Source organism: Chroicocephalus ridibundus, chromosome 14 (genome assembly GCF_963924245.1).
Source record: "Chroicocephalus ridibundus chromosome 14, bChrRid1.1, whole genome shotgun sequence".
In the NCBI taxonomy this organism is placed as follows: domain Eukaryota; kingdom Metazoa; phylum Chordata; class Aves; order Charadriiformes; family Laridae; genus Chroicocephalus; species Chroicocephalus ridibundus.
The window spans coordinates 13,268,367-13,330,324 of record NC_086297.1 but is presented as its reverse complement, the minus strand read 5'-3'; the positions used below and the strand labels follow the sequence as shown (position 1 = coordinate 13,330,324).

At 57.5% G+C, this 61,958-nt stretch overlaps 3 protein-coding genes and 1 pseudogene across 3 annotated transcripts; all 4 read left to right on the top strand.

The window, feature by feature from the left end:
• Positions 1–11,542: 11,542 nt before the first annotated feature.
• LOC134523549 (RING finger protein 222-like) lies at positions 11,543–12,487 on the top strand (annotated as a pseudogene).
• Positions 12,488–15,575: 3,088 nt separating this feature from the next.
• On the top strand, positions 15,576–22,104 carry LOC134523196 (tektin-3-like; the record flags this gene model as incomplete). Its single annotated transcript, XM_063351811.1, has 7 exons — positions 15,576–16,154; positions 16,699–16,782; positions 17,435–17,505; positions 17,787–17,930; positions 18,799–19,021; positions 20,241–20,395; positions 21,903–22,104. Coding segments are annotated over exons 1-7 (1,458 nt in total), but the record flags the coding sequence as incomplete, so codon positions are not given.
• An 18,325-nt stretch (positions 22,105–40,429) lies between these two features.
• On the top strand, positions 40,430–41,197 carry LOC134523516 (RING finger protein 222-like). Its single transcript, XM_063352483.1, has one exon. The coding sequence runs from the start codon at positions 40,430–40,432 to the stop codon at positions 41,093–41,095; it is 666 nt and encodes a 221-aa protein (XP_063208553.1). The 3' UTR covers positions 41,096–41,197.
• Positions 41,198–44,464: 3,267 nt separating this feature from the next.
• Positions 44,465–51,085, top strand: LOC134523477 (tektin-3-like; the record flags this gene model as incomplete). The annotated part of the gene is made up of 7 exons (XM_063352432.1): positions 44,465–45,043; positions 45,602–45,685; positions 46,336–46,406; positions 46,677–46,820; positions 47,695–47,917; positions 49,138–49,292; positions 50,884–51,085. Coding segments are annotated over exons 1-7 (1,458 nt in total), but the record flags the coding sequence as incomplete, so codon positions are not given.
• Positions 51,086–61,958: the final 10,873 nt, after the last annotated feature.

The window sequence follows — 61,958 nt, the reverse complement described above, 5'->3', positions numbered from 1 at the left end:
CGAGGTGGTGGGTGAAGGGAGCGCTACCTCACCTGTGCCTTCAGCTGCTCGTCCGCCTGCATCGCCAGGAGCTTCAGCCTGGCCTCAGTCCTCTGCTGATCCTCTCCCAGCTCCTTTACTTCCCGCTCTATCTCCTGCAGGCCCAGGTCCTTCATCTCCATCAGCTCCTGCTTCATTTTTTGCAGCATGGACCTGGCCAGGGAGATGGGGGCACAGGGAGGTTTATCCTCCATTGGGCTGCTCAGGGGTGTTCGTCACCCCCCAGACCAGGGTGCTCCAAGCCCCCCTGGGCTCCCCTGCAGCCCCCTGGGGTAGGAAACCCCCTCCCGTCCCCTTACCCCATCTGGGTGCTTCCATGCAATTTCCAGTTGGCTCCATCCACCCTGGGCTTTCCACGCGTATCCTCCAGCTGCCTGGTCTGGGAACGGGGGTGTTGGCGGAGTCAGGGCACGGCCCCCCGTGTCGTCCCAGCACCGGGGTCCTTTGTATGCCCCGGGTTCAGGTGCTCCCTTGTCCCCCGGAGGGGCTGCTGTGAGACGTCCCTGCCACAGGCAGCACAGGAGGTCTGTCTGTCGGGGCAGCCGAGGAGCTGCCGTGGCGCTGCCTGTGCCAGGTCCTGCCTCCCGGCGGGATGCGCAGGGAAGAGAAGGGCTGAGCAAAGCTCCGCAGAGCCCCGGGGCGTGCAGTGGCTGGAGGCACTGGGGGCTGCGGTCCCACTGGGTCCCGCTCCCGCAGCCGGGATGCCCCAGCACTCAGCGCCGACAGAGCTCAGGCTCCTCGGCCTCCTCCTCCTCCTTCTCCCCCCTCTCCCAATATGCTGCCCACCAGGCCATCCATCCCCCAGCACCTCCCAGCCCACCATGCTGCTCACCTCCTCCGGGGCCGGGCAGAGGCTCTGCCTTTCCTTCAGCCTTTGCTGGGGAAGGAAGGGATCAAGGGGTCAGGCCGGACACGGGGCTGGGGGGAACGGACCCACAGGGACATCAGTGCCCAGCACCGCCAAGCCGTGGACCATGGCCCGACACAGGAGGACTGGTCTCCGCGAGGGAGCTGGGGATGCAGCTGCCCCCTGTCCCGGTGCAGGATCCAGGCGGGATTGTGGCCGTAGCCCATCACGCTCCAGCACTGTCTGGTCCCAGGGGCCCGGCAGGCGGCCAGCAGCATCCTGGAGTTTCCTCTGGAGCGGGGCGAGGGGAGGGGCACCAGTCTGGATGTGGGAGCGGGATTTAAAAGGAGCATTTGGGCACAGGACAAAGGGAGAGCGGGCAGGCAGCCTGGGGTCTGTGGCTGGCTTGCCCAGGGCAGAGCCTTATCCCCCTCCTTCCCAGCTCCCACGCTTCTTTTTTTCTGCCTGTTAGTTCAGAAGTGCCCCAGCATCCCTTTGGCTGATGCCCGCAGTTCCCTCTACCCGCAGCCCGACTTGCAGGCAGCGGCGTCCGTTTGTGCCCTCGCCGGGGCAGTGGTGGGGGGCAGAGGGTGGGGGGCTGCAGGAGGGTGGGCTGAGCTCCCCTGCTCCCCCCTTGGGACACCCTTCCCACTTTGGGGTGGCGACAGGGAGAGGGGCAGGGAGGGGGCAAGGGCCCAGCTCCCTCCCGGGGCACCAGCGGCAGCTCACCAAGCCAAGCGCCTCCTGCATCCTGCGGATGTCCTCTGCCATGCGGGACTGCGCCACCTTCATGGTGTGGATCTCCTCGAGCAGCTCCTGGGAGAGAGCCATGGCCCACGAGAGGGGGGTGGTGGGGTGAGCCCCAGGGGAGGGTCCCTGGGGACCAGGACCTTGACCCCTGCTGTGCTCTTAACTTGAACCCGGGCTTATTTCTGCCCACGGGGGATAGTTGGGGGGCAAAGCACGGCCGCCAGCGTCTCAGCGCCGTGCAGGACGAGGCCCCTGTCTGTTCCCCACCAGTGCTGGCTTTAGCCCTTGGGCGAGCCGAGGGGATTTGGGGTGGGAGATGAGACCCATGAGGGGCTGGTGGAGCCTCCCAGCTGCCCCAGGAGCGGATGCGGTAGCGGCCGTGGGTCAGGAGCGGGGAAGGGAGGGATGGAGAGGGCGATGGGGCCAGAGCTCCAGGGCTGCTGAGCCTCCAGCTAGTGGGGCATTTCAGCCCCAGCTCTTCCTCCCCAAAACTCCAGTTCTTTCCATCTGTGAAGGCCCACGTGCTGCCATGGGCTCAGGCTTAAAGCAGACCCTCGGTGTAAGGGGATGCAACGGCGGCGTGGACCCTGGAGGAGGGGGTGTCTCGTGGGGGAGCACCCAGGAGACTGGCAGAAGCCCCTACCTTGAAGATGCTGCTCCCGTTCTCTTTGATTTTCCTCTCTATCTTCCGGGCGTAGGTGGTCTCGCAGGTGAGCTGGGGGCCGCTCGTGGTCTCCTGCAGCCGCTCCCGTGGCTCCTGGGGCTGCTGCCGCGTGCCCTGGGCCCTGTCCCCCTTCTTCTCCAGAACAGGGGGTGCCTTGGCAGGCTGGCCCCTCTTCAGGAGGGGGGTCGGGCTGTGTCCCCACTTCTCCACAGGGAGGTCCTGCAGGCCCAGGTGCCAGAGCATGGCCAGCAGCAGTCTGCGCAGGGCCACGAAGTCGATGGCCCTGACCTTGGTCGTCCCGATGGCGACATCCAGCAGCTGGGCCAGGCTGAGCTGGGCCATGGCTGCCGCCGTGCCTGAAGCGACAGAGGGACCTGAGCGGGACCTGAGCTCCTGGGGGAGTGGGAGAAAGAGCTGCCCAGGGGGCCCTTTCTGCCTGGGGGAGACTGGGAAGGGTGGGAGGGATGGGCAGTCAAAGCCTTCCTCCTCCTCCCCTCGTCCTCGTCCTCCTCCCTGTGCGCGTCCTCCTTGTCCTCGTGCTTCTCCTCCTCCTCCTCCTCCTCTGTTGCCTCCTAGCAGCAGAGTGGTCACAGCGGCGGTGGGACAGGTGACAAGGGACAATGCAGCGTCCCCCGTTGCTGGGCGATGCCGCGCTCCCGGCCGGTCCTTGGGATGGGGTTATCCACAGGCATGGGAGAGGCCGAGGGTCCCGGCTGCCTTTTCCACCTCCATCCCTGAGGCGCAGCTGGCGCAGGCTGATCTGTGGCCGCAGCCAGCGCAGCCCGAGCCCGGGCAGAGGCAGCTCCCTCGCAGGGCTGTCCCGGTCACTCAGCCCGCTCCGGTGACACGTCCCGCAGGAGACCAGGCCCGGCTCCCAACCGCCGCCATTATTGTGGTTTTCTGAGGCAGCAAAGGGTTGGCGCGGAGGGGAGTTGGGGGGGTCCGGGCCAGGGCATTGGGAGCGGGGCCTCCCCCAGGAACTCACTGGGATCATTGTCTGGGTTTTGTTATTGTCTGTAAGGGGAAGACGTGCTGCTGGGGTGGGCACCGGCCCATGGGAGCCTGTAGCTGGCCTTTTCTTCCCCCACTTTATTTTTTTAATCTATCGCTATAATCTATGAGTATCATATATATATATAAATCCAGGGAGAAGGAAGCAGCATCCCAGAGGTACTGAAGGGTGTGTGGGGGTTCTCTAACAGCCCACTTCATGCCCGAGCAGCCCTGCAGCAGGGCAGGAGAGGGCAGAGGGGGAATAATGAAAAATAAATGGATGGAGGTGGCTGTCGAGAGCCCGCATCATGGCCACGGCGGCACGGAGCCACTGGTGCCGCCCCAGCTCTGGATTTCCCCGACAGGTGCTGCAGCGCCCAGAGCAACACGCGCCTCTCCTCTGGCTTCTGGAATTCAGCACGGCTTCTTGCACAGACCCCCCTGAACCCCCCCTCACCCCGTCCTCCCTCCTCTGCACCTCTGCAGGGCCGGGGCGAAGCAGAACTGGGGGCTGCGATTTGTCAATGTGTTCCCCCCAGCCCTGTGACCACCGTTCATCTCCCTTCTCCAGGGAATTAATTTTACTAATTAAAGAATAGTAATGCATTTAAATTTTAAATCACAATCATGATTTTATTAATTAAAAATCTATATATCACTTTTGGAACACCAGCTCTCCCTGCCCGTCTGTCTGGGTGCTGGATCCATGTGTCCGGTGTCCCCGGTGCCTGGGAGAGGTGGCCGTTGCCTGAGTCCGGCTCCGTTGGCTCAGCACGGACTGGAAAGCTCAGCGCTGGGTCTGACGGGACCAGGCACACAGGCTGTGCCCAGGACCATCAAAGGCACTCCAGGGACACATCCTGGTTCCTTGGGAATGCAAGCAGGGACACGTAGAGCAACGGTGACATCTGAGACGGGGGCAGGCGCTCCCTCAGATGGAGGAGGACTTCTGATGCCAGCGCCACCACCCCAGGGATGCAGGCAGGGTCCCCTGGTACCCAGGCCATCATCTCAGGGATGCAGCCGGCACCTCCAGGGAGCCAAGGAGAAGAAGCAGGGGGTCAGCCAAGCCCAGCCCCCCCCCTCCGCCTCCCCCACATGCAGCCTAGCCTTCCTAGTGCTGAGAAGGTCCAGGGAAAGGAGGCTTTGGGCAAAGGAGAAGCAGGGATGGGGAGGGAAACAGCCCCGGGAGCTGGGCACTGGTCTGTGCTGGGAGGCAGCATCCATCTCTGCTTGTGGCTCTGGAGCTGTGAGTGTTGACCCTGGGGATGTGATCTGGGAACTGTCGACTCATTGCATCTCAAGAGCTTTGTGAGGCTCGAACTTGCCAAGCCTGGCTGCTCCTGGTCTCAAGAAAGATGACCTCAGACCCAGCAGTTTTCTGACCACTAGAAAAAGCCTGGCCAACCTTTGGCCTTGCATGGCTCCCACCCTGGACCCCATGTCACGAGTCTGGCAGGTGCTGGGGAATATCAGCTTTCCTGCTCAGACTGATGTTTGCCTCCAAACAGCCTTGCTCTTATACCCCCACCCTGCTGCCTCCTTCCCTGTCTGCCCGAGGATAGTGTTTGGTGCAGGACTCGCCATGTGCATGCGAGATCAGCTGCTCACACCTACTCACAGTCCCCATCCAGGTGCCGTGGTGACAACATCAGCAGCAATATTTCATCCTTGTAAGCCAGTGGGTTGAATCATGGCTATTTGGAGCCCACGAGAGGGGCCGTGGGGGTCTGTGTGCCCCCAGCGAGGGGAAGGAAGGGCTGGGGCTGGAGTGGGGGTAGGGAGGGATGAGAGTGGAGGAGCTGTAGAGAGAGGTGGGTTTGGGGAGGGTATAGGGCTGGGAGGGATATGGGAGATCATACAGGGAAGGGTGGGGCTGGGAGAGGTATAGGGAGACATGGGGCTGGGAGGGGCGTAAGGAGGGATGGAGCTGGGAGGGATGTGGGGAGAGATGGGGTGGGGAGAGATGAGGGGAGATGAGGCTGGGAAGGATGTGGTTTGGATGGGACTGGGAAGGATGAGACTGGGCAGGGAGTGGGAGTAGGGGGAATGGTGGGAGTACAGCTCTGTGAAAGACACGGCATGGCGATGCTGTAGGGAGTGTACAGAGAGGCAGGGATCTAGGAGGGCTTTGGGGAGCAGGGGTCGATGGGCAACAGCTCTGGGGGACCATGTGGCAGGGCAGTGGCTCTGGGAGGGTTGCCAGAGGGACAAGTGGCCCAGGCAGAGCCCCCCAGTGCTCCCTGCCCAGCCCCTGCAGTGAGGCTTTGCAGATGGGGACATCCCATGGCTTTGCCGGGGGCGGGGGACCTGATGGCTCTGTGCTGACGTGTCCCCCAGCCACTGGCAGCGCTGGCAGTGGGGTCGGCAGAGACTCAGCTTGTCTGGCGCGTGCCGTGTCCTCGCAGCCTGCTGGGATGTTGCAAGAGCCGGGAAAGCAAAGTCACCGCCGCTCTGCGAGCTGCCCCCGCATACACATAACATACACATACACATAACAGGGCACTTCTTCAAGCATGAAGGCAGCAGACCCTCTGTTGTACGCAACAACGCCGATCACTTCATTTATCCTCCCTTTATGCCTCACCCGAAGTCCCCCTTTGAGCTGGCTGTGTCCATCCACATGGAGCCTTTTTTTGATAAATGTAGCTATTTTTCTTGACTAATGTGAGTGCCACCTTTGGTGCCTGGGCAGTATTTGCTGAATCGCTCCTTTAACAGACTTTGCCAGCGATGCCTAAAAGTACTGTTTTGCAGCTCAGCTTGGCTGCCAAAAGGACAGCCACCCTGAAACGCTGATTGTCTTGGTTATTGCCAGGCTGCTCGTGGGGTGCAGGGGTGACCTCTTAGGCACCCTGGATCTGCTTGTGCCCATTTTCCTGGGGGTCCTTAACGATGGACATGGAGGGCCAAGGAGATGTGGGAAACTGCTGTGACACCAGCCACAGCCCCGATGCCGGCTCGGGACCGTCTGTGTGCTGGACCCATCATCCTCCCAGGATGCAGAAGGGGACAGCCGGGCACCACCTGCCCTGTCCCTCATGGGACACCGTGGGTTGGGGGTTGTCAGGACCCTTGTGTGTTTTCCAGCTGACCCCATCTGGAAGGGAGGACTGGGGTTATCCTTCCTATATTTTGACTACGGGGACTGCAGAGCCCACAGGGTGGTGGGACGGGGACAGTATCCCTCCTGCCTTGTGCCAGCATGTCTGGGCAGATGCATTTTTTCCCAAGCATCCTCCTATCAATAACCCACTTGTGTTTCTGGTTGATGATCCACCAGCTGACCCTGGCTGGTGGAGCAGCTCTGCCTGCAAACTCTCTGCTCACAGCACCATGCTGACTGCATGGTCATAAGACCCTGGAAAAATCATGAAATGAACCAAAATCCAGTATTTAGTGCTCCTTTTATGGAGCCTTTCCTTTCCGGGCCGCTCCAGCGTGTGTGGTGTTGCAGGGCTAGAAGCTGACCTCTACTTGTTCCCATTAAAGGCAGCAACCCCTCTGCAGTCTCGGCCCTCCGGGAGACAGGGCTTGGAGGAAAAAGCCAAACTGCAACACAACCTGGCAGCCAAAACCACAGGGAACCTCCCGTTTTGGTAAAAGCCCCCCAGTGCCTAACCCCGGCAGCCTTTTCTCCTGACGTTGCAGGGATTCTGTGCATTGTCCCCCAGAATAAGGCTCGAGGGAGCTGCCTGGTAAAAAGGCAGCCAGAGGGGATGGCGTAAAAGAGTCCGGCAATACCCGCTGCTGCAGGGGACGTGGGTGGTAAAACACCCCTGGAGTGGCATGGCTCATGGCACAGCAGGGACGGGTCACAGTGACCGCGGAGGGTCTCCAGCAGGTTTGTGTGCTTCCCCCGAGGGGCTGGTGTGGGCACCGGGGAAGGGGGGACAAGCCATTTTGCCCCCACATCCAGGGGTTTTGTGCAGCCCTGGCCTTGCTCATCATCTGAGACGCTTGCCTTGGGCTGCCCCCGGACTCACTGAGCTGACGCTGTGTTGGTGGAGGGGGGAAAGAAGCTGAAGGAGCCCCTGGAGAGTGCAGTTGCCCTCCCAGGTATGGGAAAACCCCATGCACCGTGGGGCTGTGTGGCTCGGCCTGGACTGGACGAGACAAATCGCCAAGTTTTGCTGTCAGAATAAGGCTCCAAGGGCTCACACCAGGCTCGGGGTCATTCCTGGGAGGGTTTGTTGGAGGCAGAGGCAGGTGGGTGCTGTGATGCCCAGGTACTGTGCAGGTGCCTTCGCAAAACCGCAGCATCCGGTGGGAAAACAGGCATTGGAGAGGGGTTTGGGGATGTACCCCGTTGTTCCTTGGTGTTTGATAAGCATTCGTCATGTCAAATGACTGGATGTAAATTTCTGGTCATCAGGAGGATAAGCAGATCCCATCCGTCCTGGTGGGGAAGAGGCAGCATCCCAGCTGGTGGGGACCACCAGCTCCAGACCTTGGCACCCCTGGAGAGGCAGGCCCAGGGCTTTTTTTTACGGTGCAGATGGGTCTTTTTTTTTTTTTTTTTTTTTTTTTTAGGGTGGCCACAGCAGATCCAAGAGCACCACCTGCTGAGCACGGCAAAAAGCGCTGAGGAGAAAGCTGTCGGAAGAGCTTCTGCTAGGTGTTTTGGGCTGTCTTGGCTAAATCAGCAGCTTGATGGTGGGTCTGCATCCTGCCAGGTGCCTGACAGGCAGGATGGAGACATGCAGAAGGAAAAGACACTTATTTTCCCACTCTGAATTCAAGTAAAGCAAGTATGGGAAAAGATGGACCCCCTTAAAGGGCTTGGGTGCCTCCAAACTCATCCATCTTTTCCATCTATGTGAGTTTATTTTGACAGCACGGGAATGGATACAACCAAGACAGGGGCCAGGACCCTTGGACCCTCCACCCCTTGGATTTACTTTTTCCCCTCTTCCCTTCACCTGGTTCCCAGCAGTGCCAACTATTCACCATGTTTGAGCCGGGGCTGGGAAGTGGTGGGAGGAGAACGGGCTGAGCAGAAACTTGGAGAAAGCCTCAGATTTGCAGGTTGAGCCATCGCTAAGGAAAAACCTGGGGGAGTTCGGGAGGACTGGCCGTGTCGTGGGAGGGATGGGGCAGGTCTCCCCAGGTGAGGGACGCTTCAGCCAGCCCATCCTTTCCAGCAGCCACCAGCCATGTGGATGGGTTGTGGCTGCATGGCAAAGCTCCGCGCGTGCATCTTGCCGTCAGGAATAAAGCCATGATTTTTCTCACCGGGATCCTCGCCCTCGTTGAGAGAAGGGATGGAGGACACGTCTCTGCTCATTGGAAATGTCCCTGCTTCATCTCTTATGATTTGGAGAAGTGCAGCATGGATTTGTTATGGAAATATCGAGACCTATAGTGAGTATTTGCCTGGCACCAGGCTCACATATAGTTTGATCTTCTGGCTTTAAATGTGCTTTGAAAATAAGCACTTTCACGTAACTATATCTAATATTATTTTCCCTCCTCCCCACCTGGTCGGTGACAGTGGGAAGTTGGGGTGATGCTGTGGAAGACAAGGGCTGTCTGCAGCATCCTCTTGTCCTTGCAAAAGGCTGCAGAGCTCTGCCCAAAAGCCATCGCAGTGTTAGTGAAGGGACCCCCGGCCACCCCCGCCTGTAGGGAGGGCCGTGTCCTCTTCTGGGTCAGAAATGTCCCTTGTTCCCTGGAAGCCACCAACCCCAGAGCAGAGAAGGTCCCAGCTGTGGTCCCTGGAGAGAAGCTGAGCCTGATGCTGCCTTCTTGCTTGGATAAAAGGATCCTGGAGACCTTGACCCTGCACTGGGTTTGAGGGGGCTGAAACACTGGCCGTGAGCTGCATTGCTTAAAGCCGGAGAAAAACACACAGGCAGCGTATAGGGACTTGCTTTGCTCCTGAAACTGGTGTCTTCTCCCTCAAGCACCAGCAGACTCAGTCCTGTCATTTATAGTTCATAGCTCATGGTTTCCGACGGCGGGGAGCATTCAAAGTATGGGAAACAGGAATTTCCACCCCGCCTTGGTGCTGGCAGAGAGCAAACTGAAGCTGGGGAGATGCTCGGCTGCCCCAAATCTGCTCTCGCTGGCCCAGATCACTCATTCAGCAATGGAGATGTCGGTGGGTGCAACCCTGGCACCTCCAGCAGCTTCAAGGAGGGGCCAGGGAGGGGCATGGGGATGCCCACCCCAGGGGTGACTGTGCAACCTCAGCCCCGGCACAATCTGACTCATGAGCCACCTGCGGCTGCTGAGATGGCCAAGCTCGGGGCTTCTGCCTGCCCTGAGCCCACAGGGCTCCTGCCGCTGCCTGGACTGCAGTTCCCAAAGATGCTGGAAACCCCCTCCAGGGCAGGTTCAAGGCAGCAGTGGCCCTCGAGCCTGCTGGAGTGTGTTTGCTGGGCTGTGTGCTGCCACACCGGTGCTTGGGTGAGCGTCTGATGGTGTAGGACGGGAAGATTTTGGGCTCCCGACATCCCCTTTAGCGACTGTTTCATTGGGGTTTGAGCTCAGGGATGAGCCCGACTACAGGTGCCCATCACATGAGGGAAAGCAGGCAGGACCGTGCTGCCTGTCCCTGCCCTCCGACGCCTGACACTGGCTCCTCGCCCCCTCCCTGGCCAACCAGGCAAATATCAGGCCTTTAAAACAGGGAACAAGTTCCTCCACATTCAATCCCCGGGAGCTGGCCCTGTCCCTGCTCCAGCTTCTGCGCAACGCGCCCGCATGACACGCGCAGCCAACACCTCCGTGTTAGATAGGTGTCCCAGTCCTCTCCCCAGCTGATGCTCGGTGCTGGGGCACGGCCAGCCCCGCTTCTGGGGACAGCAGTGGAGTGCATGGAGGGGCTCCTGCCCTGGTGCCCTGCAGCAGGTAAGGGGGCTTTGGGGGCACAGAGGAGCTGGTGCACAGGGTCAGGGTCTCCTTCTGCAGCACGTTGGGGGACCAAGTCCCTGATCCCTCTTAAAGCAGAGCAGGAGCCTGCATCTTTCTTCTCTTTGATTGGGAGGGGATGGTTTGTTGTGTTCTTGTGACCGTCCTGGCGCAGGGGATGGCTCCCAAGGAAGAGGAGGTCAGCCAAGGAGGGGATGGCAAAACCTCCAGAGGCAGCTGTGAGGATGCCCATGGGCACAGTCATGCGTGAGAAAAGGGGTGCAGGTTGGGTCGGGTCTGACAATGCTGCAAGGTCTGGAAAAACCTGCAGGTTTTATGAAGCTCCAGTTTTAAGAGAAAGGAGCTGAGCTGAGCATCCCTCCTCCCCTCTCCCCTCTCTCCTCTCCCCTTTCCCCTCTCCTCTCTTCCTCCGCCCTTCACCCATCTCCCGCTCCCTTCTCCCTTTTCCCCTCTCCTCTCTCCCTTCTTCCCGCTCCCCTCTCCCTTCCTTGAGCCGCCGCATGAATGCTCCCTGCCCTGGGAGACGCACGGCAGAGCTTCAGACCCAGCCCAGACGCGGGTCTGGGGATGCCAGCGGCCCCGCGCTCCCCCTGGCGCCCCAGGCTGGGGCAGGGGCCAGGCGGGATGGCTGGGCTCTGCCCTCCCCGCTCTGACTAAGAGGAGACGCCGGGCTCCGGGGCTTGCTGACCAGACCATGCTCCGGCGTGAGGAGCACAGCCTGGAGATGGCTGTGGCCTGGCCACCAGCCTGGGACATCCTCCAGCAGCCTGGAAGGAGCCTGGCGTGGGTGCTCGCTGCCTGCCCCGGGTCCAGCACGCCCCCTCTCCATCCCCGGGGGGTCCTGTGCTCCCACCTGTCCCACTGCCCTGGCCTCCCCCTGCTCCCGCTGGCCCCTCTGTGTCCCCTGGGATGGGAGCATCTCCCTTTCCATGGCAGGTTTCTTTGTGGGATGGGAGTTCCCACCTCCCGTGCACCTGGAGCTGGCAGCAGTGCACGGAGGCACTCCTGACACAAGCTGAACCTGCTTTATCTGTACCACGTGCTGAGCACGTCCATCCAGGGGCTCGTGCATGTGATTTTGCAGCCGGGGATTGTTGCCCCCACTGGCTCTGGAGTTGGGGTCCTCCCGTCATCTCTCTCTTGCCCCAAGGGCCACACTGAGAGGCGTAATGCTCCTGAAAATGCCCTGTCTTGTTGAGAGGATGCCTAGTAGCTGTCAAGTGCATCTGTTAGGGGCAAGAGGGCAACAGCAAGAGAGCAGGGAGGAGGAGGAGGAGAGATGAAGAGATGGATCATGCTTATCATTTCAACCTTATTAACCCATCGTGCCTCTTCCTCGCAGCTGGGGAGCGCCTGTGGCCGACAGAGCAGGGATGTCTGAGGCCTCGTCCAGCAAGGAGGGACCCCCGGCCGAGTGCCCCATGTGCTACAAGAAGTTCCACCCGCTGGAGGCCATGCACCGCCAGCTCAGCTGCGGGCACACCTTCTGCCACGACTGCCTGGTGAAGTGCTTGCTCTCCGCCAAGCTTGACGGCCAGGTCCAGAGCAGCAGCATCTGCCCATCTGCCGCTACGTGAATTTCCTCAGTAAGAAGGCGGCTCTATGGCCGCCCAAGGCAGGCACCAACCTCCGGGCCCTGGAGATGCCTCTGTCACCTTCCTCCTTGTCCCATCTGACCAAATTGGAGGCCAGCAACACCTTGGTGGTACCCAGCCATTTTGTGATGCCGCTGCAGAGCTCCGGCCGGTGCTGCAGCACGGGGAACAGCCCCATGGACTCGCAGGGGGTCCCAGGAGAGCTGGCGCGGGAAGTCCACATCTTTGTCATCAGTGACCATGGGATGCCACTGGTGGGTGTGGACTGCAGCTCCCTGGGGAGGAGAAGCAGAACAGAAACACGAAGCTCGGTGTCATCCAGCTCGGCCCTGGGGGTGAAATGCTGCCAGTCGCCCATCGCCCTCGCCGTCCTGCTCGTCTTGACGGTGGCCATGCTGGCGGCTGTGCTCCCTCGGCTGCTGCTGGTGAAGAGGGACTCGTAGCAGGGATGGGATCAGCTCAGATGCTGGAGGTGTCACTGATGCTGGGACAGAGCTAGGGCTGGGACCTCTCTCAAAAGATCCCATGAGAAAGTCCAGAAGCAGCTCCAGGTGAAGCTCTCTCTCATCTGGCCAGGGACTGAACGGACTTTCAGACCTTTCCGCAGATCTCCGGGTGCTCACAGTGTCATCGCTGGCATTTTCTGCCTCTTTTGGTTAAAATGTGGCTGGTCAAACCCTGCTAGTGGGTTCCCCTAGTGTCTTAGCAGAGAGCATGGCTTCTCCTCCCGCACCCTGTTGAGGAGAAATAACTGGACTCCAGACGATCCAATGTGAATCAACAGAAGCCGTTTATTAAGCACCGATCATCATCTTTTATACCCTGTGTTGTAGCCGTACACGTGACTCGCTTATTTCTGATCAGCCAGTTACACTGTCCACGCGCTGTGCATGCAGTTCGTTCACACATCAGATTGGTTACAAGAATTCGCATAGTAAATTGCTTAGTCATTAGCACAACATGTTTTCTACCTTCTCAGTTCCCGTTTTTCCCATGTACTAATGCCATCCTCTACCGCCTGTTTTGCTCTTAATCTAATCTCTCACAGTAGGGAGGCTGGCTCACATGGCCATTTTCTCTCAGATACATTCCTACAATACCCCCTTTTTCTTCTTGAGCCAGCCAGACCTTATGCATGGCATTTTCTATCATGTCAGTCACTTTGCGGAGAACACACGAGGCTGCCATAATCAATAATAATATAACCAACAATAGCATGAGCCCTTGCTTTAGTAAATCTGATAACCATCCCGTTATACCCCATGAGCTTAACCAATCATCAAAACCGTTTTTGACCACTTTTAATTTGGACATGTTATCCTTCAGCTCCCGTAACTGCTTATGAATGGATGATGAGTGGTCGGAAGGGTTCATACAACACATACCTTCAAAACCTTCACATCCATGACCCTGAGCTAACAGCAAAAAATCAATAGCCGCTCGATTTTGCAACGTAGCATGCCGAATGCTATCAACATCAGTCAGCAAGCTAGATTTGGGTTGCCCATTGACGGTGCTGGGGGTTGTCCAGGCAAGGGATCAAGTTGCCCAGCAAAGGCACTAGGATGCACGCAGTCTGCACTGACTTGCCCAGGGGTGGCACTGGGTTGCCCACTCAGGGCCGTGAGTTCATAGGATCATAGACTCTCTCAAGTCGAGAAAGACCCATGAGGATCATCGAGTCCATCTCCCTGCTCCTTCCAGGACTACCTAAAACCAAATGATATGACTAAGGCACTCAACAGTTGCCCAAAAGCTGCACCTGGTTGCCCAGGGGCTGCAAAACCTGCCCATGGAGGGCAGTAGGTTGTCCAGGGCAGGATCTAGGATGCCATATGAGGGTATTTTCTTGCCCAGGGCTGGCCCCGGCTTGCCCATCCACAGCAATGCGTTGCCCAGCGGCTGCATCGGGTTGCCAGAGCGGCTGCAGGGAGTTGCCCGCGTAGAACCCTGTTACTGAGCACCCTGCACCAGCGGCAACGCTGCCCTGGTTCTGTGACACAGAGGGCACTGGGGATGCTGCAGTGTCTGGCAGTGCTGCCACCCAACCTGACAGCACAGCACTGAGTAGCAGCCCCCCCCGCACACCCCCAAGCCTCTGCAGGGTGAGTATGTCCCTGAACTGGGAGGGGAAAAAACAGGTCATTCTCCTAATCCCCCTCCATATCTCTTCTGTCCTCTAAATGTACCCGGATGAGGTGGTCGGGGGCTCCTGTCGTGTGTCCGTGTTCAGGGGTGGCACAAAGTGTCGCCCTGGGATGGCTTATCCCAAGGGGGATGCAGGGGCATTTATTTCAGCTGGAAATGCAGGGAAAAGTAGCCCTGGGCCGTTCCCAAGGGGTTTTCCCTCCCTTTCCTAAACGTGTGTCTGTCAGTATCTGAAAGGGCAGAGTTTATTTGTGGGGGTGGGAGCCAGGGAAGCTGCCTCCCACCCTCCCAAGGCTGTTTCTCAGGTATAAAGCGGCACGGAGCTAGGGAAAGCGCCGTCATTTATCCCTAGGCGGGAGAAAAGGGCTGAAGGGAGCGGTTTGTGGGAAGCGGCACACACGGTGGTTTCTGTTGGACCTGAGCGCAGACATTTCGTCCTCGGTTCTGCCAAACTGCCTCGGAGGGTCGTGTTTGCGAAAGCTTCTTTTTCTGCTAAATTTGAGGGTGTGAGTTTCCCGCTGCCTGTGCCACAGCCACTCCCATCAGGGATCTTGCTGTAGCACACCCGTGTCCTCATCTTCCCCTGGGGCTCCGAGCCAGGCTGGGAGCAGTGGGGATGGGACGGTGTTAGGGGAAGGACACGTCAGGCTGGCTACAACAGCCTTATTGAGGGACTTATTCCGCCCGTGGGTGACACTTGTAACCTCACAAGAGCTTCGTACCGAGCACCACGTACCCCTCCGGAGTGTTTGTCCTCAGATGAGGTGTGTTTGGTGGCCCCCTGCCTTATCTTGCTGATAACCATTGATTGACAGCCTCAAGCTGGAGAGGACAATATGCAATTCTTGGTAGCAAAATCTTCATGTGTGGCCATTCCTCCTAGGGCTACTGCAAGGCTGGTGTTTCCAAACCACTCTGAAAAGACTGTGGGCCATCTCCTTCCCACGCACACTGATCTTACACCAGGTGAGCCATCGACACCTTTCCTCCTTTGCAAGGCAAGAGGCGGCCCCTCTTTTGAGGCTGAAATAGGGGTGTGGGGGGCTCAAATTTGGATATAGTCCTGCAAAGCTCAGCTCACCTGCAGGCTCCTCACTCCAGCATTTAAGGCAAGGGAAGATAGAGGGGGTGAGGATGGAGTCCCTCACCCACCCACAAATGGCGCTGGGCCGGTAGCAGATGTGTGTCCAAAAGGGACGCAGCTCTCGGGGCTGGGAATGGAACTTTTACAGAGAAAATGACCTCTGGAGTATCAGAAGATCAGCAGCTACGCCAGCCAAAAGAAACAAAGGAACAGCAGAGAAGGAGCAACTCCAGTTTGACTGGATTGACAGATTTAAGGAAAAGGAAGGCACGGTATCTGTCATTCTCCTTACGGCCGTGATTTGTTTTTCTCCGCCTTCCAAGACCTGATGCTAGATACTAACAACCAAGTCAAACGCTTTTATATACAAATGTTTGGGATGCTGTCAGGAGGGATTTGTTGTCAAGGGGTTTAGGCCTGTTCAGGCGCTGTGAGGGTGCTCTGTGCGTCGCTGTTTGTGTTTGCAGTTGCGGGTGTTGCTGTAAGAAGTAAGGCAAGTGCAGGAGGTTGCTGAGGTTGTCCTCTCTCTCCTCCTCTGTGCAGGACACGGACGGGACACACGAATAGCAGCGGTGGAGCATGGAGTCTGTCGGCTCTCCCTTACCAGCAAAGTTCGCCCATCCCAGAGCCATACCCACCAGGTTTCTCCCTGCCATCCACACCACGGCGTCAAGCTATAAGAACCGATTTCCTTACCGCCCCTTGCCTCAGAGCTACAGCCTCCCCTGGATGCCCAGCACCTACTACAAAACGGCTGCCAGCAAACCAACTTTGGCTGCCTTTTCCAAGAGTTCCCAGGGGATAATTGCCGGCGAGAAGCTTCCATCTGTTTCCACCAGAACGACCGTCTTCACCCGCTACACCCCTGAAGACTGGTACAAGTCCAACGTGACCAATTACAGGGAGTCGGAGACCTCCCAGAAGAACGCGGAGCGCCTGAGAGCCGATACCTCCCGCATCATTGACCACAAATACCAGCAGACCAAGAAAATGCAAGCAGAAAGCACCAAAAACCTGGGAGTGCGCGCCAATGACATCGCGTTTTGGAAATCGGAGCTCTGCCACGAGCTAGATGAGGTGATCGGGGAGACCGACGCGCTCACAGAGGTGAAGACCAGGCTGGAGAGAGCCTTGGCCGAGGCGGAGGCCCCTCTCCGGGTAAGCACCCGTCCCGGCGCGCTGCAAGCTGTAGCCTACTGCTGAAACATCTGCAGCCCTTCAAACGTCTCATTAAGTTTAACTGCAGCTCCAGAACGTCTAGAAAGTTGTTATTAAGAGGCCATTAGTTAAGTTAGTAGTAAAGAAACCCCCCTTGCCATCTGCTGGATCCCCTATCAGCACAGACCTGCGTTTGCTTAACTCAATATTTTTAGACGCGGTACATCCAGAGTCCTGATTTGGGAGACAAAAGCCCGTGTCTTACCATGAGGCTCTGGCGAGGTGGGCGTCAAGGCTGACACAGGTCCCCCGTTTCAGCTGTGGCTGCACCAGGGACACGTCTGCTCCCTCATGATGGTTTAATGCTGATGTTGCAGCTCGCCTGCTCCTTGTCAGCTAAACCAGCTGCCCCGGGCCACTTTTTTCCCCCTCTTGTCATCTCCGTGCCCACCTAGAATTTCTTTTCTCACATTATTGGAGATGGGGACGGTCCCCATAGAGAGCCCTGCCCCTGCAGCCAGCGGTGATGGCGTGTCCCCAACAGGTCGCTCAGGAGTGCTTACTTCACCGGGAGAAGAGGATGGGCATCGACCTGGTCCACGACAACGTGGAGGAACAGCTCTTAACAGTAAGTTGGGCAACTCAGATCATGCGTTGAAGCTATTTTTACCGGATTTCAAAGTTATGGGATTTGGAGCACTGATCACCTGCCTCCAGCAGCCGGAGCTTCACAAAGGCAATGGGTTTGTGCTGAAGTCAAGTGAGCTGAGAGCAACACACTTCCTCCGGTGGAGCTGAATGTGTCTCAGAAATTCAGCCTGGGCATTTACACCGCAGTCAAGTCCATCTCCTCTTGTCCCGTACGGATGGGATTCCTCCTGGGGAGGAAAACATTTTGGGAGCAAAAAGGGCAGGTGCTGATCTGGGGACGGAGGTGTGTAGTGGTCCAGGGAACCGCTCTGCCTGTCCACACCAGGATGTGTACCTGTCCCTGCAGTGGGACTAACCACCGCTTGACACTGAGGTCAAGGTGAAAGAATCCTTATTGACCCACCCTGAAAGGGAACGCAAAGGCCGTGGCTGCAGCCACAGCACCCTTTTGTCCCCTCCAGGGCGCTGGGCGCAGGCTCAGTTGCGAGTTTTCCTGCCTGTTTGCTTTGGGCAGGAAGACAAGCAGGCAAGTTCTTGCTGTGTGCAGGGTTGGAGAGGTCCAAGGGGAGGAGTGTGACCAGGACGAGTGAGTATGGACACTGATGGGGTCCTCTTTTGCCTTTGCCCAGGAAGTCGATGTCATCAGGTCGTGCCGGGAGAAGATGCAGCAGGTCCTGGACAAGGCCAAAGCCCAGATCACGTAAGGAGGAGCTCCTTCTCTCATGTCGTAGGGCTGATGTGCATTTGTGGTCACAGCAGAACCCCAGCAGAACCCCAGCAGATGTGAATCCCCAGAAGAAGCCCATCTATCCCCACACCCCGCAGGCGTAAAGCCCATGGAGGCTCCATGGCATGCGGGCGGTGATGCTCGTGGGAGGACAGAGCTGCGCGGGGGGGCGGGAGCTGCTGTGGGGAGTGGAACGGGGAGGAAGCCATTCCACCCGTACGTCCCCACCGATGGCTGCTGTTTGCATGTTGAAGGTCCAACCGGGCGGCCCAGCACAACCTGGAGAAGGATCTGGCCAACAAGCAGGTGGCCCACCGGATCGACGACAGGTGCCACCACCTGATGAACACCTCCCACGGCATCAGTTACTACCGAGGGGTGGAGCAGGTCGATGCCACGTGAGTGCACGCTGTCGGTCCCCAGCAGCAAGCTGTCCCCGGGATACGCGGTGCCTCTCCCTGGCAGGGAGCTGCTTGTCCCCAACCCAGATCCATCCGGCCTGGAGACACCTCCCTCAGAGCGGTCATTTCTCTCCGCTCCCCGGAAAGGGAGCACAACCCTCTGCTGACAGTTGGATGCCAAACATCCAGAGGGTGAAAGCCAGTCCCACCTCATTAAACATTCTACCAGGGGTTGAGAGATCAGCCTGCCAATTAATTCAGCGGAGCACCTCTGCTGAAACAGCTCACTAAGTTTATGCATATTTTCAAAGATGTGTCTTAGATGATGCTAGGCGATGTTTATACTTTTCAAGGACTCTTTTCAGCTTCCCATAGAAGTGAGGAGGAGCATAGGCAGAACAAGGGAAAGGCCAACGGAATATTCCGTACCATAGATGCCATGCTCAGGATATAAATGGGGGTTGGTGCGGGGTGGGAATATGCGGTCGGGGCTCGGGAAGGTGCCAGTTCACTGGGTGGTGAGAGTGACTTCTGTCATTATTATTATTATTATTACTATTATTATTATTCTTACTATTATTATTATTGTTCGTTTCTGTTATTGTTCTATTAAACTGTCCTTATCTCCACCCACGAGTTTTTCCCTTTCCCTTTCCCCTCCTTTTCTCCCTCTTCTCCCTTCTGGGGGGAAGGGGGAGAACTGCACCAGCGCACGCGTGGTCCTGGCTGCTGGCTGGGGTTAAACTATGACATACAGTCCAATTAAAAGTGTAGATTTAAGCTATAGTGAATCCACGCTGCTCCCTGGCAGGGTCCATGCCTGCCCACATCCAGCTTACCGGGGGCCTCTCCTTTTCCCCGCCAGGATCTCGGTGCCGCAGTCCTGGGCCAAGTTCACCAACGACAACATCCTCCGCTCCCAGAGCCAGCGGGCGGCCTCCGCCAAGCTGCGGGATGACATCGAGAACCTGCTGGCGGTGACGGACAGCCAGATGTGGCGGCAGTTCAACGCCGTGAACGTCGCCTTCACCAACCGCATCGCCGAGACGGCCGATGCCAAGAGAAAGATTCAGACCCACCTGGCCAAGGTAGCCTGAACCCCTCCCTTTTGGTGTGACACTGTCACTTCCTGGTGACACCTCCAAAGCGCGACCCTCCACGTAGACCTGGCCCCAGCAGAGGAACGGTCACCACAAGAACCTGGTTATAGCATCATTTAGAATCATAGAGTCATAGGATGTGTTGGGTGTGAAGGGACCTCTCAAGGCCACCTAGTCCAACCCCCCCTGCAGTCAGCAGGGACATCTTCAACTGGATCAGGTTGCTCAGAGCCTCATGCAGCCTGGCCTTGAATGTCTCCAGGGATGGGGCCTCCCCCACCTCTCCGGGCAACCTGGGCCAGTGTCTCACCACCCTCAGTGCAAAGAACTTCTGCCTAATGTCTCATCTAAACCCACCCTGCTCTAGTTGAAACCATTGCCCCTCGTCCTCTCGCTACATGCCCTTGCAAACAGCCCCTGCCCAGCTTTCTTGGGGACTTTCTTCTTGGAGCAGGACGAGTTGGCAGTGTAATTTCATCCCAAGGAATACTGCCCGTTGCTCATCCCAGCTGACAGCCTGCTAGCACAGGGATTTCCAGCAGAAAATGCCAGCGCTACTTGCATCAGCGCTAGTTACTTCAGAGGCGCTGGCTGCCCTGCAGAAGGGCTTTACTGGGACTCTGCTGGGGTGTCTGCTGTGGGGTTTGCAGCTTTGCTGCTCCTCCAAGGACGTGTTTTCGGTCTCAGCACTCTGTGGTTGCTGCACAGGTATCGGTGTGTTTGCTCCGCCAAGCAGATGAAGTGGAGATCAGCCATGGGCAGCAGGCTCGCACCACTGGCTCTCATGGAAAGCTTCCTGAAAAGTGCTCGGCACAGATTAACCGAGCAGAAACTGGGCTTGCAGCATCGCGGGCTGGTGCCACATCCTTCAGCGAGCATCCACCAAAAACCTGCCCTCTGTTAGTTGCTAGTGATGGACGATCAGTTCCTGCAAGCAGTAATTTTGGGGAGCGGGTAATTCAGTAGATCCATCACTGCTCCAAAACCTCCTCTGATGTGACAGCAAGAGCAAAGAGAGGCTTTTCCCCGCAGAGAAATGGCTGCTGGATCTGTGCCTCCATCTATGGCAGAGTGAGAGCAGTCTGAGCCCGGGGTCTGCTGATTGAACTTGGTTTTTTTCTGCAGATGGATGGCAGAAAAGGGAAATCCCGTTGCCGCTGGAGAATATATTTTTTAAATTTATGCATGTGTTTCTTTCTTACGCCAGACAGTGCAGGAAATATTCCAGACGGAGAGGAATATAGAAGCCATCCAAAAGGCCATTAGGGACCAGGGGCCTCCATTAAAGGTGGCTCAGACCCGGCTGGACCAGCGCACTCGGAGGCCAAACATGGAGCTGTGCCGGGACACTGCCCAGCTGCGGTAAGGCAGGAGCGCGGGGCCGGCGGGGACCTCGAGGGCTCACGGGTGGTAGCACTCGGGAGCATCGCTGGATGACAAAATTAATCATGGGGGGTTGCTTTTTTTTCCTAAAGAGTCCTTCGATAAGTGCACCGACATAATCAAAAGCAATGAGCGGGTATCCCAGCCTTTGGGTGCTGGGAGAGCTCTGCGCCCACAACGGAGGCTGTACCCCATGGCCGGGGGCGGCCTGATGCCACCCCATGAGGGGCCGGATTTTTCCTACTTGCGTCAACCCCGTCTTCTCTCCTGCCTGCTTCCCGGCGGCTGGATGGGCTCAGGTTTGAAGGACAAGCCCTTTACTCTCCAACAGGCTCATGCTGAGAGCTCTTAGGTCCTTCCTTTGGGGTAACCGCAAGGGTGCAGCTGCGGTGCAAGGTGCTGTGTCCAGTGCTGGGCTCCCCGGTTCCAGAAGGACAGGGAACTGCTGGAGAGGGGACAGCAAAGGGCTACCAAGAGGATGAGGGGACTGGAACACCTCTCTTGTGAAGAAAGGCTGAGGGATTTGGGTCTCTTCAGGCTGGAAAAAAGACGCCTGAGGGGGGACCTTCTGAACGCTTATCAATACTGAAAGGGGGGGTGTCAGGAGGATGGGGCCAGGCTCTTTTCAGTGGTGCCCGGGGACAGGACAAGGGGTAACGGGCACAAACTTGAGCATAGGGAGTTCCACCTAAACACGAGGAGGAACTTCTTTGCTGTGAGGGTGGCAGAGCCCTGGCACAGGCTGCCCCGAGAGGTGGGGGAGTCTCCGTCTCTGGAGACATCCCAAACCCGCCTGGAGGCGTTCCTGTCCCACCTGCTGTGGGTGACCCTGCTCTGGCAGGGGGTTGGACTGGGTGATCTCCAGAGGTCCCTGCCAACCCCCGCCAGCCTGGGATTCTGTGCACCACAGGGAGAAGCAGTGAGGGCTGTGCTCACCTCCCCTGGGGACACTGGAAATCCTGTCAAGGACAGAGGGAGCTCTTTGGCATTGCACCCCGAGGGGCTGGGGAGGATCAGGCACCCTGAACTTCACACCTCCTCCTGGCAGCCCGCTGGGTGAGGCTCCCTGGGAAGCCTTTGCAAAGCAATTTAAACCCAGCCCCAGAGCCGGTTTAGCATCTCTCACGCCATCCTTTGTTCCATCCTCCACTTGTTTCACCTTCGCTTTTAGCCTCTCCCAGCTGTCCTCTTTCACTGCGTGTGCACCCGTGGGTGTGGGGAGGACCCTTGCCCGGGGAAATCCAGGAGGGGGAGCCAAGAAAGCCACAAAACCAAACAGGAACGGGAAACCACAGCTGCTCGTCCCTCTGCTTGGTGGCACCACCTGCTCTGGCAGACGCGGCTGCGCGTTGCCGAAGCCTTCGAGCAGATGTTCACTGAGCGCGGTGAAGGGGGAAACCCATGCCCCAGGGGCCCATCAGCAACGCCATGCTAGAAACCACTCACGTGACAGGACTTCTAATGAGGGCTCCTTGCTGTTTTCCAGCCTTGTCAACGAGGTCCGTGACATCCATGAGACGGTGCAGACTCTTCAGCAGCAGCTGAGAGACAGCCAGGACACCTTGCAAATGCTGGTTCGTGCCAAAGCCATCCTGCAGCACGACCTGGCCGTCAAAGCCAACTCCCTGTTCATTGACCAGGAGAAGTGCATGGCGATGCGCAAGACCTTTCCCAGCACCGCGCGGCTGCTGGGTCCCATCTAGGCTGGGCTCAGCCCACCCCACGGCATCCCTTACCGGAGTTATCAGTTTTCTCTATATGCTTTAAATAGTACATGATTAACTTTCCACTTCCTGATGGAAGCCTGGCTAGAAATTAAATTATCACTTTGCATGTCACATGGTCTAGCAGGAGTATTTTTTTTTTCCCTTTGGTTTTTCTCTTTCCACTGCTCTTTCACGGTGTGCCAGAAAGTAACTGAAAATATCCTGGATGCAACTAAGAGTAAATCCACCCACGGGGATTCATTCCTACCCATTCGGTCTGTGATTTTAGGAGAAAAAGTGTCGTGTCCTCCTCCTTTGGAGTCTGATGTGGAAAAAGCACAGGGTGAAGCCATGTCTCGAACCACCTCCTTGTCCTCCATAGGCCTTAGCGTGGCTTTTAGGAGGATCTGCCCCATGACCTTCCCAGCCACAGAGGTGACGCCGACAGGTCCGTACCCTCCTTTAAACCCTTTTTACAAATGGGTGCAATGTTTCCCTTTTTCCAGTCCCCGGGGACTTCACCTGATGCCATGACTTTTCAAATACCACCTTCTTCCAGGAACACCCCTTGATTCCTTTGGGGTATTGCACTGGTGTTTCCCTCCTGGCTCCTGTGACCTCAGGAGCCCCCGGCTCATCTCTCCAAGACTTCAAGTGTGAGGCAGCATCACCAGCGCATCTCAGAGCAACAGGCCCTCGCTGGCACCCCGTCCCTCCAACCTTGGCATCTCATCCCACAGGGACAGCCCGATATTGTCCCCCTCTCCCTTCAAGCCTTGTTTAAAGCTCTGTCAATGAGCCCCGCTACCTCCTGAGCAAAGACCCTCTTCCCCCTTGGAGGTGGGTGGGGAGACACTAGCCCAGGTTGCCCGGAGAGGTGGGGGAGGCCCCATCCCTGGAGACATTCAAGGCCAGGCTGCATGAGGCTCTGAGCAACCTGATCCAGTTGAAGATGTCCCTGCTGACTGCAGGGGGGTTGGACTAGATGCCCTTGAGAGGTCCCTTCCAACCCAACGCATTCTATGAGTCTTGGATTCTATGAGAGGTGAACCCCATCTGACACCAGCAAGCCTGGTGCCGTGTATGCCATCCCATTACCATAAAACCCAAAATGGTGTTGATGACACCAGCCACGGAGCCACGTATTAATAGGCTGGTCCCACCTGTTCCTTCTAATGTCATTGCCCGCAACTGGGAGGAGAGGAAAAAATAACCTGCCTCCCAGATTCCCTTACCAACCGTCCCAAGGCCCTGAAGTCTCCTTTGATGGGTTATCAAGCATTGGAACAGGCTGCCAGGGAAGTGTTTGAGTCACCAGCCCTGGAGGTACTTAAAAGATGGGTAGATGGGATGCTGAGGGACATGGTTTAGTGATGGTTTTGGCAGCGTTAGGTTGATGGTTGGACTTGGTGATCTTAAAGGTCCCTTCCAACCCAGGCAATCCTATGATCCTATGATCGAGACCCCTTGGATTACGCGTTGTGGCTTCATTGCCACCCGCACAGGAGAACAGGAATGGGTAGTAATCCAAGGGCCATACCTCTTCTTGTTGCCTAAGAAACGAAGAAGGAGAGAATGTCCTGGAGGAGTCTGATATGAATTTGGGTGAAATCAAAGCTTGCCACAAAACATGTTAACAGGATATTGCATAACTAAGGCATATTATCCGGCTTGAGGGAGAGAGAATTCCCAAAACAGTATCAGCGGTTAAGAAAAAAATAACCAAACTCATTGCTTTTATGAAAAAAAAAAAAAAAGAAAAAAGGGAGAAAACTTTGGCAAAATGGTAAGGAAAATTTGGGCAGTGTAGGATCATAGGAATGGCTGTGCTGGCTCAGAGCAAAGTGCAGCGAGCCCCACATTCAGCCTCTGACAGAGCCAACAGCAGATGCTTGGATAAAAGCACCAAAAGAAGGCAAGCACCCTGTGATACTTTCCCAGTCTACTTTCCCAGCTTCCAGCAATTAGCATCTCAAGGACTTCCTGAGCTGCCAGGGCTGTCCTTGAATTTAATATCCCCCCGTGGATTTGTTTCACATGAGCTTGTTCCAGTTGTTCCTCGAGCCCGTGCAGACTTGCAGCATCCGCCGTGTCCCTCAGCCGGCAGCTGCAGGGGACGGAGCATCGTCACCCTCGGAGCATCGGCGGCCGCTCTCGGGACCCTGGAGGAGACCGAAAAAGGGGCCAGACCTGGCACTGATGAAGCCAAAAGTCTAAAACTCAAGAGCTTGAGCAAAAAGCTGGTTTAGATCGGTATCCTCGGTAGGTTCAACAAAGGAGCTGGCAGGGGGTTGGCTGTCAACACGCAGGAGACGAGCACAAATCCCAGTTTCTGGAAGTATCTGAGTGTGTCCTGACACAGAGTCACGTCCCAGCTGGGAACCTCGGTTGGTTTTTGTTTTTTTGGCTTTTGGAATCAGTGGGTAAATTTTGGTTTCCTTGAAGCCAGTGGGATTTTCTCCAGGGATTTCAGCCTGACTCTATCAGTGATGACAACTGGCTTGGAGGTGAAAGGGAAAAAGTTGGATGAAGTCGGGTCTTGGGGCATGAATGCAGACGGGACTCCAACATTTTATGAATTCTTCTTGGTTTGGTGGAAAACAAATGTCAGGAAAAGTAAGTAAATGTCTCCAAGATGTATTAGGGCTCTTGTTTTAGAAGTTTGCTGAACTTGAATGTCTCCCCTTCTGTCTTTTTTTTTTCTCCTTGAAATGGCTTTTCAGATCGCCATTCCACCAGTTTGACCAGAAAAGGTAAAAAAACCCACTCTCCCTCAGCGCAATTTGATCCAAACAGCATTTCATGCTGCAGCAAAGGCCCGTGCCCCACGCAGCCCTGCCGTGGGGCAGCCGTGGGGCTTGGTAACCCACAGCAGCATCCTTCCTGGGGCACGGCACCCGCCTCCCCCCCGGCACCTCCCGGAGCCGGGCAAAGGGGGAGATCCTGGCACCCTCCGCGCTCGCTGCCAGCTGGGGACGTGCTCTCGGGGTGGAGAGCCTTCCCCCAGGCCTTCGGCTGGAAAGACTTATTTAGAGATTTATTTCTCTCTGTATTTTTATAGAATTATTATCGTGGTTTGGGCCGGTGAGATGAACGATAGATGCTCTCCCCCACCCCCAAGGAGAGGAGGGAGAGAAAGAAAGAGAATTAGGAGTTTAGAAGGGACTAAATTACTTTAATGAAATATTAATAAAATAAAAAAGAATTAAAATGAAATATATACCATATATATAAACTGTATCAAGCTCCGAGGATGAGATCACGTCACCAGCAGGCACTGGGAAAGTCACCGACTGGACTCAGCGACGGATGGGAACTGCGTTGTTTGGGGGAGCACTATCGGTTCTCCGTACAATGCGAGTCAAACCGTATATTGCTCTCCTTATTTCCCTAGCAGCACAGATGTTTGAAACCAGGATCTTTTTTTTTTATTTTTATTTTCCCCGTTTCCAGATTTCTGCCCTTTTGCCCTTTGCATTTCAAGTCCTCTGTTGCCAATGGTCTCAGGGTAAGGAACTAGAAGCGAGTCCCTAAAATTGTGATGACAGAGCAAAATCTGGGGGTTAAAGAAGTTAATCCACAAGAATCGTAGGACCATAGAATGGTTTGGGTTGGAAGGGACCTTGAAGCCCATCCAGTGCCACCCCCTGCCCTGGGCAGGGACACCTCCCACCAGCCCAGGTTGCTCCAAGCTCCGTCCAGCCTGGCCTTGAACCCCTCCAGGGACGGGGCACCCGAGAAGACACACGGAGAAAAAGTTGTCCTTTGGTGTCGTTTGAAAATGCTTGTTTTCAGAGTGGTTTCATTCGCCTGGCCTGGGGAAGGGGGTGGTGTACGTGTACGCTGGACCGATGGCGGCCGAGCCCATGATGTGCTGGTTCAGGTGATGCCGCAGACACGGTTAAACGAGGCTTCGACCCTTTTCAGCAAAGCCCTCAAAGTCCGTCACTGCCTTGTCAGATTAGATCCGAGCCCCTTGAATTGCTATAAAACCCACTTTCCCTCCTAAATTCTCATTATTTTATTCTAGAAATTCAAGCTGAAGCATTGCAAGAATTTTAAGGGATCCCGTGGAAGAGATTCAAAGTGAGAAATCCACTTTTTCTGGTTTTTACCCCGTGTTTATAAAACCCGTTGATCTTCCAGTATTCCCAGCGCAGCCTGTGGCAAATCTTGTTTGTACACAAAAGATTTTTCAAATTTCTTGTGGCGCCTGCCTGTATTTAGGCGGTGACCACTGCTAGCCACGCTCGGACAGAGCTGGGGAAGCCGGGCAGCCGTCGAGCCCCTCGATGGGAAGCAGGGTGCAATTCCCTGGCCTGTGCCGGGAAGGCGATGCCGTCTGATGCCCAGGGTTCTGCTGTGAACATCCCCCCTTTCTCACCTCCTTCTGGTCCAGAGGCGCCATCCGGCACCTCCAGATTTGCCTCCCGTGTTTTCAGATGAACTCCCTGGAGCATCCCGGTCCCCCGGCACCAGAGCTGCCGTGATGGCACGTACTCAGCAGATGGTTTTCCAAAGCCCTGCTCCGTTTGGATGATGCACCTTTCCAAGAAGAGGAGCGTCTGAGGAGCACGGGATTGATGTGCTCTTCTCTCTGGGCTTCCTCCTCCGTTTCTAATCCGCAACTCTCCGCCAAGACAGGCTTCATTACCCGCAGGCTACTCTTTGCCCTGATTGGAGTTTCAGGTGTTTCTCCAGCGCTTAAAAAGCTGCTTTTGGCAGCGTTTTCAGAGCTGGAACCAAAGTGGGTTTGCTCTCCCACGTTCACGGAGGAGCTCGGGTGCGTACGTGCCCCCCCACGCCCCCCGGCTGCCTGTCACTGCTGTGCATCTCCCTGCTCTGCTTTTGGGGAAGCGGGTCAGATAATTTATCCAGAGAAACACAGCCGACGAGAGCTCAGCCCTACAAACCCGACTCAGAAGATGGTCTCTAACGGCAGGTTGGGTGGCAGTCCTTGGGGACAAGACCCTTCTCGCCCTGTGTTTGCGCAGCCCCAAGCGCGGCGGCTCCTTCTGCTCTGAAAGCAGCAGACAGCTCAACCCGCAGAGCCCGAAATAGCCTCGTTAGCGAGGAATGGACTGATGTTGGTCCAGATGTTTTAGTCCTCTGGGGCTTGCACTCACGGATGGCACTGGCTGCCGGCGATGCCTGCGATGGCAGGCAGCAGTGTCACAGGGGGCAGGGGGGTGGCACAGAAATGGGTGGGGTATTTTTCAGAGGGAAGGGCAAATTGCCTCCTTCGAAACCAGGCTGGGCAAACCTGCACAAGGCAGAGCCGGCGCTGCTAGAGCAGAGTTTGGCTCGGCAGCATCGCGGCGGGGCGTGCAGGCATGTACGGAACCAGGGGCTCGAGCACGGTGGGAGGCCGGGGGGAGGCTCATTTCAGCCTCTGGCCCATCCCCCTCCCATCCCCATAGAGCGCTCCGAACTCCCACTTGCTGGCCACGGGACCACTTAACACCAGCGCGGAGGAGCCAGAGCCCATGCTGCAGGGAACGCGCCTGTGCTTGCCAGGAGGAGGGAGCCAAGCACGCTTCTCTCCCTCTTTCTCCCAGGATTTGCAGTTTTGGTGGCTGGATGCCGAGTTCTCTCGTCTCAGCAAGCAGGACTAGTTCGGAGCTGGTGCGTGAAGAGGGGCAGAGGTGATGGGGAAAGGTGACGGGGAGGCAGGTGCTAGCGCTCAGGGCTCCCAGGGGTGCGCGGGTCTCCTGCGGGGACTATGGGGGAGGTCTGCGCGTGAGGTTGATTTCAACACATTAGCTGGGGTTGAGGGATGAGCGAAGGCTGCCGTACCGGAGTGCAGCCACCCCTTCTGCTCCCAGCACCTAAGTCCTCCAGCATTTCGGAAAATCTCCATTTAGTGAAAGGTTGCTCAGTCCCACAGGATTCGGCTTTTTCAAGCGCTCAAAAAAGCCCCAGCCCCCGGAGCCAGAAGCCCATTGCCCATCGCGGGAGCAAATTGCAGAGGTGTCACTTTCCTGGCCGCAGCCGCACCGTGTAAACCAGAGGGGACATTGCCCCCGACTGCAGCACAGCCCGTTCCCCAAATCCCGCCCCACGGATCCCTGGCTGAGGCTACACGAACCGCCTCCGCCGGGGCGTGGGGGGCCACCCGGTGCAGCGGAGCTCTCTGTCCTCTGCGTGTCACCTCCTCGCTGACCGCGTCCCCCTCCCCGAGCATCCCCGGGGGAGGGAAGCTCCCTGCCAGCCCTCACCAGAACTCACTTATCTGCTCAGCAACACACGCGGCTGCAGCCGCCGGCCACCGGCCGCCTCCGGCACCCCGGGCTTCCTACAGCCCCGCACCCCGCCGTGCTGCGCCCCCCGCCCCCGCCCCCCACCCGCGGCCGCTCCGGAGAGCGGAACGGGGCAGAGCCGCCCCCCGGCACAGCCCCCCCGGGGCGGGGGGGGCGTCCACGATGGGGAAGCTGGGGGTCCTGGCTGGGGAAGCAAAGAGGGATGGTTGCCCCCCGCCCAAAAAAAAACCGAAAACAAACAAAAAAATCCCCCCGCTGAGCCAGCGGGATCGGCCGCGCCTGTGTGCGGGGACGGGGATGGGGCAGGGAGTGACCCCCGGCTGGGGGGGGCCGGCGGAGGGGGGGTGGGTGCTGGCGGGGCCGGGGCGCTGCCGCATTTACAGGAGGAGCGGCCGGGCGCCGCGGCAGGGCCCTCCCCGTCCCGCAGCCGCCAGCGGGGCCGTGGCCCCGGTTAAAGGGGAAACTTGTCAGCGCCGCCGCCCGCTCCGCTCCGCCGCTGCCGCCCCGCGCCCCTCGGCTCCGCCGCGACGTGAGTACGGCCCGGCCCGGGAGGGGGGCGGCTGCTGCGGGCTCCGCCGGGAAGGGGAAGGGGAAGGGAAGGGGAAGGGGAAGGGGAAGGGGAAGGGGAAGGGAAGGGCTCTCCCGACGGGGAGAAGGGCCAGAGAGACCCTCCGGGGGGTCCACAGGGGAGAGGGAGCGGGGAGCGCACCCCCGTCCCCCCGCTGCGAGGGTCCTCTAGGGAGAGCGGTCGGGGCAGCCCCTCCCTGCTTCTCCGCGGGGAGATGGGCTGCGGAAAGACCCCCCCCACCCGTCCCGCTCCCGGGGGAGAAGGGCAATGAGAGCCCCTGCTGGGGGTGTCGAGGGCAGATAAGCCGAGGAGACACCCCCCCTACGGGGGTCTTGTAGGGAGAGGGCTCAGGGCAGCCCGTCCTTCCTTCTCCGCGGGTCCCCAGGGGAGATGGGCTGGGGAAAGCCCCCCCACACACACGCCGGGGCGGGAGAGGGGCAAAGAAAGCCCCTGTTGGGGGTGTCGAGGGGAGATGGGTCGAGAAGAACACCCCCCCCCAACCCGGGGGCAGATGCGCCTAGATAGGTGGCTCCCCCTCCTTCCCGCAGCCGTCCTCTGCAGGGGTCGCCAGGGGAGATGGGCCAGGGAAAGCCCCCCCTGGGGAGAGGGGCCGGCAGAATGACCCCCGGTGGTCCCCATGGGTAGGTGGGCAGGGGACCCTCCATCCCGGCGGAGGGGGGCCGGGGTAGCCCCTCGGCTGAGATGCGCCGAGATAGACACACACACACACCCCCCCGCCGGGGTTGCCGAGGAGCACGCTGCCCTCGGGGAGAGGGATGGGAGCCCCCCCTTCGGAGGAGAGGGGCTGAGGGAGCCCCTCGGTGAGCGGGCTTGGGGGGAGCTTGGGGGATCCCCGGGGGCATCCGGGCCGCCAAGATGCTGCTTTTGCTGCTGGGGATCATCGTGCTCCACGTCACCGTGCTGGTGCTCCTCTTCGTCTCCACCATCGTTAGCGTAAGTACGGACTTTTCCTGCGGCACCGGGGTACCAGCGAGGCAGGGAGCGGCTGGCGGGGGGGTTAGGGCATGGCAAAACCAGAAGGTGGTGTTTTTATTTTTGGTTTATTTTCCAGCCTGGCTTTTAGCAGGAATTGTTACTTGCCGACTGCTGGTCTTCCTAATGGTGGGATTTTGGAGAATTTTGCACAGAAAGCTCTTTTCTGTATTTGTGCTGTCAGGTGTCACTGGGGGGGTGGGTCAGTCAGGTGTAATGGGGGGGGTCGCTTGGTTGTGTGCGGCAGCGGGTGCTCAGGACATCCCCATCAGTCCAGAGGAGAGGGCTGTTGAAGGCCATCTCCTCACCGTCCCCATGTCACATCATAGAGCACCCAAAAGACCCTCGGTGGGGGTGACGCCGCGCTCCCCTTTCATAAAGGAGCTCCACCTGCTAACGGGCTTCAGGCCACAGGACCAGTACAGCCAGTCTGAGCAAAACCCCTTGAAACGGGACTGGTTTGGGCACTGGCTCCTCAGCACCAGCAGTTTTGCTCTCCAGCTCTGCTCCTCTGGGGCTGTGCGTTGGGCACAGCCTCTCGCTCCCCACCCGCATGGGCTCCTCCTGGCGATGTTCAAGGCTTAAGCTGTGCAAGCAGTGGGAAGATGGAGGGTTGGATGCTGCACAGAGGGTTCCCAGCACCGTTCTCGGTCCAGAGCCCCGTTAACACGTCATCTACTTAGGAAGAGGTTTGCCTTGGTTTTAAGGCAGCAGTTTTGTAGAGCTGGTGAGTTCCAGGCTTGCTTCACCAGGTTCTTCTTTCCCTTTATTTTTTTTTTGTTTTTTTTTGGGTGGTCATAGTAGTAGAAGACGTTAAAAAAAAAAATAAATCTTGCGAGTCGTTAGAAATCACGTGGAACCATTCAAATAGCCCGGCCCGGCGCTGGGCGAGGACGGCAGAGGGGAGGGAAGCGCGCGTCCCCCGCGGGACTTGGTCCGTGTTTAAAGAGAATAAAGAGCTTCTGTGTTTTTTCTGCCGTTGGGGTGAAAGCGGCTGAAAGCAACTATCAGTATTTCCTTTCCAAACCCCTTTTCTGTGGAAAAGCATGTGCCTGGGAGCCCCCGGCCGGTACGCCCTGGGGCTGCTGGGTGCCGAAGCCCTGGCGGGGGGCACACGGCTGCCTGCCCCCTCCTGCCAGGGCGCTGCTCACGGGGCTGCGTCTCTTTGCAGCAATGGCTGGTGAACGGCGGGCACACGGCGCACCTCTGGCAGAACTGCACCTCCGGTAGCGTCTTCCACTGCCTGACCTCCTCCACGAGCGGTGAGTGCTCCCCCCCCGCAAATCGCTGCCCCTCGCTTTTATTCTCCTCCCCAGCCTTAGGAAATCAAGGGGGATTTGCCTGTGTGGGTCACTTGCGATTCCCTCTTGCTTTTCACTGCACACCCCCCTCCGCCCCCGAAATTATTCCCTCCCTCCCCATCCCCTCCCCTCCTCTGCTCTGTCCCCAGGTGGAGGGACAGGGACCCACCGCATTCCCGGTGTCCTGGTGGGGAGATTGCGCCCCCCCCCAGCTTTACCAGTCCCTGAAACTGGTCTGGCGCTTAGCGTGGGTCCCAGCCCCGATGCCCATTGCTCTGCCCCCCAGCTGTGGGGCAGCTCCTGGCAGCACCGTGGCAGGGTGTTCAGCGCGCCCAGCCGCAGCGGAGGTGACCGGCTCGAGTGCTTTTCGGTAGCCTCCTGTTATTAGCCCCTTTCGATGACACTGGGATGTATAAACGCGAGGCAGTCCTTGGAGCAGGGCTCGCTGGGCGCCCATCGCCCTGCTGGGAGTGGAGGGGCCGTTTTCATCACGCCTCCCTCTTGCCTGTGTTAAAGTGGTTTAAAGATGCCGCGGTGCCCTGAGGACACCCCGTCTCCAGGGGACACCCTGTCCCCTATCCAGAAAGTTGCCCTGCTTTCTGCCGCTGCGACAGGCTGAGTTTTGGGGCGCTCTCCTCGCTCCGTGGTTCGCTGCCGAGCCCCATGGGGTGGGACGTGCTGAGCCCTCAGGCCCTGCCTCATCCCGCCGCTGACGCGGCACCTGCACATCTGGAGTGGCCGAACGGCCACCTCTGGCCTGGGCTGGGTGGAGGCTGCTGTGGCGCTGGGTGACGTCACCCAGCGAGCTGTGTGCTGAGGTCAGCAGGGGAGGGGTGCTTGCTGAGAGGCCGTGACGCAGTTTGCAGGGCACCTAGCGGTACCAGTGTCATGAGACCTGTGCTCAAGGAGTCAGGCAAGCCCGTGCCTCAGTTTCCCCACAAGGCAGGGCTAATGCCGGTGGTGCCGCGTCCAGCGTTTGTTTTCAGTTAGCCTGGGTTTTGCTTTCCCCTGGAGACGGATTCTCCCAGTGAAACCAGTTGTGAATCATACCGATGTCACACTACGCCGGAAACACGCTCCTGGCGTAGGAGCAAACCGATGCCACGTGGTCTTGGCAAGTTGCAGGGAAGAGCACTGTGTGCTTTCAAAGGGTCTTGCGGTGATGGGAGACTGTCAGGGGTTTGTGGAGATTCATGTCGCCCTAGTCCCCAGCCTGGTGGGAGCAAAACTCTTGTGGGTCCCCGACGTGGGGAGATGGGTGCTCTGGGGGGGTCCTTGGCTCTAAAGCCTCCTCAAATCTTTTGCTTTTCAAATCTCCACCGCTTTTTTTTTTTTTCCCTGGGTGTTTGCAGGGTGCCATGTGTTGGGGAGTTTTTAAGTGTTGAGAGGGGCTTGTCCAAAACGTGGTTGGGGTGGTTTCCTCCACGTCTGACTGCCCTGCTGAGGGTTGCCAGTCTATATTGCCCCGTTCCCAGGAGCTGCTCGAAGAGGGGCTTCCCTCTGGATCCTTTCAGTGGTGAATTTTTGTCATTGAAGGGACTATAGTCGGAAAGGCCCTGCTAAAAACGCCGTCAAGCGGCTGAGTTTGGTTCATGAGGTGCCCCAGTGGGCAGCTCTTTGGGTAGAGGTGCATTGTGCTCGAGCCTTAAAGAGCTCTCTGCCAGCTCTTATTGATGTGAAGGCTCTGCTCTGGCATCAGGAAAAGGAGGTTTTGCTTGGGCAAAAGCTTCTGCCCCATCCACCCTGCGGCCGGGCTGGGGGAGCAACGCCGCTGAGGACCAGTCTTCATCTGGTGGGACCCTGGATGCAGGAGCCAGAGCTCACCGGTGCTGTAGGAAGAGAGAATCAAAAGATATTTCCTGGGCTTTTAAAGCAAGGCTTTTAAAATCTGTCGGTAAAAATGGAATAAAAATATCCCGCAGTATCCTTTCCGGTGGGTCCCTGTGCCCTCCCTCCCTGCTGCCCGTCTCCGAGCCCCTCCGCTGCCGGGGGACCCGCGGTCGGCCACGATTCGGAGCGATAAGAGGGACACGGAACAAGGATGCTGTGGCAGGACCAACTCCGGGGCTCGCCCTCATCCCCTGCCCGCTCCTTGTTAACGCTCCTCAGACTCTCTTTGCAAGGAACGTGCTTATTTTCCAAAATACGAACGATCCTATACCAAATAACCACAAACCGTTCTCATTTAAGTCTCTCTCAAAACACAGGCTGTGCATGCCGCACGGCGTTGTAGAAAGCAGTAAGGATTTGTTTCTCTGTGCCTGTGCCAAGGACGGTACTCAACGGTTAATCGCCGAGTGCCAAGGTCTGCTCTGGGCTAAGAGCAAGAAATCCTCGGTCGGGAATTTTTGGCAGAACTTGGTCTTTACAGCCACCCTGAAACGCTGATTGTCTTGGTTATTGCCAGGCTGCTCGTGGGCTGCAGGGGTGACCTCTTAGGCACCCTGGATCTGCTTGTGCCCATTTTCCTGGGGGTCCTTAACGATGGACATGGAGGGCCAAGGAGATGTGGGAAACTGCTGTGACACCAGCCACAGCCCCGATGCCGGCTCGGGAGCGTCTGTGTGCTGGACCCATCATCCTCCCAGGATGCAGAAGGGGACAGCCGGGCACCACCTGCCCTGTCCCTCATGGGACACCGTGGGTTGGGGGTTGTCAGGACCCTTGTGTGTTTTCCAGCTGACCCCATCTGGAAGGGAGGACTGGGGTTATCCTTCCTATATTTTGACTACGGGGACTGCAGAGCCCACAGGGTGGTGGGACGGGGACAGTAGCCCTCCTGCCTTGTGCCAGCATGTCTGGGCAGATGCATTTTTTCCCAAGCATCCTCCTATCAATAACCCACTTGTGTTTCTGGTTGATGATCCACCAGCTGACCCTGGCTGGTGGAGCAGCTCTGCCTGCAAACTCTCTGCTCACAGCACCATGCTGACTGCATGGTCATAAGACCCTGGAAAAATCATGAAATGAACCAAAATGGAGTATTTAGTGCTCCTTTTATGGAGCCTTTCCTTTCCGGGCCGCTCCAGCGTGTGTGGTGTTGCAGGGCTAGAAGCTGACCTCTACTTGTTCCCATTAAAGGCAGCAACCCCTCTGCAGTCTCGGCCCTCCGGGAGACAGGGCTTGGAGGAAAAAGCCAAACTGCAACACAACCTGGCAGCCAAAACCACAGGGAACATCCCGTTTTGGTAAAAGCCCCCCAATCCCTAACCCCAGCAGCCTTTTCTCCTGACGTTGCAGGGATTCTGTGCATTGTCCCCCAGAATAAGGCTCGAGGGAGCTGCCTGGTAAAAAGGCAGCCAGAGGGGATGGCGTAAAAGAGTCCGGCAATACCCGCTGCTGCAGGGGACGTGGGTGGTAAAACACCCCTGGAGTGGCATGGCTCATGGCACAGCAGGGACGGGTCACAGTGACCGCGGAGGGTCTCCAGCAGGTTTGTGTGCTTCCCCCGAGGGGCTGGTGTGGGCACCGGGGAGGGGGGGACAAGCCATTTTGCCCCCACATCCAGGGGTTTTGTGCAGCCCTGGTCTTGCTCATCATCTGAGGCGCTTGCCTTGGGCTGCCCCCGGGCTCACTGAGCTGACGCTGTGTTGGTGGAGGGGGGAAAGAAGCTGAAGGAGCCCCTGGAGAGTGCAGTTGCCCTCCCAGGTATGGGAAAACCCCATGCACCGTGGGGCTGTGTGGCTCGGCCTGGACTGGACGAGACAAATCGCCAAGTTTTGCTGTCAGAATAAGGCTCCAAGGGCTCACACCAGGCTCGGGGTCATTCCTGGGAGGGTTTGTTGGAGGCAGAGGCAGGTGGGTGCTGTGATGCCCAGGTACTGTGCAGGTGCCTTCGCAAAACCGCAGCATCCGGTGGGAAAACAGGCATTGGAGAGGGGTTTGGGGATGTACCCCGTTGTTCCTTGGTGTTTGGTAAGCATTCGTCATGTCAAATGACTGGATGTAAATTTCTGATCATCAGGAGGATAGGCAGATCCCATCCGTCCTGGTGGGGAAGAGGCAGCATCCCAGCTGGTGGGGACCACCAGCTCCAGACCTTGGCACCCCTGGAGAGGCAGGCCCAGGGCTTTTTTTTACGGTGCACCCGGGTCTTTTTTTTTTTTTTTTTTTTTTTTTTAGGTTGGCCACAGCAGATCCGAGAGTACCACCTGCTGGGCACGGCAAAAAGCGCTGAGGAGAAAGCTGTCGGAAGAGCTTCTGCTAGGTGTTTTGGGCTGTCTTGGCTAAATCAGCAGCTTGATGGTGGGTCTGCATCCTGCCAGGTGCCTGACAGGCAGGATGGAGACATGCAGAAGGAAAAGACACTTATTTTCCCACTCTGAATTCAAGTAAAGCAAGTATGGGAAAAGATGGTCCCCCTTAAAGGGCTTGGGTGCCTCCAAACTCATCCATCTTTTCCATCTATGTGAGTTTATTTTGACAGCACGGGAATGGATACAGCTAAGACAGGGGCCAGGACCCTTGGACCCTCCACCCCTTGGATTTACTTTTTCCCCTCTTCCCTTCACCTGGTTCCCAGCAGTGCCAACTATTCACCATGTTTGAGCCGGGGCTGGGAAGTGGTGGGAGGAGAACGGGCTGAGCAGAAACTTGGAGAAAGCCTCAGATTTGCAGGTTGAGCCATCGCTAAGGAAAAACCTGGGGGAGTTCGGGAGGACTGGCCGTGTCGTGGGAGGGATGGGGCAGGTCTCCCCAGGTGAGGGACACTTCAGCCAGCCCATCCTTTCCAGCAGCCACCAGCCATGTGGATGGGTTGTGGCTGCATGGCAAAGCTCCGCGCGTGCATCTTGCCGTCAGGAATAAAGCCATGATTTTTCTCACCGGGATCGTCACCCTCGTTGAGAGAAGGGATGGAGGACACGTCTCTGCTCATTGGAAATGTCCCTGCTTCATCTCTTATGATTTGGAGAAGTGCAGCATGGATTTGTTATGGAAATATGGAGACCTATAGTGAGTATTTGCCTGGCACCAGGCTCACATATAGTTCGATCTTCTGGCTTTAAATGTGCTTTGAAAATAAGCACTTTCACGTAACTATATCTAATATTATTTTCCCTCCTCCCCACCTGGTCGGTGACAGTGGGAAGTTGGGGTGATGCTGTGGAAGACAAGGGCTGTCTGCAGCATCCTCTTGTCCTTGCAAAAGGCTGCAGAGCTCTGCCCAAAAGCCATCGCAGTTTTAGTGAAGGGACCCCCGGCCACCCCCGCCTGTAGGGAGGGCTGTGTCCTCTTCTGGGTCAGAATGTCCCTTGTTCCCTGGAAGCCACCAACCCCAGAGCAGAGTAGGTCTCAGCTGTGGTCCCTGGAGAGAAGCTGAGCCTGATGCTGCCTTCTTGCTTGGATAAAAGGATCCTGGAGACCTTGACCCTGCACTGGGTTTGAGGGGGCTGAAACACTGGCCGTGAGCTGCATTGCTTAAAGCCGGAGAAAAACACACAGGCAGCGTATAGGGACTTGCTTTGCTCCTGAAACTGGTTTCTTCTCCCTCAATCACCAGCAGACTCAATCCCGTCCTTCAGGAAAGATGCTGCTGCATGTGGAAGTGGGGCAAAGGCAGCGAGAAAAGCCATGCCCAGGAAAGAACGAAAGTGCTCACAGAGCCAGGGCTGTGATATGCCAAAATCCCTTTGATTTTGGCGTGGTCAAAGCGGCAAAGGGAGGCAGACTCGTTTTTCCAGTGCCTATGTATAGAGCCGTGAGCTCATAGTTTCCGACGGCGGGAAGCATTCAAAGTATAGGAAACAGGAATTTCCACCCCGCCTTGGTGCTGGCAGAGAGCAAACTGAAGCTGGGGAGATGCTCGGCTGCCCCAAATCTGCTCTCGCTGGCCCAGATCACTCATTCAGCAATGGAGATGTCGGTGGCTGCAACCCTGGCACCTCCAGCAGCTTCAAGGAGGGGCCAGGGAGGGGGATGAGGATGCCTACCCCAGGGGTGACTGTGCAACCTCAGCCCCGGCACGATCTGTCTGGAGAGGTTTCAGCCTCAATTTCTGGACCATCCCAAGAAAACTGGGATAATGAGTGGAGTGGCTTGGTCCCTGATCTTAAGCGGGGGGTGTGGAAGGTGTTGACATGCTCCGGGTCTCCTTGCAGCGAGGGACAGGGCTTCACGGCTTGAGACATCCCCCCCGGGGCATGTCTCCCACCATGGGTGCTCTCTTTTGGCAGCTGCCCCAGTGCACGGGACGGCTCGGCGGGGCTGCACCTCCCCTGCTCCTTCCAGAAACCAGCCCCATGTTGTAACTGCTGCAGCCGCTGCACCCACGAGCGACTGATACTGCTGCCCACGCCTGCAGCCCTGCCGCGACAGCCAGCCGCACGAAACCACCCCTCCTGCCCATAGAGGAACTCCATGGCCCATCTCACTGGGGTTTGGGTGCCAGAGGTGCATCTTCTCTTCTGCCTGCCCCACGGATCCTGCAGAGCCCTGGGCATCTTCTTGGGGCTGGAGGACCACAGGGCTGGGAATGCTTGTGCGGAGCATCTCTCTGCCCCAAGGCAAGGCTCCCCGCTATGTCAGGGTTCTCCGGAAGGCTTTCCATGATGGAGACTCCAGGCCCTGCAGGGGCCATTGGGGCCCCTTGATGGTTCAAATCCAGGTCCCGTGGCTGCACTGCCACAGCCAGAGCTGGGGAAGGCGTGCAGGCGGGGCGCCTTGGGGTCACTGTGCCTGCTCTGGGAATCTCATCCTCACATCCCTGTGGAGCCGCTCAGCAAGCCTGAGTGTGGGCTGGCAGCCCCGTGGCCACTGGCCGGGCTGAGGGGTGGCAGGGGTGGCTGGAAAGAGTCGAGACTGTGGGAGGAGTGACCCACCCCGTGGCAGATTTTCAAGGCTTTGCAGGGGAGACACCTCTCAGCTTCTCGCCTGGGGGTCGAGGGAGGGATGGGCAGCACCCTGGGACACATGTAAGGCCACAGGGAACCTTCTCCATGTGTGTTTCCAGCCGGCACCTGGCCAAACAGTGACTCATGAGCCACCTGTGGCTGCTGAGATGGCCAAGCTCGGGCCTTCTGCCTGCCCTGAGCCCACAGGGCTCCTGCCGCTGCCTGGACTGCAGTTCCCAAAGATGTTGGAAACCCCCTCCAGGGCAGGTTCAAGGCAGCAGTGGCCCTCGAGCCTGCTGGAGTGTGTTTGCTGGGCTGTGTGCTGCCACACCGGTGCTTGGGTGAGCGTCTGATGGTGTAGGGTGGGGAGCGCAGGGCTGGAGTGCGGAGTGTTTGGGGGATGAGGAGGGGAGGGGGCGTAGGGATGAAGATGTGGCCAGGGCAAGGAACAGGGAGCTGTGGCGGCTGGAGGCAAGAATTGTTTGGCAGGAGCCCAGCCCTGGTGCAGGGTGCTGCCAGTCACCCTGCTCTGCAGCAACAGAGGGAATTTGGGCTCCCGACATCCCCTTTAGCGACTGTTTCATTGGGGTTTGAGCTCAGGGATGAGCCCGACTACAGGTGCCCATCACATGAGGGAAAGCAGGCAGGACCGTGCTGCCTGTCGCTGCCCTCCGACGCCTGACACTGGCTCCTCGCCCCCTCCCTGGCCAACCAGGCAAATATCAGGCCTTTAAAACGGGGAACGAGTTCCTCCGCATTCAGTCCCCGGGAGCTGGCCCTGTCCCTGCTCCAGCTTCTGCGCAACGCGCCCGCATGACACGCGCAGCCAACACCTCCGTGTTAGATAGGTGTCCCAGTCCCCTCCCCAGCTGGTGCTCGGTGCTGGGGCACGGCCAGCCCCGCTTCTGGGGACAGCAGTGGAGTGCATGGAGGGGCTCCTGCCCTGGTGCCCTGCAGCAGGTAAGGGGGCTTTGGGGGCACAGAGGAGCTGGTGCACAGGGTCAGGGTCTCCTTCTGCAGCACGTTGGGGGACCAAGTCCCTGATCCCTCTTAAAGCAGAGCAGGAGCCTGCATCTTTCTTCTCTTTGATTGGGAGGGGATGGTTTGTTGTGTTCTTGTGACCGTCCTGGCGCAGGGGATGGCTCCCAAGGAAGAGGAGGTCAGCCAAGGAGGGGATGGCAAAACCTCCAGAGGCAGCTGTGAGGATGCCCATGGGCACAGTCATGCGTGAGAAAAGGGGTGCAGGTTGGGTCGGGTCTGACAATGCTGCAAGGTCTGGAAAAACCTGCAGGTTTTATGAAGCTCCAGTTTTAAGAGAAAGGAGCTGAGCTGAGCTGAGCTGAGCATCCCTCCTCCCCTCTCCCCTCTCTCCTCTCCCCTTTCCCCTCTCCTCTCTTCCTCCGCCCTTCACCCATCTCCCGCTCCCTTCTCCCTTTTCCCCTCTCCTCTCTCCCTTCTTCCCGCTCCCCTCTCCCTTCCTTGAGCCACCGCATGAATGCTCCCTGCCCTGGGAGACGCACGGCAGAGCTTCAGACCCAGCCCAGACGCGGGTCTGGGGATGCCAGCGGCCCCGCGCTCCCCCTGGCGCCCCAGGCTGGGGCAGGGGCCAGGCGGGATGGCTGGGCTCTGCCCTCCCTGCACTGACTAAGAGGAGACGCCGGGCTCCGGGGCTTACTGACCACACCATGCTCCAGCATGAGGAGCACAGCCTGGAGATGGCTGTGGCCTGGCCACCAGCCTGGGACATCCTCCAGCAGCCTGGAAGGAGCCTGGCGTGGGTGCTCGCTGCCTGCCCCGGGTCCAGCACGCCCCCTCTCCATCCCCGGGGGGTCCTGTGCTCCCACCTGTCCCACTGCCCCGGCCTCCCCCTGCTCCCGCTGGCCCCTCTGTGTCCCCTGGGATGGGAGCATCTCCCTTTCCATGGCAGGTTTCTTTGTGGGATGGGAGTTCCCACCTCCCGTGCACCTGGAGCTGGCAGCAGTGCACGGAGGCACTCGTGACACAAGCTGAACCTGCTTTATCTGTACCACGTGCTGAGCAGGTCCATCCAGGGGCTCGTGCATGTGATTTTGCAGCCGGGGATTGTTGCCCGCGCTGGCTCTGGAGTTGGGGTCCTCCCGTCTTGCCCCAAGGGCCACACTGAGAGGCGTAATGCTCCTGAAAATGCCCTGTCTTGTTGAGAGGATGCCTAGTAGCTGTCAACTGCATCTGTTAGGGGCAAGAGGGCAAAAGCAAGAGAGCAGGGAGGAGGAGGAGGAGAGATGAAGAGATGGATCATGCTTATCATTTCAACCTTATTAACCCATCGTGCCTCTTCCTCGTAGCTGGGGAGCGCCTGTGGCCGACAGAGCAGGGATGTCTGAGGCCTCGTCCAGCAAGGAGGGACCCCCGGCCGAGTGCCCCGTGTGCTACGAGAAGTTCCACCCGCTGGAGGCCATGCACCGCCAGCTCAGCTGCGGGCACACCTTCTGCCACGACTGCCTGGTGAAGTGCTTGCTCTCCGCCAAGCTTGACGGCCAGGTCCAGAGCAGCATCATCTGCCCCATCTGCCGCTACGTGACTTTCCTCAGCAAGAAGAAGGCTCTATGGCCGCCCAAGGCAGGCACCAACCTCCGGGCCCTGGAGATGCCTCTGTCACCTTCCTCCTTGTCCCATCTGACCAAATTGGAGGCCAGCAACACCTTGGTGGTGCCCAGCCATTTTGTGATGCTGGTGCAGAGCTTCGACCGGTGCTGCAGCACGGGGAACAGCCCCATGGACTCGCAGGGGGTCCCAGGAGAGCTGGCGCGGGAAGCCCACATCTTTGTCATCAGTGACCATGGGATGCCACTGGTGGATATGGACTGCAGCTCCCTGGGGAGGAGAAGCAGAACAGAAACACGAAGCTCGGTGTCATCCAGCTCGGCCGTGGGGGTGAAATGCTGCCAGTCGCCCATCGCCCTCGCCGTCCAGCTCATCTTGACGGTGGCCATGCTGGCGGCTGTGCTCCCTCGGCTGCTGCTGGTGAAGAGGGACTCGTAGCAGGGATGGGATCAGCTCAGATGCTGGAGGTGTCACTGATGCTGGGACAGAGCTAGGGCTGGGACCTCTCTCAAAAGATCCCATGAGAAAGTCCAGAAGCAGCTCCAGGTGAAGCTCTCTCTCATCTGGCCAGGGACTGAACGGACTTTCAGACCTTTCCGCAGATCTCCGGGTGCTCACAGTGTCGTCGCTGGCATTTTCTGCCTCTTTTGGTTAAAATGTGGCTTGTCAAACCCTGCTAGTGGGTTCTCCTAGTGTCTTAGCAGAGAGCATGGCTTCTCCTCCCGCACCCTGTTGAGGAGAAATAACTGGACTCCAGACGATCCAATGTGAATCAACAGAAGCCGTTTATTAAGCACCGATCATCATCTTTTATACCCTGTGTTGTAGCCATACACGCGACTCGCTTATTTCTGATCAGCGAGTTACACTGTCCACGCGCTGTGCATGCAGTTCGTTCACACATCAGATTGGTTACAAGAATTCGCATAGTAAATTGCTTAGTCATTAGCACAACATGTTTTCTACCTTCTCAGTTCCCGTTTTTCCCATGTACTAATTCCATCTTCTACCGCCTGTTTTGCTCTTAATCTAATCTCTCAGAGTAGGGAGGCTGGCTCACATGGCCATTTTCTCTCAGATACATTCCTACAATACCCCCTTTTTCTTCTTGAGCCAGCCAGACCTTATGCATGGCATTTTCTATCATGTCAGTCACTTTGCGGAGAACACACGAGGCTGCCATAATCAATAATAATATAACCAACAATAGCATGAGCCCTTGCTTTAGTAAATCTGATAACCATCCCGTTATACCCCATGAGCTTAACCAATCATCGAAACTGTTTTTGACCACTTTTAATTTGGACATGTTATCCTTCAGCTCCCGTAACTGCTTATGAATGGATGATGAGTGGTCGGAAAGGTTCATACAACACATACCTTCAAAACCTTCACATCCATGACCCTGAGCTAACAGCAAAAAATCAACAGCCGCTCGATTTTGCAACGTAGCATGCCGAATGCTATCAACATCAGTCAGCAAGCTAGATTTCAGTTGCCCATTGACGGTGCTGGGGGTTGTCCAGGCAAGGGATCAAGTTGCCCAGCAAAGGCACTAGGATGCACGCAGTCTGCACTGACTTGCCCAGGGGTGGCACTGGGTTGCCCACTGAGGGCCGTGAGTTCATAGGATCATAGAACGTCTCAAGTCGAGAAAGACCCATGAGGATCATCGAGTCCATCTCCCTGCTCCTTGCAGGACTACGGAAAACCAAATGATATGACTAAGCCGCTCAACAGTTGCCCAAAAGCTGCACCTGGTTGCCCAGGGGCTGCAAAACCTGCCCATGGAGGGCAGTAGGTTGTCCAGGGCAGGATCTAGGATGCCATGTGAGGGTATTTTCTTGCCCAGGGCTGGCCCCGGCTTGCCCATCCACAGCAATGCGTTGCCCAGCGGCTGCATCGGGTTGCCAGAGCGGCTGCAGGGAGTTGCCCGCGTAGAACCCGGTTACTGAGCACCCTGCGCCAGCGGCAACGCTGCCCTGGTTCTGTGACACAGAGGGCACTGGGGATGCTGCAGTGTCTGGCAGTGCTGCCACCCAACCTGACAGCACAGCACTGAGTAGCAGCCCCCCCCGCACACCCCCAAGCCTCTGCAGGGTGAGTATGTCCCTGAACTGGGAGGGAAAAAAACAGGTCATTCTCCTAATCCCCCTCCATGTCTCTTCTGTCCTCTAAATGTACCCGGATGAGGTGGTCGGGGGCTCCTGTCGTGTGTCCGTGTTCAGGGGTGGCACAAAGTGTCGCCCTGGGATGGCTTATCCCAAGGGGGATGCAGGGGCATTTATTTCAGCTGGAAATGCAGGGAAAAGTAGCCCTGGGCCGTTCCCAAGGGGTTTTCCCTCCCTTTCCTAAACGTGTGTCTGTCAGTGTCTGAAAGGGCAGAGTTTATTTGTGGGGGTGGGAGCCAGGGAAGCTGCCTCCCACCCTCCCAAGGCCGTTTCTCAGGTATAAAGCGGCACGGAGCTAGGGAAAGCGCCGTCATTTATCCCTAGCCGGGAGAAAAGGGCTGAAGGGAGCGGTTTGTGGGAAGCGGCACACACGGTGGTTTCTGTTGGACCTGAGCGCAGACATTTCGTCCTCGGTTCTGCCAAACTGCCTCGGAGGGTCGTGTTTGCGAAAGCTTCTTTTTCTGCTAAATTTGAGGGTGTGAGTTTCCCGCTGCCTGTCCCACAGCCACTCCCATCAGGGACCTTGCTGTAGCACACCCATGTCCTCATCTTCCCCTGGGGCTCCGAGCCAGGCTGGGAGCAGTGGGGACGGGACGGTGTTAGGGGAAGGACACGTCAGGCTGGCTACAACAGCCGTATTGAGGGACTTATTCCTGCCCCTGGGTGACACTTGTAACCTCACAAGAGCTTCGTACCGAGCACCACGTACCCCTCCGGAGTGTTTGTCCTCAGATGAGGTGTGTTTGGTGGCCCCCTGCCTTATCTTGCTGATAACCATCGATTGACAGCCTCAAGCTGGAGAGGACAATATGCAATTCTTGGTAGCAAAATCTTCATGTGTGGCCATTCCTCCTAGGGCTACTGCAAGGCTGGTGTTTCCCAAGCGCTCTGAAAAGACTGCGGGCCATCTCCTTCCCACGCACACTGATCTTACACCAGGTGAGCCATCGACACCTTTCCTCCTTTGCAAGGCAAGAGGCGGCCCCTCTTTTGAGGCTGAAATAGGGGTGTGGGGGGGTCAAATTTGGATATAGTCCTGCAAAGCTCAGCTCACCTGCAGGCTCCTCACTCCAGCATTTAAGGCAAGGGAAGATAGAGGGGGTGAGGATGGAGTCCCTCACCCACCCACAAATGGCGCTGGGCCGGTAGCAGATGTGTGTCCAAAAGGGACGCAGCTCTCGGGGCTGGGAATGGAACTTTTACAGAGAAAATGACCTCTGGAGTATCAGAAGATCAGCAGCTACGCCAGCCAAAAGAAACAAAGGAACAGCAGAGAAGGAGCAACTCCAGTTTGACTGGATTGACAGATTTAAGGAAAAGGAAGGCTCGGTATCTGTCATTCTCCTTACGGCCGTGATTTGTTTTTCTCCGCATTCCAAGACCTGATGCTAGATACTAACAACCAAGTCAAACGCTTTTATATACAAATGTTTGGGATGCTGTCAGAAGGGATTTGTTTTCAAGGGGTTTAGGCCTGTTTAGGCGCTGTGAGGGCGCTCTGTGCGTCGCTGTTTGTGTTTGCAGTTGCGGGTGTTGCTGTAAGAAGTAAGGCAAGTGCAGGAGGTTGCTGAGGTTGTCCTCTCTCTCCTCCTCTGTGCAGGACACGGACGGGACACACGAATAGCAGCGGTGGAGCATGGAGTCTGTCGGCTCTCCCTTACCAGCAAAGTTCGCCCATCCCAGAGCCATACCCACCAGGTTTCTCCCTGCCATCCACACCATGGCGTCAAGCTATAAGAACCGATTTCCTTACCGCCCCTTGCCTCAGAGCTACAGCCTCCCCTGGATGCCCAGCACCTACTACAAAACAGCTGCCAGCAAACCAACTTTGGCTGCCTTTTCCAAGAGTTCCCAGGGGATAACCGCCGGTGAGAAGCTTCCTTCTGTTTCCACCAGAACGACCGTCTTCACCCGCTACACCCCTGAAGACTGGTACAAGTCCAACGTGACCAATTACAGGGAGTCGAAGACCTCCCAGAAGAACGCGGAGCGCCTGAGAGCCGATACCTCCCGCATCATTGACCACAAATACCAGCAGACCAAGAAAACGCAAGTAGAAAGCACCAAAAACCTGGGAGTGCGCGCCAATGACATCGCCTTTTGGAAATCGGAGCTCTGCCACGAGCTAGATGAGGTGATCGGGGAGACCAACGTGCTCACAGAGGTGAAGACCAGGCTGGAGAGAGCCTTGGCCGAGGCGGACGCCCCTCTCCAGGTAAGCACCCGTCCTGGCGCGCTGCAAGCTGTAGCCTACTGCTGAAACATCTGCAGCCCTTCAAACGTCTCATTAAGTTTCACTGCAGCTCCGAAACGTCTAGAAAGTTGTTATTAAGAGGCCATTAGTTAAGTTAGTAGTAACCAAACCCCCCTTGCCATCTGCTGGATCCCCTATCAGCACAGGCTGAGCACGTCAGAGCTGCGTTTGCTTAACTCAATATTTTTAGACGCGGTACATCCAGAGTCCTGATTTGGGAGACAAAAGCCCGTGTCTTACCACGAGGCTCTGGCGAGGTGGGCGTCAAGGCTGACACAGGTCCCCCGTTTCAGCTGTGGCTGCACCAGGGACACGTCTGCTCCCTCATGATGGTTTAATGCTGATGTTGCAGCTCGCCTGCTCCTTGTCAGCTAAACCAGCTGTCCCGGGGCACTTTTTTCCCCCTCTTGTCATCGCCGTGCCCACCTAGAATTTCTTTTCTCACATTACTGGAGATGGGGACAGTCCCCATAGAGAGCCCTCCCCCTGCAGCCAGCGGTGATGGCGTGTCCCCAACAGGTCGCTCAGGAGTGCTTACTTCACCGGGAGAAGAGGATGGGCATCGACCTGGTCCACGACAACGTGGAGGAACAGCTCTTAACAGTAAGTTGGGCAACTCAGATCATGCGTTGAAGCTATTTTTACCGGATTTCAAAGTTATGGGATTTGGAGCACTGATCACCTGCCTCCAGCAGCCGGAGCTTCACAAAGGCAATGGGTTTGTGCTGAAGTCAAGTGAGCTGAGAGCAACACGCGTCCTCCGGTGGAGCTGAATGTGTCTCAGAAATTCAGCCTGGGCATTTACACCGAAGTCAAGTCCATCTCCTCTTGTCCCGTACGGATGGGATTCCTCCTGGGGAGGAAAACATTTTGGGAGCAAAAAGGGCAGGTGCTGATCTGGGGATGGAGGTGTGTAGTGGTCCAGGGAACCGCTCTTCCTGTCCACACCAGGATGTGTCCCTGTCCCTGCAGTGGGACTAACCACCGCTTGACACTGAGGTCAAGGTGAAAAAATCCTTATTGACCCACCCTGAAAGGGAACGCAAAGGCCGTGGCTGCAGCCACAGCACCCTTCTGTCCCCTCCAGGGCGCTGGGCGCAGGCTCAGCTGCGAGTTTTCCTGCCTGTTTGCTTTGGGCAGGAAGACAAGCAGGCAAGTTCTTGCTGTGTGCAGGGCTGGAGAGGTCCAAGGGGAGGAGTGTGACCAGGACGAGTGAGTATGGACGCTGATGGGGTCCTTTTGCCTTTGCCCAGGAAGTCGATGTCATTGGGTCGTGCCGGGAGAAGATGCAGCAGGTCCTGGACAAGGCCAAAGCCCAGATCACGTAAGGAGGAGCTCCTTCTCTCATGTCGTAGGGCTGATGTGCATTTGTGGTCACAGCAGAACCCCAGCAGATGTGAACCCCCAGAAGAACCCCGTCTATCCCCACACCCCGCAGGCGTAAAGCCCATGGAGGCTCCATGGCATGCGGGCGGTGATGCTCGTGGGAGGACAGAGCTGCGCGGGGGGCCGGGAGCTGCTGTGGGGAGTGGAACGGGGAGGAAGCCATTCCACCCGTACGTCCCCACCGATGGCTGCTGTTTGCATGTTGAAGGTCCAACCGGGCGGCCCAGCACAACCTGGAGAAGGATCTGGCCAACAAGCAGGTGGCCCACCGGATCGACGACAGGTGCCACCACCTGATGAACACCTCCCAGGGCATGAGTTACTACCGAGGGGTGGAGCAGGTCGATGCCACGTGAGTGCACGCTGGCGGTCCCCAGCAGCAAGCTGTCCCCGGGATACGCGGTGCCTCTCCCTGGCAGGGAGCTGCTTGTCCCCAACCCAGATCCATCCCGCCTGGAGACACCTCCCTCAGAGCGGTCATTTCTCTCCGCTCCCCGGAAAGGGAGCACAACCCTCTGCTGACAGTTGGATGCCAAACATCCAGAGGGTGAAAGCCAGTCCCACCTCATTAAACATTCTACCAGGGGTTGAGAGATCAGCCTGCCAATTAATTCAGCGGAGCACCTCTGCTGAAACAGCTCACTAAGTTAATGCATATTTTCAAAGATGTGTCTTAGATGATGCTAGGCGATATTTATACTTTTCAAGGACTCTTGTCAGCTTCCCATAGAAGTGAGGAGGAGCATAGGCAGAACAAGGGAAAGGCCAACGGAATATTCCGTACCATAGATGCCATGCTCAGGATATAAATGGGGGTTGGTGCGGGGTGGGAATATGCGGTCGGGGCTCGGGAAGGTGCCAGTTCACTGGGTGGTGAGAGTGACTTCTGTCATTATTATTATTTTTATTATTATTATTATCATTATTATTATTATTATTATTATTATTGTTCGTTTCTGTTATTGTTCTATTAAACTGTCCTTATCTCCACCCACGAGTTTTTCCCTTTCCCTTTCCCCTCCTTTTCTCCCTCTTCTCCCTTCTGGGGGGAAGGGGGAGAACTGCACCAGCGCATGCGTGGTCCTGGCTGCTGGCTGGGGTTAAACTATGACATACAGTCCAATTAAAAGTGTAGATTTAAGCTATAGTGAATCCACGCTGCTCCCTGGCAGGGTCCATGCCTGCCCACATCCAGCTTACCGGGGGCCTCTCCTTTTCCCCGCCAGGATCTCGGTGCCGCAGTCCTGGGCCAAGTTCACCAACGACAACATCCTCCGCTCCCAGAGCGAGCGGGTGGCCTCCGCCAAGCTGCGGGATGACATCGAGAACCTGCTGGCGGTGACAACCAGCCAGATGTGGCGGCAGTTCAACGCCGTGAACGTCGCCTTCACCAACCGCATCGCCGAGACGGCCGAAGCCAAGAGAAAGATTCAGACCCACCTGGCCAAGGTAGCCTGAACCCCTCCCTTTTGGTGTGACACTGTCACTTCCCGGTGACACCTCCAAAGCGCGACCCTCCACGCAGACCTGGCCCCAGCAGAGGAACGGTCACCACAAGAACCTGGTTATAGCATCATTTAGAATCATAGAGTCATAGGATGTGTTGGGTTGGAAGGGACCTCTCAAGGCCACCTAGTCCAACCCCCTGCAGTCAGCAGGGACATCTTCAACTGGATCAGGTTGCTCAGAGCCTCATCCAGCCTGGCCTTGAATGTCTCCCGGGATGGGGCCTCCAACCCCTCTCTGGGCAACCTGGGCCAGTGTCTCACCACCCTCAGTGCAAAGAACTTCTGCCTAATGTCTCATCTAAACCCGCCCTGCTCTAGTTGAAACCATTGCCCCTCGTCCTCTCGCTACATGCCCTTGCAAACAGCCCCTGCCCAGCTTTCTTGGGGACTTTCTTCTTGGAGCAGGATGAGTTGGCAGTGTAATTTCATCCCAAGGGATACTGCCCGTTGCTCATCCCAGCTGACAGCCTGCTAGCACAGGGATTTCCAGCAGAAAATGCCAGCGCTACTTGCATCAGCGCTAGTTACTTCAGAGGCGCTGGCTGCCCTGCAGAAGGGCTTTACTGGGACTCTGCTGGGGTGTCTGCTGTGGGGTTTGCAGCTTTGCTGCTCCTCCAAGGACGTGTTTTCGGTCTCAGCACTCTGTGGTTGCTGCACAGGTATCGGTGTGTTTGCTCCGCCAAGCAGATGAAGTGGAGATCAGCGATGGGCAGCAGGCTCGCACCACTGGCTCTCATGGAAAGCTTCCTGAAAAGTGCTCGGCACACATTAACCGAGCAGAAACTGGGCTTGCAGCATCGCGGGCTGGTGCCACATCCTTCAGCGAGCAGCATCCACCAAAAACCTGCCCTCTGTTAGTTGCTAGTGATGGACGATCAGTTCCTGCAAGCAGTAATTTTGGGGAGCGGGTAATTCAGTAGATCCATCACTGCTCCAAAACCTCCTCTGATGTGACAGCAAGAGCAAAGAGAGGCTTTTCCCCGCAGAGAAATGGCTGCTGGATCTGTGCCTCCATCTATGGCAGAGTGAGAGCAGTCTGAGCCCGGGGTCTGCTAATTGAACTTGGTTTTTTTCTGCAGATGGATGGCAGAAAAGGGAAATCCCGTTGCCGCTGGAGAATATATTTTTTAAATTTATGCATGTGTTTCTTTCTTACGCCAGACACTGCAGGAAATATTCCAGACGGAGAGGAATATAGAAGCCATCCAAAAGGCCATTAGGGACCAGGGGCCTCCATTAAAGGTGGCTCAGACCCGGCTGGACGAGCGCACTCGGAGGCCAAACATGGAGCTGTGCCGGGACACTGCCCAGCTGCGGTAAGGCAGGAGCGCGGGGCCGGCGGGGACCTCGAGGGCTCACGGGTGGTAGCACTCGGGAGCATCACTGGATGACAAAATTAATCATGGGGGGTTGCTTTTTTTTCCTAAAGAGTCCTTCCAGAAGTGCACCGACATAATCAAAAGCAATGAGCGGGTATCCCAGCCTTTGGGTGCTGGGAGAGCTCTGCGCCCACAACGGAGGCTGTACCCCATGGCCGGGGGCGGCCTGATGCCACCCCATGAGGGGCTGGATTTTTCCTACTTGCGTCAACCCCGTCTTCTCTCCTGCCTGCTTCCCGGTGGCTGGATGGGCTCAGGTTTGAAGGACAAGCCCTTTACTCTCCAACAGGCTCATGCTGAGAGCTCTTAGGTCCTTCCTTTGGGGTAACCGCAAGGGTGCAGCTGCTGTGCAAGGTGCTGTGTCCAGTGCTGGGCTCCCCGGTTCCAGAAGGACAGGGAACTGCTGGAGAGGGGACAGCAAAGGGCTACCAAGAGGATGAGGGGACTGGAACACCTCTCTTGTGAAGAAAGGCTGAGGGATTTGGGTCCCTTCAGGCTGGAAAATGACGCCTGAGGGGGGACCTTCTGAACGCTTATCAATACTGAAAGGGGGGGTGTCAGGAGGATGGGGCCAGGCTCTTTTCAGTGGTGCCCGGGGACAGGACAAGGGGTAACGGGCACAAACTTGAGCATAGGGAGTTCCACCTAAACACGAGGAGGAACTTCTTTGCTGTGAGGGTGGCAGAGCCCTGGCCCAGGCTGCCCCGAGAGGTGGGGGAGTCTCCGTCTCTGGAGACATCCCAAACCCGCCTGGAGGCGTTCCTGTGCCACCTGCTCTGGGTGACCCTGCTCTGGCAGGGGGTTGGACTGGGTGATCTCCAGAGGTCCCTGCCAACCCCCGCCAGCCTGGGATTCTGTGCACCACTCGGAGAAGCAGTGAGGGCTGTCCTCACCTCCCCTGGGGACACTGGAAATCCTGTCAAGGACAGAGGGAGCTCTTTGGCATTGCACCCCGAGGGGCTGTGGAGGATCAGGCACCCTGAACTTCACACCTCCTCCTGGCAGCCCGCTGGGTGAGGCTCCCTGGGAAGCCTTTTCAAAGCAATTTAAACCCAGCCCCAGAGCCGGTTCAGCATCTCTCACGCCATCCTTTGTTCCATCCTCCACTTGTTTCACCTTCGCTTTTAGCCTCTCCCAGCTGTCCTCTTTCGCTGCGTGTGCACCCGTGGGTGTGGGGAGGACCCTTGCCCGGGGAAATCCAGGAGGGGGAGCCAAGAAAGCCACAAAACCAAACAGGAACGGGAAACCACAGCTGCTCGTCCCTCTGCTTGGTGGCACCACCTGCTCTGGCAGACGCGGCTGCGCGTTGCCGAAGCCTTCGAGCAGACGTTCACCGTGCCTCCCCGCCGAGACCCCGAGGAGCTCTGCCCTCAGCTTCCCCATGGATCTGACACAAACAGAGGGGGTCCGAGTGAGTCTGAGCGCACTGAAGGGGGAAAACCCATGCCCCAGGGGCCCATGAGCAACGCCATGCTAGAAACCACCCACGTGACAGGACTTCTAATGAGGGCTCCTTGCTGTTTTCCAGCCTTGTCAACGAGGTCCATGACATCCATGAGACGGTGCAGGCTCTTCAGCAGCAGCTGAGAGACAGCCAGGACACCTTGCAAATGCTGGTTCGCACCAAAGCCATCCTGCAGCACGACCTGGCCGTCAAAGCCAACTCCCTGTTCATCGACCAGGAGAAGTGCATGGCGATGCGCAAGACCTTTCCCAGCACCGCGCGGCTGCTGGGTCCCATCTAGGCTGGGCTCAGCCCACCCCACGGCATCCGTTGCCAGAGTTATCAGTTTTCCCTATATGTTATAAATAGTACATGTTTAACCTTCTACTTCCTGATGGAAGCCTGGCTACAAATTAAATTATCACTTTGCATGTCACATGGTCTAGCAGGAGTATTTTTTTTTTCCCTTTGGTTTTTCTCTTTCCACTGCTCTTTCACGGCGTGCCAGAAAGTAACTGAAAATATCCTGGATGCAACTAAGAGCAAATCCACCCACGGGGATTCATTCCTACCCATTCGGTCTGTGATTTTAGGAGAAAAATTGTCTCAACCTCCTCCTTTGGAGTCTGATGTGGAAAAAGCACAGGGTGAAGCCATGTCTCGAATCACCTCCTTGTCCTCCATGGGCCTTAGCGTGGCTTTTAGGAGGATCTGCCCCATGACCTTCCCAGCCACAGAGGTGACGCCGACAGGTCGGTACCCTCCTTTCCACCCTTTTTACAAATGGGTGCAATGTTTCCCTTTTTCCAGTCCCCGGGGACTTCACCTGATGCCATGACTTTTCAAATACCACCTTCTTCCAGGAACACCCCTTGATTCCTTTGGGGTATTGCACCGGTGTTTCCCTCCTGGCTCCTGTGACCTCAGGAGCCCCCGGCTCATCTCTCCAAGACTTCAAGTGTGAGGCAGCGTCACCAGCGCGTCTCAGAGCAACAGGCCCTCGCTGGCACCCCGTCCCTCCAACCTTGGCATCTCATCCCACAGGGACAGCCCGATATTGTCCCCCTCTCCCTTCAAGCCTTGTTTAAAGCTCTGTCAATGAGCCCCGCTACCTCCTGAGCAAAGACCCTCTTCCCCCTTGGAGGTGGGTGGGGAGACACTGGCCCAGGTTGCCCGGAGAGGTGGGGGAGGCCCCATCCCTGGAGACATTCAAGGCCAGGCTGGATGAGGCTCTGAGCAACGTGATCTAGTTGAAGATGTCCCTGCTGACTGCAGGGGGGTTGGACTAGATGCCCTTGAGAGGTCCCTTCCTACCCAACACATTCTGTAATTCTGTGTACTTTCTAACCACTTTTTTGGGGAAAATATGTCAAGGGCTCTCAAAAGAGTCAGTTAAAGCACTTTAGATTCTGCAGAGCCCGTTTTGATGTTGGAAATAACAATGCCAATGATGTAAATTAGCTAGCAGGAGTTTGGAGTGAGGCTCCCTGGGTGTGATGGTGCTGTTACCTGAAATAAAAGCTCTCGAAACCAAAAGTAGTTTAGAGAGGAAATACTGCTTTATTTGCCACCAGCCTGAACAGATCCTCCACAGGGATGTCCTGCAGGCCCAGGTGCCAGAGCATGGCCAGCAGCAGTCTGCGCAGGGCCACGAAGTCGACGGCCCTGACCTTGGTCGTCCCAATGGCGACATCCAGCAGCTGGGCCAGGCTGAGCTGGGCCATGGCTGCTGCCATGCCTGAAACGACAGAGGGACCTGAGCGGGACCTGAGCTCCTGGGGGAGTGGGAGAAAGAGCTGCCCAGGGGGGCCTTTCTGCTCCTCCCCTCGTCCTCGTCCTCCTCCCTGTGCGCGTCCTCCTTGTCCTCGTGCTTCTCCTCCTCCTCCTCCTCCTCTGTTGCCTCCTAGCAGCAGAGTGGTCACAGCGGTGGGACGGGTGACAAGGGACAATGCAGCGTCCCCCGTTGCTGGGCGACGCCCCGCCCCACTCCCGGCTGGTCCTTGGGATGGGGTTATCCACAGGCATGGGAGAGGCCGAGGGTCCCGGCTGCCTTTTCCACCTCCATCCCTGAGGCGCAGCTGGCGCAGGCTGATCCACAGCCTGTCCTGGGACCGGACCCCCAGCATGCGGCTGCTTGGCCCCGACTAGGACCCGGCACCGTGGGTGGGACGGGGGAGACGGGTGCTGGCACGGGGGTGCGGGTGTCTGCCTAGGGGGTGCGACCCTGCCAAGCCCCGTCGCAGCCTTGCCCGGCAGCAGGGACCCAGGGAGCCCTCCCCAGGGGGAAGAGCGGGGATGGAGGTGCCATGGGGTACAAGCCTGTGAATTTGAGGACGCTGCCCCGAGCAGGGTGGGGGCGGAGGCTTCCAGGGGGGCTTGGGCAGGGCAGGGGAGCAGAGATGTGCTGCGCAGGGGCAGCTGTGCTTGCCCCCGCTCTGTGGGGTTTTACAGCCTGCCCACACTGCCCCACCTGGCCCAGGTCTCTGTCTCAAGGGTGCTGAAGCCTCATGTTATGAGTTCTGTCGGGTCTCAGCCTGAACTTGGGCTTGGGGAGCTGTGGGGAAAGAGCAGATCCAGGATGGCTGGGCGGGTGGAGGGTCTCCTGCCGCAGTGGGAGGGGAGACGGAAGGGACAGATACCACCGGGGAGCACCCCCTGGCCCCCTCCCTGCCGTAGCAGGCTGGAGCACGGGCTGCCACAGTACTGGGCACTGAGCATCCCTGTGCCCCGTCCAACAGGGCGCCAGCGGCCGAGGGCAGGGACCCCACCGTGCCACGCAGCTGAGGGGGCTCGCACAAGGACACCACCCCACTGCAGCACATGCACTGCCTCCAGCCCCCCACAGCCTTCCAGCCCCTCCTGCTCCCCGGCAAGGTAGGAATAACAATGGTGGGGATGCAAAAGGGGCGACTGAGGCTGGGAGGGAGATGCTGAGCATCTCGGGGAGCCGTGCCTCAGCTTCCCCAGACGCGGAGTTCGGCCCCGGGGCTCAGCCAGCCCGCTCTCTCCTTCCAGCACAACGTGAGGGATCTGCTGGGGAAGGACAGCCACACCTGCAGGGACCGGCTGGACGAGCAGCTGCCTGCTGAGCAGGGGCCCCACGGGACGGACCCAGCACCCAGGCAGCCAGCCAGGAACAGCTGGTGTTATGAACGGGATTTTTCATTTTTTTTTTAAGTTCATCAATCTTAATTAAATAATTAAATTAATAATTCTTCTTTAATTAATAAAAAACCTTGTAACTGTTTTTTACTGGGGTCTTGGGTGGGCTGGTTTGTTTCTTGTTTTAAGTGAGGTTGATTTGAAAACTAAACCCCCCCAGCTCCCCTCTTGCCCAGGGAAGGGCCAGGAACGGTGCTCACAGGCTGGGGGGGGCATCACGTTGACAAATCACAGCCCCCACTTCTGCTTCCCCCCTGCCCGGCAGAGGTGCAGAGGGAGGGAGGACGGGGTGAGGGGGTGTTCAGGGGGGTCTGTGCAAGAAGCCGTGCTGAATTTTGGAAGCCAGAGGAGAGGCTTCTACTTAAATATAACAGCAAGACCCAGACAATGATTCCCGTGTGTTTCTGGGGGACTCCCCGCTCCCAACACACTGGCCCAGACCCCCCGATTCTCCCCCCTCACCAACCCAGCTTTGTCTCTGGCCGTCCATGGTGGCCAGGGCCTTTGCGGGGGGGGCAGGTGGGGGGCACGGGGCCAGGTGGGCTGGTGGCCATGGGGCGAGGATGTCCAGAGGGGCTGCAGCTGCCCGTGGGGAGCAGGCCATGGAGGGGATGGGGCTGTTCATGCTCTGCAGGCTCTTCGAGGTCCACAGCTTGGAGAACGTGTCCAGAGCACCCGGGAAGTTGGGCAGTGTGGCCGGCGTGTTGCTGGGGGTTGCAGCACCTTCATCTGCTGGGGAGAGGAGAGGGTGGACATCAGGTGGGTCACGGATGCTTCTGGGGTCCCAAGCCACCTGCAAGAGCTGGACCAGTCACCGGGGATCCCAACTGCGTCCCACACCTGCAACCCCTGGCCCCACTGGATGCTCGGAGCCCAGCTGTGGCTGTTGCTCCAGTGCCTGAAAACAGATCTCTCGTATCTTTTAGAAGAGCAACTCTCTGCTCCCTTCCCTGCTTCCTCACCCGCCTCCTTTCCTGGGAACTCTCTTGGAGTGCCTCACCGAAGGAGGGAGATGGCAGTGCCCTCACTGTGGAATGGTCGGGCTTGGAGGACTGTAAGGGAAAAGAAGTTCTTGCTGATTCTTTTCCTACATACTTGTCTGACAGATCACTCGGATTCAAAGATCTTCCCAGTGTTTGAATCCTTCCTAGGCTTGTCTGGAAACATGTGTTTATTTGCGTTTCTTTTTCCCTGTTTATGTGGCTCTTTGCTTTGGAGCAAGATGCTAGAAACCAAAGGGAGTTGGTGCTGTCACCAGCAGTCTTTGATGTCTAAGGGAGAAGTTAAAATCTGTCTTGCACTTCGATTCCTGAAAAAAAAAATATTCGTGGTGGCTCCCAGCGGGGCCTGGTCTCCTGCGGGACGTGTCACCGGAGCGGGCTGAGTGACGGGGACAGCCCTGCGAGGGAGCTGCCTCTGCCCGGGCTCGGGCTGCGCTGGCTGCGGCCACAGATCAGCCTGCGCCAGCTGCGCCTCAGGGATGGAGGTGGAAAAGGCAGCCGGGACCCTCGGCCTCTCCCATCCCTGTGGACCTTGAGTGCGACAGGTGTTGAATACCAACTGGTGATGCTGCATTGTCCCTTCTCACTGCTCCCACTGCCGCTATGACAACTCTGCTGCGAGGACGCAACACAGGAGGAGGAGGAGGAAGCAGAAGACAAGCACAAGTACTAGGATGATGATGAGGAGGAGGAAGGCTTCGATTGCCCGTATCTCCCTGCCACCCATCCTGGTCTCCCCCAGGCAGAAAGCCCGTCTCAGGTCCCCCATGGTTTCAGGCAGGGCAGCAGCCATGCCCCAGCTCAGCCTGGCACAGCTGCTGGATGTCACCCTCAGGACGACCGAGATCAGGGCCATTGACTTCATGGCGCTGCGCAGCCTGCTGCAGGCCACGCTCTGGCACCTGGGCCTGCAGGATCTCCCTCTGCAGAAGTGGGGACACAGCCCGACCCCCCTCCTGGAGAGGCACCAGCCTGCCAAGGCACCCCCTGTTCTGGAGAAGAAGGGGGACAGGGCCCAGGGCACGCGGCAGCAGCCCCACGAGCCAGGGGAGCGGCTGCAGGAGACCACGAGCGGCCCCCAGCTCACCTGCGAGACCACCAACGTCAGGAAGTTAAAGAAGAAAATCAAAGAGCACGGGAGCTGCATCTTCAACGTAGGGGCTTTTGCCAGTCTCCTGGGTGCTCCTGGGTGCAGGAGCAGGACCCAGTGGGACCGCAGGCCCCAGCACCTCCAGCCGCTGCACGTCCCAGGGCTCTGCAGGGGTTTGCTCAGCCCTTCTCTTCCCTGCGCATCCTGCTGGGAGGCAGGACCTTGCACAGGTGCCACATCACCCATCTGCAGCTCCAGACCTCCCCAGGCACACTGTGGCCACCCCCGACCATGCTGCTGCTGTACCCCCGGCTCACCTGGTGCCCCCCTACCGAATCCAAGCTGGAGCAAAATCAGCAGGACGGCCACAGACAGGGGACATGGGGACCCATCCCCGGCCCCTGGAGTGCAGGGTGGCCCTGCCCCGGCGAGGGAGAGCTCTTCCCCAGGTGGGGGCGGAGGGGTCCGGGGGAGCCTGGGCAGGGCAGGGGAGCAGAGGTGTGCTGCGCAGGGGCAGCTGTGCTTGCCCCGGCTCTGTGGGGCTTTACAGCCCCCCCACGCTGCCCAGGTCTCTGTCTCAAGGGTGCTGAAGACACATGTGACGAGTTGTGTGTGGTCTCAGCCTGACCTTGCCCCTGGGGAGCTCAGGTGCCTCCTCTGAAACAAGTTGCCAAAATTAAGTGCTGCAGCTGGCACAGCCCAGTTCCTGCCTCCTGGTGTCCCTGGCATGGGTGCAGGGACCTGCCACGGCCACTGCCAGCTCCGCAGGGCTGTGGGGAAAGAGCTCATCCAGCACGGCTGGATGGGTGGGGGGGTCTCCTGCAGCAGCGGGAGGGGAGCCGGGAGGGACAGACCCCACCGGGGAGCAGCCCCTGGCCCCCTCCCTGCCGTAGCAGGCTGGAGCACGGGGTGCCACAGGCACTAAGCATCCCTGTGCCCCGTCCCATAGGGAGCAGGCGCCAAAGGCAAGTACCCCACCGTGCCACGGAGCTGCAGGGGCCGGCACACTGACACCACCCCACTGCAGCGCCTGCAGTGCCTCTGGCCCCCTCTGTGCCTTCCAGCCCCCCCTGCTCCTCAACAAGGCAGGGATGGCAAAGGGAGGGATGACAAAGGGGGCGACTGAAGCTGGGAGGGAAACGCTGAGCATCTGGGGGGGCCGTGCCTCAGTTTCCCCAGGGAGAGCTGGGTGTGGGGGGCTTGCCTGGGGATGCTGAGTTCGGCCCCGTGGCTCAGCCAGCCCGCTCTCTCCTTCCAGCACAACGTGAGGGATCTGCTGGGGAAGGACGGCCACACCTGCAGGGACCGGCTAGACGAGCAGCTGCCTGCACTCGGGGCAAGGAGGGTACGGCCGGGACCAGCGTGGGGAGAGGAGAGGATCCCATGGGTGTGACGGGGAAAGTGGGGAGGGCAGGGTGCCTGTACAGTGCAGGCCTTTCCCCAACCCGCGTCCCCACGGCCCCCTCTGGTCTCTCCTGCCAGCCTTGCCGCCTGCCCCGGCCTGGGCTGGCAGAGCTGCCCCCGGGGCTGCAGGGGGCCAAGCCCTGCCCCTCGCCCCAGAGCCCAGCCCCGGGCAGCCCAAGCCAGGGCTGCACAAGGCAGCGGAGCCCACTCGGCCCACGGCTGGGGGCCAGTCTGCCCACGCTGAGCCCCCATTTGGATGGGAACACCCAGTGCAGGGCAAGCTCAGCACTGGGACTACGGGTCCAGGGACACGGCCTGTGCAAGGGACCCGCAAGCGGACTGCAGGGACACAGCCTGGCTCCCGGGGGACACAACTGGGGACACAGAGGGCACCAGTGACCCCCGAGAAGTGGGGAGGGGCTCCTTCCAGTGGAGGACTTTAGATGCCCTGACGGCCACCACTGCCGTTCCCCTTCTGGCAGCACCCAGATCAGCCTGAACCTGGGGTAAAAGAACAGGAGGGGGTTTCCTACCCCAGGGCAGGGGGGCCTGGGGGGGGCTGGGAGCATCCCGGTTTGGGGGGCGAGGGACACCCCCTGAGCAGCCCCGTGGAGGCTAAGCCTGCCTGTGCCCCCATCTCGCTGGCCAGGTCCGTGCTGCAGGAGATAAAGCAGGAGCTGATGGAGCTGAAGGACCTGGGACTACAGGAGACAGAGCAGGAGCTGAAGGAGCTGGATGTGGCACCTCCCCGGGCTGGCTGGGGCCATCGACCCTCCACGGCACCTGGGCTCCTTGGCTGCAGAGTTATATATTGAAAAAAACAATAAAATGGAGGAAGAAAAGACCAGCTAGAGGCTCTCATGCGCCAGGGAAGGCTTCGATTGGAAATTAGGAAACATTCATTCACAGACAGGGTTGCCAAGAATTGGAAGAGGTTGGGAAGGACATTTTGAACCATCCAGGGTGCTCAAAGTGCTGGGAGGGAGGAGCTTTGGGGAGGGGGACACTGCTCTGATGCCAGCTGCCCTGTGGTCTTACTTTTGGCCATCCGTGGTGGCCATGGCTTTCTATGGAGGGGCAGGAGGCCAGGAGGACTGCGGGTGGTGCAGGTGGTGGTGGTGGTGGTTTTGGAGGCCCCCTCCTCAGGGGTCCACACTACTGGGATGACACGGGGCGCCGTGCCCTGACTCTGCCACCACCGCCGTTCCCAGACAAGGCAACTGCAACATGCCTGTGGAAAGGTGGAGGTGGCTGGAACTGACTGGAAAGAGGATGGCAGCTCCCAGATCAGCCTGCGGCTGGGGAAAAGGATGGGAGAGGGTTTCCTAGCAGGGCTGGGAGCATCCTGGTTTGAGGAGTGAGGGACACTCACGAGCAGTGCCATGGAAGCTAACCCTGCCCATGCTCCCGTCTCGCTGGCCAGGTCCACACTGCAGGAGATAAAACAGGAGCTGATGGAGCTGGGCGTGGCACGTCCCCTGGCTGGATGGGGCCATGGAGCCTCCACGGCACCTGGGCTCCTTGGCTGCATCCATCCCGGCTCAGAGCCCATTCCTTCTCCCCTTCCTGCAGCAGCGCAAGCAGCACAACTGCTGCTTTGTACTCACTGGATTTATAGATGTTAGAAATATTTATTCATATTTATGTTATGTATTTCATAAAGAAAAAAAGGGGAGTGGGAGAAAAGACCAGCTAGAAGCTCTCATGGGACAGTGCCTTCCATGGGCCAGTGCTGCTCCGGCTGCCCTTGGTCCTCCCCATAGTGCCATCAGTGAGTCCTGGTAGGTCCGATACAGCCCCTGCTGCCCTTGGCCCCACTAGCTGGAGGCTCAGCAGCCCTGGAGGTGCTGAAGGACCTGGGACCGCAGGAGACAGTGTGTTACCAAAGACAGGCCTCTGCTTTGTTTCTAAAATACTTGGTTCTTACTAACCTTCCTACTGTGTGACAAAATAGCTCGTTAGTGACTTTCTTACCCTGTGAGAAAATGGTTAGTCACTGAGCTGATGTTACAGATAGTGATAATGGGGAGACCACTGCCAAGTAGTCAATCACTTCAAGGTTCTTCTATACGTCACGTATGTACACCTATACCAATTAGGACAGAGTTATGGCTGCTTCCAGGAACACCCTTATTATCTTCAAGAAGTTGGCAAACTCACAGTAAACTTTTACTGTCCTGACATGAGTCAATACTGTAAAGGGATGATGTGAGGAAGGGTCTCCTTACCCAAACGACCACCGAGACACTCACGCTTGCGCAGAAGCGTTTTGCCGATGCAGCAAAATTTGGCATGCACGTGCAAAAGGGCTATTGGGTCATCCTAATGAATGTGTAAGCCTAGGTGGAGTTATGGATTAGGTAGGTGGAAAAATGAGAATATTTTGTGTATAAATAATGGGTGAATATCCACGGCAAGCTGTGCTAGATTTGTGGGTTTTCCCCCTAGCGCTCAACGTCGAATAAAGCAATGTCACCTCTTTAAACTACTTTTGGTTTCGAGGGCTTTTATTTCAGGTAACAAGAGCAGGAGCTGAAGGAGCTGGATGTGGCACCTCCCCGGGCTGGCTGGGGCCATCGACCCTCCACGGCACCTGGGCTCCTTGGCTGCAGAGTTATATATTGAAAAAAACAATAAAATGGAGGAAGAAAAGACCAGCTAGAGGCACCCATGCGCCACTGCCCTCCCCAGCAGCATTCCCCCCTTCCTCAATTAACAATAAAACTTAGAAAAACATTTCAGTACGTTTCTGGGGGAGCCCCCGTTCCCAGTGCTCTACCCCACGCCTCTACCAACCCCCCCAACTCCAAAACCACCCCCCCCCACCAATTTCTGCACGATCTGGGTTTATTTGACGTCACTATGGTATGGAGAACACTGAAAGTTGCAGAATTTGACACCAAAAACTGTAGAATCGTGCTCCTCTTCTGTTGGGGAAGATACTCAACTTCCCACCCTCAATACTCTTCAGGCTGCAGCGGGCACGGATGTGAATCTCGGTGGGGGAACTGTCTCATGGATTTATACAACTCTGGCGTTCTATTCTTTGAAGCCTTCTCGACACGCATAGAGCATATTGCCCTTCTGCGTTATTTCCAAGCAAACAGTGATGATGTTAAGATGTCTGCCTACAGCGTTTGTTAGATGTCGGTTCCTTCTCTTGCCACAGTTCTCAAGTCTTTGCAGGTACAAAGGTTTTCAAACAATCCCTAACGGAACCACCTGAAAAAGCCTGTGGACCCAGTTTTCTGACACCTTCTGCCCAAGTCAGGAGCCCAAAGAGCAGCACCTGGGAATGGGCAGTGGGGGCAGGAGGAACGGCTGCCCTGGGGAACGTGCAAAATGATGGCAACAAGTGAGGCCAGAAAGTCACCATGTGGCCCTTTTCACGCCTCATCTTTCAAAAATCTTATGTTCCTTCTTATTTCACACATGCCTTCACTGAGCACCCTGGAAACCCCTGCCCCAAGAGCCAAAACTGGTGGTGATTAGCTTGGAGAGAAAACCAACCTTGAATGAGAAACTCCTTCTGTGGGGGTCTGTGTCCTCTAACTCCCACCCGGGGTCACAAGGAATGATGGCAAAGGAGGCTGCACGGAGAAAACAGGAGCACAAGGACACAAACAGGCTCAGTGCAGGCAGACAGCATTGGAGAATTCTAGGAGGTTGACTGCTAAGCAGTTTTTAAAGTGACTACATGCTTCCTTGGTCGACAGCAGACACTCCAGTCGAGCCTGCCATGTTCTCTGGGATTGTCTCCTTTGGTGTGGAAAACCAGAGCGGGAGGAAGAATCCTCCTGACGAGCAAGCAGGTGGCTGAGCGGGCAGCGGCCGAGCCCTGTCCCATCCGCATAGCCCGGCTGGGGAATCCTAGAAATGCCTAGGTTGGAAGGAATCTTTCAGGTCATTGAGTCCAACCATCAACCTAACACTGACAAAACCACCACTAACCCATGTCCCTCAGCACCACGTCTGCCCAGCTTTTTAATAGCTCCAGGGACGGTGATGCCACCACTTCCCTGGGAAGCCTGTTCCAATGCTTCGTAAGCCTTTCTGTGAAGAAATTTTTCCTAATAACCACCCTAAACTTCCCCTGGTGCAACGTGAGGCCATTTTCTCTCATCCTATCGCTTCTTACTCGTGTGAAATGTGCTTAACTGATTCGTGTCAGTGTGGAACAGTGTTAGGGCCACAGGGTGAAGTGTGACCTTTGATTGTTTTGTCTGTATGGCCGCAGACGAGACAGTGTGTCTATCGTGTCTGTGTTTTGCAGGAGCCACCTGGCGAACATTCTAGAATACCAACTTAGACCGGTCCTGTTGGTATCTGCATAGTGACCTGTAAGAGGGGGGATACACCCATTTTTGGCAAGGGCCAACCATTTTAGAGGCAGTTATGAATATGTATTAGTACAGGAGATATAAACCAAAAATGGGGCCTGTAAGGTGTGTGTCTTGGTTGGGCAGAGACCCTCAGCACACCCAGCGCTCTTTGCTTGCCTT

Excerpts from the sequence above, each read along its gene's own strand:
- LOC134523516 (XM_063352483.1), top strand. The coding sequence starts at position 40,430 with ATGTCTGAGGCCTCGTCCAGCAAGGAGGGACCCCCGGCCGAGTGCCCC.